Source organism: Eucyclogobius newberryi, unplaced genomic scaffold, assembly GCF_026437365.1.
Source record: "Eucyclogobius newberryi isolate DKJ021-1_F unplaced genomic scaffold, fEucNew1.0.hap1 SCAF_21, whole genome shotgun sequence".
Lineage (NCBI taxonomy): Eukaryota > Metazoa > Chordata > Actinopteri > Gobiiformes > Gobiidae > Eucyclogobius > Eucyclogobius newberryi.
The window spans coordinates 8,948,509-9,002,640 of record NW_027315846.1 but is presented as its reverse complement, the minus strand read 5'-3'; the positions used below and the strand labels follow the sequence as shown (position 1 = coordinate 9,002,640).

General features: G+C 41.3%; 1 long non-coding RNA gene across 1 annotated transcript; it reads right to left on the bottom strand.

Annotated features, from left to right (window-relative positions):
* Positions 1-10,478: 10,478 nt before the first annotated feature.
* LOC140370765 (uncharacterized) lies at positions 10,479-53,771 on the bottom strand. The gene is made up of 3 exons (XR_011928390.1): positions 53,653-53,771; positions 13,902-14,047; positions 10,479-10,556 (listed from the first exon to the last, which is right to left on the bottom strand). It is a non-coding gene; the product is annotated as an uncharacterized lncRNA (long non-coding RNA).
* Positions 53,772-54,132: the final 361 nt, after the last annotated feature.

Sequence of the window (54,132 nt, the reverse complement as noted above, 5' to 3'; positions counted from 1 at the left end):
TCTCTCTCTCTCTCTCTCTCTCTCTCTCTCTCTCTCTCTCTCTCTCACCTCCATCCGACTGCTCCCGCTTTACTCTGCGAGGGCACTGGGTTTAAGTGGAAGGCGCTGGGCAGGGCACGCAATAACAATCAACACTGTCGCTTCTACATGCGCTAACAAAGGCTGCTGAGCGCTCATGCCACTGCTATTTTGTTTGATGGAAACTCCTGATTTTTCATCTTTCGCTCACGGATAGTTTGTGGGCTACGGTAACTTTTTAAGAATAAAATCTTACTGTTATGCAACCGAATAGACAGAATAGACTTTAAAGCAGCTCTGCTTGTGTACAAGTCTCTCCATGGCCTAGCACCAAAGTACATCTTGGATATGTTAGTGCCATATGAACCATCTCGGACTCTGAGGACCTCAGGGACCGGTCTCCTGCTGGTGCCAGAGTCAGGACTAAACATGGTGAATCTGCGTTTCAGTTTTATGCAGCTAAAATCTGGAACAGTCTTCCTGAAGATGTGAGACAGGCTTCAACTCTGACAATGTTCAAATCTAAGCTAAAAACAGTTTTGTTTAGCTGCGCATATGACTGAAAGGATTTTTTCTTTGCACTCTTCTCTTTTGTTTGTGATTTTATTAGTTTACAATTTTATTGTATTTCTGTTTCTGTAATTTATTTGTGATTTGAATGCATTTTTCCTGCTGTGAAGCAGATCTGCGGAGAGGGGAGCCGGCTAAGAGTAAGAATGTACGTGTCTCAGTGCATTTCTGAGCATTAAAAACATCTGTAAACAAATGCATGCAAGAAAAGTTGAATGCCAGACTGAAACATTACAAGAGAAGCAATAACATCTCCATAGAGACAAGCAGGTAGCAGACGTCCCACCAGAAAATGACATATGTAGAAGGTTGTCAAAAGTATCGAAAAACGAATCGATACTACTAGTGTCAAAACATGTATCAATACTAAAAAAATAACATAAACAGGACAAAATGTGAACTGCGGTATCAAAATCAGTATCTAGCCTATTCCTTCGTATCGAAATCATCAATTTAAGTATCGTGACAAGACCACTAGTGCACCTATAACATCTGACCATTCAGTATTGTGCTGAAAGCTTCTTGATTTATAATTGTTATTAGTCTACTGTTTTTCTTGCTCTCTGGCCAGTGAGATGCACGGTTGTTACATGACGATGACGGTAAATATCTATTCTATTTGAACATGTGTGCCCTCTTATGCGAAGCTTTGTGCAGCAGCCTCGTTTGAGCCGTGCATTAAAAGAATGAGACAGGTAAGCCACAGTGCGAGGAGCAGCAGCAGCAGCAGCAGCAGCAGCAGCAGCAGCAGCAGCAGCAGCAGCAGCAGCAGCAGCAGCAGCAGCAGCAGCAGCAGCAGCAGCAGCGCCTCGGGGGGCCACATTCCAGCCCGCACCACCTGGAGAGGGAGAGAGCGCGCTCCCAAACATATTCCAAAAAGACGAGACAGAATGCAAACTAAAACCAGCAGCCACTAAAGGCATCTCGGGATTTATGGTCGTCCCGAGGCGAAACATCAGGTAAGTACTGTCTAAAGACACCGCGTCAGGCTGGAAGAAAGTAAGGGTTTTGTAAAGGTGATGACCCGGGGCCTATCTCGCAATGATAACGATGACGTGCCCGGGCGCGGAATCAAACTTTTATGGGTTGAGGGCAAATACTCATAGATGTACAACATTTTGATAGCACGGAACACTTTTTTTTTAAGAGAATAGAATGTGCTTTTTCAACACAAAATAATACCGTATTTTCCGTACTATAAGTTGCACCTTTTTTCATAGTTTTGGCCGGGGTGCGACTTATACATATATTTATACTCCGGAGCGACTTATATGTGATATTATTTGTTATTTTCACACTTGCAACCACATTTCATACTCCAGTGCAACTTATATATGTTTTTTTCTTCTCTATTATGCATTTTTTGGCTGGTGCAACTTATACTTCGGTGCAACTTATAGTCCGGAAAATACAGTAATAACTTCTTTACTTTACCATATGGACTTATGCTAATTCCAATAAATCTCAAAAGTCATTCTAAAACTGTTCAGAAAAAGTCACATTTTGACATTTTTACACATCTTGTTGTATCCATACTTGTTCAAATTATCATATAGTTTTCAATTTCTTTTAGTATCGATCAGATTTTTGATACTTTTCACAACACTACATCAAACCAACACAGCACAAGACTACGCATCTTTATCTTGGTTAGCAGAGTTAAAATACTACAATTAAACTGATACATTACAATTATAGGTGTATAATTAAAAATGGCATATGAGTGGGAGTAAATCTGCTTAGTAAACACATTTGATCACAAAAACCCTCTATATTACATGTATATTTATCTCAAAAAATACAGTAATGGGCCAAATGGCAGCCACATATTTGCCTGCTTATTGTCAGTGGGAAATGCTCGCCATAAAGACTTCCACCTGGGACCTCTCGAGTCTGCACTTGTCCTGGCAAATCGAGTTAACTGGAATGATTACAGACCTCATCATATTTCGGCCATAACAAATATGTAACAATACAGAGATGCATCGACCCACCGACTGGATCAGAGAGGAGCCGGCACAAACTAAAGCCTGCACATCTGTTGAAAGCACCGAACAAACGTGGAGGAGATTAACAAATAGCAGAGCGCAGATGAGACAAACACTAAAGAAGAGGAAGAACAGCTGCTGCAGTAAAGACCAGGCAGTCGTTTCAGTTAAAGGTAGTGGAGATCGAACGCAGAAGATACAGGGCATATGCAAGTATTCTACATTATACTTTTAATAATAACAGTGATAAAGTAACATTAACAGCGTTTTAAGTATTTATATCCAGAGTTTCAAACTATAAACCACCCAAACAGATAAACATAACATTTATATACACAAATTATAAAATGAAGAATTCTAAAATACATTTTCTGGGGCAAATGTTTTTCCCCAGATGTTTTTTCAATGCCATGTTCATTTAATCAAGCTTGGGACTGACACAATGCATATTAGGGATTTGACTCTCTTATCACCGAGCTATTCTGCTTCTTTTTACACAGCAATTTTCATATAGATTTGGGTTTGTTATCATCAATACATACTATTAGAGAACATATTATACTTAACATTTTTATCTTACAGTTTCTTACAGTTTGGATACAGCTTATTTGTTGCTCTTGATTTAGTTTTTTGACACAACATTTCAAATTCCGATTTGGATAATGAAGAAAAGGCTTGATAATCGAGATTATATCTTTGACAACAGAATGTAATTTTAAGTTTAGAATACTAGAAGTTTCTTTAATGTTATCACGTGATTTTATAGATTTAAAATCATTCTTAACTATTCAGGAATGGACCAGTGCTATTTACGTGTTGTTGTGTTTTTTTGTGTTTTTCAGCAACTGCAACAGAACTTTTAACATCTGTCATTCTCAGTCTATCGATTTTTGGACAATCTTTTCTTGAATGTCAACATCCTTTTGCAAAATGCCACCACAATTATCATAGCATGGTGTTGTGGACTGTCGCCATGGCGTAAAATGCTCTACGATTATTGTTATTTGTTGCTTTATGTCCCTGTTTTCTCTCACACTGGCAATACTTCTGATTCTGATTCTGTTTGGCCAGAGATGGAAGAAGTACTCAATATTATTACAGAAACAAGAGCAAAAAGATTACTCAAAGTATTGCAGGAACAAATCTACTTATGTACATTTCAAAATAGTTACTTTAATAGTTTTACTTGAGAGTAAAAAGTATTTCACACAGATTTTGAGAACTGTTAAAGCCTCAAATGTGCTGATTTTGATAAAGATTTGTGCTGATTTTGGTCAATGGTTATTCAAATTAACTTCCTAAATTGTCAAATAAATGTTATGTCTATATTTTGTTTGCTCAATGCTGAGGCTTTAACTCTTTATGTAAAATATTACCAAGAATGAGCTAAAAAATAACCCATAAAACCATAAAGTACTTTCTACTTTTCAGTCCAGTTCAAAATTGTAATGGAAAAGAAAGATGCCTGCTCTGAAATGTAAGTAAAAATAACCAAAAAAGTAACACTGTAAAAATGACTTAAGTACAGATGGCAAAAAATAAGTACAGTACTTTGTCACTACACTTCCCGCCACTGTGCTTGGCATCTTTACGGTCCACAAGCTGCCCTGTCCAAACCGACCACAGGTGAGTCACAGCCGGAGTTACCCAGGGCCTGTGATGTCATATCCTGTCCCGTCCGGACCTGACATCCTGCCCCTCCACCTCCCCAGCCTCATCATCCCTCATAAAACCCAACAAAGGAGCAAACAACACAGTAAACCAACACAGCCTTGTAAAGCACACATAGAGTCATATTAACACATTGGCATTCCAGAGCAGGGTGCTTGCACACACCCCTCCACAGTCTTGTCCCTTTGAAGTGAGTGTGGGAAAGCTCAGGGGAACGGTCTTGGTGGGACGGGGGGCGGGGGAGGGGCACTGGAGGTGATGGGGCAAGGGGGGAGCGGCGGAGAGAGGGGAGGGTTGCACAATGTCGGCGCAATATAAGTTTAGGTGAGTTGAAATAGTGGGGAGGCCTAATACACGATGGATGAGGTTGGTGTAATAAGTAGTTTTGGACATGGTTCTTGCATGTTCTGCCTTAAAATAATAGTTTATCTACTTAACATACATATATTACGCACAATTTTACTTTTTTTAAATCTTTTTTTTAGCTTTCTACCAAGTTATAACATTGTTACATCGGCAAAAACATACCGGTATTTCTTTTTTTGATTCGTTCATGCTTGTTTCCCTATCTCTGTTTAGTAAGTCCTCTCCTCTTTGAGCCTCATCAAACACTGCTGTTTTTTTTTTCAAGTCCATAAATCATTGCCGGACTCGTTCTGAGCGTTTCTGCCCTCGAATCACATTCATTACAACTGCGTGGCTGCTGTAGCGCATCAGGGGGAAAGCTAGATTTTGTTTATCTCCTATTGTGATTGCTTCTGCGGCCACTAGATGGAGACTAGGGAAAAGGGAGATGCTTGACTGAAATAAAGTAATTGTAAATGCGCTTTTGGGAGAACAAATTCTAAAACATGAGATGCCAAAGCAAAGATAATAAAGAGCATGTTTAAGGGTCAATGACGATACAAATAGTGCATAATATGTGTCCTTTAAGTTTGAACGAGTGGTTTGGTTATGATTTGATCAAAGGACATTCATTGATGCAGTGATATGGCTATAAAAATGTAATGTGATCTGATCATGTGACAATCGGCTTATTTAATGATACTGCAATTGTGATTCAGTGCATGGCTGCTCAAACAGACACTTTCCCCACTCAAGTGAAGTGTGAACTCTCAGAACAGACAGATGGCTTTAGTTACACTCAAACGGCAGATAAAAAGACAATAACTGCGGGAATTGCGATCAAAGCGTAATCGTGCTCTTGGTTTGAAAGAATTGTAATATGATTTATTTATTTACATTATATATGTTTATTTATTTAATGTTTTATTCATTTTTCATTAACATTTTCCTTGTTGTATGACTGAACTAGTGATAATTAATTGAGATTTGTTCCGAGACTATAACAATTTGGACTGTTGCCATAGCAATTAACAATTTAAAAAAACAAAATAGTGTATCTTTTGAATTGCAGGAAAAAAATCCTCAAAATGTTGCATAAAACAGGAAGTTTAAACCCATGCATAGTTACTAAAGCTTTATTTAATAAGTTTATTTTATATTGAATTTAGCATTTTATTTTATATGTATTTATTGGAAAAATTGTGGTCTGTAATTCCCACATTTTGATTAGCAAATAACCCAGGACGCACCATCACTGCGTCACAGAGAGTTTACCAACATGAGATGACACCCGCATGAGGGGACGGCGTGGGAGGGGTGAAAGGTCAAAGGGCACGCTCACACAGGTCAGGCCGTTTCAGCTGAAGATGGAGACGTGTTGAAACGCACGCGGCGGTGGGCAGACGTGCAGGAACGTAAAGCAAAATCACATGTACAGTGCGAGCATGAATCTCTTTGACGGAAAACTGTTTCTTCTGCAGCTTCAAAGTTGCTCTGGGACCGTTCAGGGCGCCTCGGTGGTCACTTGATTGAAAACATGCCACAAAGACCAGCCTTTCAAAAGGAGAAGGATCGGCAAACATTTTTGAACATGTGGAACGCTGCACTTTTATGTTTTATAGAGCTGAAGGTCTTTCGTTGGTTAGTTGATTGGCGTCTTATCGGCCAAAACAGGTATTAGTGGACTCATTGGGATTTTAACGTTTTGGGAGTAAATTGAGAGTTTATTTGACCTTTTTTACATGTGAATATCATGTTTACTCATTGCTGTACAGTTGCATGAACTCTAGCAAGCTTGTAGTCTCATGAGTGCAGTTTGTGTCAAATGTTTGGTCAGATCATAGAGATACTTCATAGTTTTTAATTTTTAGTTTGTAGTTTTTACCAGCACAACGCCTCTTTTAGATGACTAAATGATGGACAAGCCCTGCCTTGTCCATCATTTAGTAATCTAAAAGAGGTGACTTAGTCGACAAAGAAACTTTGTAAAGTACCTTCGATATGCAATCTTATTTATTAATATAATTACTTTTGAAATACAATGTTGATTTATAAATATTTCAAAAAGAGGACCAGATTTCCTTAATTGGCTTATGTTTACATCAAATTTAGTGCCTTTTTTGTACCTTTACTGCGTTTTTTTTTTTGTCATCAAATAGCGAACGTATCAAACTGCAGAAATCTACTTGATAATTATGTATTTTTAGTAGCTTTTGGTTGCAGTTCAGTTGTCTTTTCATAAAAAACTCAGCTAATGTACATCTGTCAAGCAAATCAACCAGTTTATGGACTTTGAAATACTAAAAATGACTGTGGAAAGTGTGGAAAAAGGCGATTGGATGCGCCAGTGGATAAAAAGACAGACTTGCGCTCCAATGAAAGCATCTCTATTGGCCGCCGTCTCTGTGTGAGCCAAGGCACGCAGCTCGCACCACAGCGCAGCGGCTAAACACAGGTTACTTTATATAAAACCTGCTCCCTGCTTGTGCCCGGAGGTCTCTGTAATCTCCCCCACAGCCACACGCACACACTCCAGCACAAGTACGCAGCAGGGACACACACTGGAACACACACCCGCGAGTACACAAGCAAACAAGCCCAGTAATCACAATGCGAGTCTGTCTATAAGTACTCCGCCTCTAATTAAACCCGGTGACCTCCTCCAGTGAAAGACGGACAGCGAGAAGCCAGGAGCGGGCGCGTGTGGGGCCCGAGCGTTAATAATAAATGCATTCAAACATGACCTGCCCGAAGCCGAGCGACGTTGCCCGCTACCGACCTGCCGACCAATTAACTGTCATCAGTTACTCGGGGGAAGTGAAGTCAGCCAATGCAGCCGGTCACAAGCCGCTGCCTTATTCAAATCCAGTTAAATTGATTATGTAAATACTGTATGTGCGCGATCACGATGAGGTATAATATAATATAACTGCAATAAACTGTTTTGGGGCTGTGATTTAGAAGAACCTGATGTCATTGCATCTTTATCGGGAGATTCTTTTCATCAATACGCTGTTCTACGTGAAAGTTACCTGTGCAAGTTAAACAGTGAGCACGATAACGGACAGCAGCGACTTCAAACATCCTTTACAAATGTTAAACGTGTACCAGAGTGCATCGTCCTCCTGCAGAGGCCTAAATGACATTAGACTGGACTGGGAGAAAGCAAATGACCAAACGAGGAAGAGTGAGAAGCACTTTATAAACATGAGCGCTCGGCCTGTTCAGATGCCGAGGGCAAGGTTAACAGCTGGAGCTCCGTGTGCTCCTCCGTGTGCGGTTGTTTCACTATTTCTGATTCATTTAAAGCGTGTGGGACCAGCTTAGACCGCACATTTTACTCAAACGTCAAGAATATGATTGATTATGTTTGAGATTTTATTAAAAATTGGTGCCTACTTTTCATCCTGGCGGGACATGTGCAGCAGATGTGACATAGGTAGAAGCATTTCCACGACTGTTACCTAGCAACCGAATTGTAAACAAGGACCAAAAGAGAGACAGGGAGAGAGAACGAGAGAGATAACTAATTTGTCGCAATTAAGGGTGCACATTAATAGATAATAACCAAGATGTAATTACAGTGTTGATTGTCGTTAAAATATTGGATGATTGTCAATAGACATAGCCGTTTATCGCTCTCTATAATGTTATACAACTGACCTTTTAATCTTTACATAGAGGATACTAGGGCTGCACAATTTCAGAAAGATCTAGTTGCGTTTTGCAATTCATGTTTTAATAATAAGATTCTGTTCAAAGTTCACATTTAAACGTGTCCAGGAGAATTGACAAAAGAGCAAAATACATCTATGAACTGACAAACTAACAATATAATCAAACATAATTCAGAACATGTTTGTACAGCTCTAAAACGACAGGGTGAGCAGTTTTTAAAGCAGTTTTTGATAGAAGATGTTTAATTGTTTGCAGAGTTATGACGCGCTTCGAAGATTGCAGCCTTTGCGATTTGTTAATTGCGTCCAATCAAAGTGTGATTTCAACTTGACTGCGATACACACGTTCATCTTTGTCGGGCAGAAAAATGAAGTTGCATTGCCCACATCTCTATGATGGACTGTATTATGCAGCCGCGCTCAGACTAAGGTAAAGTGACCGAGCAGTGTCCGGGAGGAGCAAACTAAAGCCTCCTCATCGCAGAAAGAACAGCCGGGGACAAGGAAAAGGAGATTACAGGAGGAAGACAAAGGAGCTCTTTCACAGTTACTGACTCGCAGCTTAACTCCGCTGACATCATCAAAGTGAGACGCACACAGGGTTTGGGGGAATTCCCGCGCCTTCGCTACTTATTCTGCTGCTGCTGCTGCTGCTGCCACCTTCTTCCTTCTTCAAGTGGCTTGCATTTCCAGTCTTTTCAAGTCGCTCCTATCTGATCCAGCCGCGTACACCCAAAGAACCGGGCTGCCAGCTACTGTAGAGCCTGTACCGATTCATCACGCGGCGCACCACGCTTTCAAACGGCTTTCTTTATTTTTGGAGATAAGACGCCGATGCCAGTGTTCCCGGCTCCACTTCCCTTTCCACATCCTCGTAGGACTATTGGCTGGCTCTCTTCAAAAAGAATAAACCAACCCGGAGTCTGTTATTCACCGCGTTTTCTATTATTCACGAAGCGCTTCCTTTGTTGATTCCAAGATTTTAAAGACACTAATTGTACTTGCGTTGTTCTTGGATGTGTTAAGCGGTTCAGAATAAAGAGCAAAGTTAAAACATTTTGTCGCTTCTGATTTCTCCTCCCTCTCTCGCCCTCGACTGTCTCAATATTTCAGATCAGATGCCCTTCCTAATGCATCACAAGTTTATACTATCAATTGTGGCTGGAAAAAACATAGCAATTGTGTACATTTGTGTGAAAATTGACTTTTATGAGCTTATAACCATGTTTTAACTGTTTTCCCTCATCATCAACCTGCTCAGTTTTCTTGTCTATTGACTCCTGCATGTTTAAGAAGTCTTGTTCTCACCTACCCCCTATCCCCGCCCACTGCTCGGTACCTACTTGCGATTATTCAAAAAAAAAAAATCAGACTCGGGCCCTGTCTCAATACTCGTAATACGCACTACGCACTTGACTGAAGCGTGCGTTCTCTAAATGTGCATGAAGTGTGGAAGTGCACAGGGGAAGCAAACGTGAGAATTGTGACAGCTAGGCGTCAGAGCCATGTGAGTGCGGTAAAGAAAAACAGCACAGTGTAAAACAGCTGTCAGCGGTGTTGTTAAACCGCATTTAAATTAATCGTAAAGCCACAGCTCAGTTTAGTTTAGATCGTTTGCTGAAATGACCTCAAATGAATGAGAACAGGCACAGTCGCTAAGATGCTGAGGCAAGAAACGTCACAATGAAAGGCATTGTGGGGGCTGTACTTGCCTAAAGTCCGCATCGCTCCGCACTCGAGAAGCCGGTGGTGAAGTGCGGATCGACACCTTCTAAAGAATTGGGACGCCCTGCACACTTCAGGAGTTGAAGTGTGCAAGTGCGAGTGTTGGGACAGGGCCTCGTACGTGTGGATTCAGACATGCTACGTAGCAATTTTAGAAATATACATAAATGAAAATCTGCTGGTGCTTGCTCTAATCTCATCAGCCCTGCAGCTTTGGACAGGAAGTTAATGGACCGTTTCTATTATTAAGCCGTTTTAGATCAATATTGCGATTTACAATGCACAAACTGTGTAATATTGATCTGCATATGTTAAATCGTAAATACTTGAAAAAAGCATGATATATCTTAGAATTCTAGAGCAATGAATGCTAATTACCACTGCCAATTCTAATTATAAAAGCAAAGAGATGAGCAAAAACTCAGCGTAAAACAATAGGATATGACACAAACACCCACAGTTTAATGTACGGTATATTGGACCTACCTTGAATGCATTGCAGCGAGCCGTCCTCTGCCCGGATGGTAAAAGTCTCCCCGGGGTTAACTTGCACCAAAATTACCTGCGAAACAAAAGTCAAAAGGAAAAATTACAACACATCATTTTCGCAGCCACAGTACGTTTCAAGAACATAGCGGGGAAACGAGAAACGGCGCGGTGGCCATCCCAAAAAAAGTTGTGGAGAGATTTTGTAGCGGTCGTTTCCAAACAGCAAAAGTCACCGCTCCTGACCAATAGCCGCACAGTGGAGGTGACATAACAACTCCATTGTAGGGGCGGCAACACAGACGGATGGACTTGGCACACTAAACGATTAGGTAAGCATACGTGACGCCGGTGCACGTCTTGGGAGAAAAACCAGGTGGAAATGCGTGTCGAAAAAAAACATTACAGATAATAAGTATTCATGCATGCGGAGTCCGTCATCTCCCGGTCTTTGCCAGTCTTACCGTCAAATTGTCCGCATACAGATTGTTGAGGGAGTACACGTGGCTGTATACATGAAAAAGCCCCTCCATCGCACGCGCGCGCAGGTTTAATCACGCATGTGTCTGGGTCGGAGCGCCACAGGTGTTCCTCATGTGAAAATCCTCATCCCGCTTCCCCCAAGTCTCCGCTCGCACGCCCATCCCGAGCGCTAACCTGCTGCCTGTCCTTCCTCAGACCCGCATCAACTCGGAGCGCACGCACACACACACTTCCTGCTTCGGCGGCGGCGACGGCTGCTGCTGCTGCTGCCGCTGCTGTTGCTATAGGAACGTCGGCGTAGTACAGGACGACCCGGATTAAGGGAAGTCTCCCATATAAAAGACCAGCAAGGCGACGAGGAGCGTGTCAAGTCTGTATAATTGATCATTATCAGTAGTTTAGAGTGTGCAGTGTCCTATATATCAGTAATTAATGAAGTCCAGATAATTAAAGGGAATTGGATGCTTTTATTCAAGTACGTAAAGTGCATATATGACAGGTTAGGCAGACAAATATTGCAGAAATTTGACAAAATAATACTATTCTATAAATAATACAGTCCATTTTTTCCATCATAATCAGTAGAAGTTGGTTTGTTTGAAGCTAACTTTTCTGATTGATCTGTCTGCCATCTGCTCATTTCCATGGCCGTTTCAGAGCAATGATAAGATTAAAGATAAAGCAATAATATCTCCATGGAGACAAGCAGGTACCTGAAAAGTTGCATGGTGGGTGTAATAGCTACAGTCCCATGTGTTAATGCTGCGGTGTTTCGAGGCATCTGTGGCATAGAAACACTGTAATATCATATAAACGTGCTGAGTGCCCGGTCTGGAGTAGGTTAGGTCTGGTAGACTTTGGGGCAGACACGCAGCAGACAACACAAAACACAAGTATGCGCTTTTAGACTCAACAGACGTCTCTTCTCCCACTCGGGCACTAAAACAGCAAATACAATCGCACACACACTGTACGGGACCAAACAAGCAACGGATGAAGGCAAAATTGATGTAATCATAAGTCTGGATCCTGAGCAGACTACGGGCCGCGCACTGCAGGGAGCGACAACAGGTCCTTGCAACTGTGAGAAGGATTTTAAGCCTTTATAACCTTTACAAGAAGCAACAAACTATTTTGAATTTGTAGAAATGTCCGTTACTTTTCTTTTTCTCTCACAAAGGATGAAAAAAAAATCTCTAAATTGTATTCGAACTCCACAAAAAGTATAAATTCTGAAAAAATATGATATAAATCTGTAGAAAAAATATTGTTTTGTCAACAGTTTTTTTTTCTAGGAAGACCTAAAAATCAAGCTTTTGCCTTTACCAAAATCTACAATTAAATAAATAATAAGAAATAGTACTGTGAATTTCTTCAAACCGGGCTGTGATATCACGGACATGGATCTGACTGGTTTTCATTTGCTCATTTCATATTCTGTGATATTCTGTAGTTGTTAATCCCAATGTTTCCACTGAAATCCTTCTATATTCCACTTCCCTCTATGTATTTGCATCCATTATCCTCCATTCTGGATTTTAGAATGTATGAAAGGAGCAGCTTTTGTCCAAACTGTTATGCGCTGTAGCCAAAACACAGGCAACAAACTTCCTCTGGAGCAGGACAGTGTGTGAGATGAGACAAACAGCCCTGATGATACCAGTGTGTGTTGGTGTGTGCTGGGTTTGTTCATTTAGAGGAGTTTCAAGTTTAGAGAGATTAAAACAACATGGATAATACAGCATTTATCAACTATATACAGAGTTAACTATTATAAAGCGAGACAAAGGAACTGCTGCATAAAAGGGTATAAAATGATACTCTGCAACTGTTTGATTTAGTGTGAGACTTTAACTTCACCCAATGCATTTACAGATTGTGTAGCAAATTTCTGAGGCATTGTTAAGGTATTGTCCCGAAAAATATATACAAAATATATTGTTTTCTTAATTGGAATCTGTGGATTTTCAATTATGTTTAAAATAGAAAACATGACAATTATGCAGTTACTACTACTGTGTTCTATTAAACTATTGATGTACTGAAATAATGTGTCCTTATTAATCTTAGTTTCCATTTTAAAATCATGTGTGCTAATCGCTTGTGAGAATTCAAAGCATTTCAGAAGTGCAGAGATCAGCGGTCACAGTTAGGTGTGTAGCTCAGCTCGAGTTCTTACTGGCAGCAGCTCTTAACCAGGAAAAAACATGGCATTTTAACGGCATGGGCTTAACTTAGAAATGTCAACCAACCAGGAGCACCACTTTGCATGTTCATCGCTTTCACTTGTCTGTTAAGAAGCTGATTTATTTACAGTCTTAACCAAATTTAAAAGGTGACCTATTTCAGTGATTTACTGTTGCTGAATGCAATGCTATGGAACATTCTAGGCAAAGCAATATGTCTCCATATCGACAAGCAGGTGATGCCAAAATGATTATTATAATAAATGATTCCATAAATAAATAAATACAAATTTTGGAAAGAACATATTTGGCCTACTAAAACACATTGAAATACTGGTGTTGTTTTCAGGATTATCTTCCTTTTTGTCCGTTTTTCTTCTGATGTATCAATCTTATTTAGTTAGTTGTTTGTTTGTTTGTTTGTTTGTTTGTTTGTTTGTGTGAATGTGAGGTAGAGGGTGGGGTTTTTGTGTGTGTGACTGTATTGTCATGTTATTTTTTGTAATATTTAATTGTCGTTAATAAAAAATAAAAGATATGAATGCAATGCAAAAAAGGAAGATTGCATAGTGGATATTTAACTTGCTCCAAACTTCACTCTCCGTTGTCTGGCATCCATAAACTACAGCCACACCAACCAAATCAGTCTTGCAGTTTTTACCATTCAAAAGGATCACACATTTTGTTTTGAGCAGGTCTCACACATTCACACATCCATATCCTCTCGATCATTTCTCAGTTGAGTGTTTTACCTGCTGCGCTGCGTCTCCGTTAACCATGTGAGGGATCAGTGGGACCTCCGGGTTCAGGAGAGGGGGCGGAGCCAAGTCCAGCGGAATCGGGTCTGTCATCATCATTGTGACGTACATTCATGGAGAAATTCACTGAACTGCCCTACCTGCAATAAAACACACAAAATATACATTATAGACAAACACAGATGGACATTTAACACTTTTTTTTTTTTTACACTTTTCCTCTTTTTTTTTGAGGTTTACCACACAAAACCCATCCATTCATCGTGATTTGCATATCAAACCGGTTTTAGATCAAATTCTGCGCCATTTATTTGGGCATGGAACCAGCACAAACTTTTTACATATCCTCAAAACTGTTTAACTGTCCCTCAGCTTAGCAATTACCCAATTTTGCATCATCAAACACCTCTTGACTATAACTATTACAAGTTAATACAAATAAACTGTAATAATCCTGTTTATAATGTTTCATACCAGATTGAGAACCAAGTAGATTCATTTAATTGGTCATAATTCTCCACACAATGCAATAAAAGCAATGGAAATACAGCGACACTTCAAATAACAAATATTAATTTAGTTTGCCATTAGCAGGACTTTCACGTAAATACGCTCGCGGGTCAGTCGGCCATGTTGCCTATTCTGTTCCGGGAGCTACAGTTGGCTTCTCCACGTGGATAATTATAGCACCGAGCATGCAAAAATAACAGCATTAATTATCTTAAGTGAAAAATAACTGGGATTTATCCGAGCGGTCCATCTGGAAGAACGAAAAAAAATCCCGAAAAAGCGACGGGTGTCCTGCTGGCAACATGTGCATATTATTGTCAGAGTCTTAACCAAACGATCTCGACTTTTCGCGGCTACATCCTATATGCTAACAGCTCCGACCGCACGGGTAAACATTTGCGGCGACCCGTACAGCGAACATGGTCCCCGAGGGTAAAACGCAAGGGATTCCCAAACGACGTACAGCAGGAAGTGAGCCAAAAAAAAACGTAATGGTGATGTATTTCAGCACAGCACCTCGACGTACAGAACGCACGTGGGTTTATGGCCAGAGGTGGATTAGAGAATGACGTAGTGAGGTTCAATTCACTGTCGCTGAGGGAAATTACAGATAAAGAGTGGCTGATTAGAGGTTGTTGGCTCCTATTAGCGCAAATGGGCCAACCCAAGTATGACATGGGTAAAACTATACATGCAGATATACTTACTTTACATTCAAACGCTTTCAGAAGACAAAGATAATGCTACCATATATTATTATTTGTAAATTAGAACTTCATTGACATCTGCTACTTCTACAATAGTGGTAAAATATAAAATATCTTAGCAACTAATAATAATAATAATAATAACTTTTATTTACATAGCGCTTTTCAGTGACCCAAAGACGCTGAACATAATAAAAAAGGGAGGGGTATTTACAGACAGGGGGGACAACACGTACAATACACATTAATATACAGATAAAATGAACAAGACAGAAGAAGTAGAGAGAAAAAGATGGGGATGTAACAGGGGGTAGAAGTGTAGGCAATGGGGTAGAGGAGGCTAGCACTACAACTATGGGAAATACAAGGGAAATTTTATATAATCAATTTTAATATAGCCTAATATCAAAATAAAGTTACATTAGAGTGCGTTAGAGAAGAATATTTGATGAAAAAACAATAATCCAGGAGTTTAAAATGAATATAATTTGCATCTACTGTCTTTAGACCCTAATCAAACACAAAAATAACTGAATAAATGAAACAAGATTACCGCAAGAACTTGTACAACAACTTCTTCTACAGTTTTCTTACTTTTTTACTGCACAAAATATTAAAGACATTGTAACCTTGCCTTAGAACAATCATTATTGTATCTCATCTATACAACCTTAAATAAAAGCATGTTTTAGACAATGCAGCCTGCTACTATCAAGCAACATATCTAAATAAAAGTTTAGTGTTACTTTCCACACCAATACATAACACACACACATACACATCTTATACTTTTACTACTTTCTTAAATAAAATATGATCTTGAAAATGCAGTTTTAGGGGGGAAGTCAAATTATATTTTTTCTATATTGCAAACGTGATTAGATTTGTGGTATATGTTTAATAAGTAGAATTCTGTTCACACTGTAAACAACTCCAGTAGCATCAATATATGACAGAAAAATAACCCCATGAATATAAGAACATGCTTGGAAAGGTCTTAACATACAGGTACGAGATGTTTCTACAAAAAGAGGACATTCTATGATGGAAATAACTGTGATTTGCGATCGATTGTGCCGCCCTAAAATACACTGTGCGCATAATAGTCCGGTAAAACCTTGAAATCACTTTGCACGGTCTTTATTAGCAGCGTGCATTCCAGTGAGCAGCTGTGTGCCATAGTGTGGGCCCTCTTTCAGCCGCTCGTCCCATAACACTGACACAGAGGTCTTTGAGGGTCACTCGAACACACAGGTGGGGTATCTTACTGTCCCAGGAAAAACACCACCAGGGTCTCCTTCCCACCCCTCCTTCACTCAATGTATCCACGCAATCCCATAATCCTAAACACAGGCAGCTATCTCTTCTTTTCTTCTAACTCCTCCATCTCAGCCTGGACATCCCACATTGAATTCATGCATAAACTAGTTCAACATTGGGAGTAAACCCGGAACTAAACCTGGACCAGACCACGGTTAAATTAAGTACAACAGGACCCAACAAAGACTACATCAGGAATTCATTCTTTAGACTTCGAGGCCCGAATTATCCTATTGTCCTGAGTCTAGGTTTTTTTTTTGTAAAAGTGGGAAACACAGAGGCGCTGACAACGATGCAGACAAAGATGCAGACAACGCTAAAACGCTAAAGCCAGTGCTGCCAGGAAAAAGACTGTGAGGAGCAAAGATTCGGGTCTGGATGACAAATGAAAAGGCACATTTTGGATGAGCAGGCAACCGCTGTGTCATGTCCAGTCGCTCAAAATAAACCCCAATTTGAAGAGGAATTCTCTACATTTGGAGAAGAGGAACACTGTCAAATACAGCTTAGCAAGCAGGTAGTTAAATATAGGACAAATGTACATTTTGTAAGATTTCAAGGCTTCTTCCGAGGCATTACATATCACAAAGGCCTGGATTCATAACAGGAACCTTCAATTCCAAAGGCAACTGTTAATGTGGACCACAACCAGCTCCATCCAATCAAGTTTTTCTTTTCAGGTTAATTAGAACTTAGAATTACCTTTTGAATTATCTTGATTAGACATGAAACAAAAAGGAGTCACATGGTGATGGCATTTATAAGGCCAAAGTATGGATAAATAAGATCAGGGCATGCAAGATAATAATATATGGAATATAATACATATATAAACACAACAGGATCAGAACAATAGTGATTGATTTTCTTTGCACTCTTCTCTTTTATGTGTTCAACTTGTTTTGTGATTTTAATGTTTTATTTTCCTCTTTGAATTGCCTTGTGTACTAATAGTGCTCTACAAATAAACTTGCCTAGTGCAAAACAGTATTATCTAGTTGAGGGGTTATGGGTCATGTCATGGTATGTGAGGTTTGCAATACAAAAGTTTAAATGAGTCAACGTCTTTTTTTAAATGACACCATTTCTCTGCATTCATTGAAGAAAAAGGCCTTAGCGTGGACATCATGTAAACTCCAAAACGACATGTATTGCTTTTTCAGACTATTCGATTTTGCTGACATACAACTACCTCCGTGACTGTCCCATGTATGCGAGGGGAAACTAAGTCTTCACTATAAGCCTCTCTAAGACCATCCTGATAGATAGATAAACCGCAATGTGTTAAATTGAGCTTGCCGATGTCCCGTTATATAATTACTTGGCAGAAGTTTGTCTCTAAATTTAAACGCTTAACCTTTCACTGCAATTTGGGCGAAGTGATGTATGAAATTGCAGAGTGAGGAGGCGAGCTTTAAAAAGATTGGAGATGTCAAGAGAGCGGCTGCGTTTTGGACTGATGTTACCTGGTTAAGTGAAGGAGAAGAAGGATTCTGTATTCAGTCACACGTCAAAGTAAAATACTGCAAAATACAACTATTGCAACTACTACTGCTTCTAGAGACATTTAAAACCACACTCAAGTAGACGTAATGCGTGTCATACTGGGTGTAAATTTACTACTACAACTACTACTGCACTACTGCGTCACTACTTACTCAAACTGGAAATGAAACCATAAACCAAAATACACTGCCTGTCCAAAAAGTCGCCACTTGGATGGGTGATGATCTTTCGGATGCAACACGGTATTTTAAACCCGACTGATGCAGTGAGAGGCTTCTAATTTCAGAAAGACAAATCCCGTGGTCATGGCGAAGATGTCCGTGTGTTTGATACGGGTCAAATCATTGGCGTCGAGCAGAGAAAACATCTAAGGAGAAGCAGAAACTAATGTACTACAGATCTGGAGAAGGCTTTGTGCAGTTGTCACGCTCTCTCATCATCAATACAAGATCAATAGGTGAAAAATAATGCAAAACCGGATGGAAATAAATATTTTAAGACTGCAGAAGTTTATTGAAATTATGCCACTGAGAATGTGTGCCGTAATCAAAGCTTAAGGTGGTCCTACCAAATATTAGAGCAGTCTATTTACAATTATTTACTCTAAAAAGCATCTACTACTACTACGACTGTGATTGGACTTGATTAAGGAAACTTTGACTACTACTACAACAAATTAAATCAAATCAAGGACAAAATCAGGTCTAAACCAGGACAAATCCAGATAAAGCCAAGGCTAAACCAGGTCAAATTCCAAGATAGGCTCCTCAAACTTAATATTCAAACAACAAACAGTTCTCGAGTACATAAGTAACTGCCTCTCGAGAACCGCTGCATCTCGTATGTGCATTACCGCTCAGACAGGGACTTTCTGTTTTAGACATAGACCGCTCACAGACGTTCGCTCTCACTCTGCGGGACAAGTGAAGGATTGTCCTCTGTATCCGACGTGGAATTTTTCATTTAACATTTTATCCCAGGCGGGAATCGACACCTTATTCCTCCCACATTCCTCTGGGAAGGGGAACCACACTGTCCACACTGTGCAGGGGGATGTCTGTAGCTGTCAGCGCCACTGTCCATCTGGTCGTGATTTCACCCACAAACAACGCTGATTGTTCATTCATGCAGTACACACTTGTAGGCTTTACGTCCCAGCGGTGGGAGAGGTGATAAGGAGGATGAATGAATGAACTTTTACTGAGAGTTGGCGCTGTAGTAGCAGTAGCAGCAGCAGCAGCAGCAGCAGCAGCAGCAGCAGCAGCAGCAGTATTTATACAGTATCTTATTACATAATTGTCATTAAAAAAATAATAGTTGGTACAGATTGGGTACCATGCACGGGGGGTATAAGCAGTAGTAGAAGTAGAAGTTCATGTTTTTTGGTATAGTCGGTAGAGAGCCCGTAGAGTGTCCGTAGAGTGCCCGTTGAGTGTCCGTAGAGTGTCCGTAGAGTGCCCGTAGAGTGCCCGTAGAGTGCCCGTAGAGTGTCCGTAGAGTGCCCGTAGAGTGCCCGTAGAGTGCCCGTAGAGTGCCCGTAGAGTGCCCGTAGAGTGTCCGTAGAGTGTCCGTAGAGTGTCCGTAGAGTGCCCGTTGAGTGTCCGTAGAGTGCCCGTAGAGTGCCCGTAGAGTGCCCGTAGAGTGCCCGTAGAGTGTCCGTAGAGTGCCCGTAGAGTGCCCGTAGAGTGCCCGTAGAGTGCCCGTAGAGTGTCCGTAGAGTGTCCGTAGAGTGCCCGTTGAGTGCCCGTAGAGTGCCCGTAGAGTGCCCGTAGAGTGCCCGTAGAGTGCCCGTTGAGTGTCCGTTGAGTGCCCGTAGAGTGTCCGTAGAGTGTCCGTAGAGTGTCCGTAGAGTGCCCGTAGAGTGCCCGTAGAGTGCCCGTAGAGTGCCCGTAGAGTGTCCGTAGAGTGTCCGTAGAGTGTCCGTAGAGTGTCCGTAGAGTGTCCGTAGAGTGCCCGTAGAGTGCCCGTAGAGTGTCCGTAGAGTGCCCGTAGAGTGCCCGTAGAGTGTCCGTAGAGTGTCCGTAGAGTGTCCGTAGAGTGTCCGTAGAGTGCCCGTAGAGTGTCCGTAGAGTGTCCGTAGAGTGCCCGTAGAGTGCCCGTAGAGTGCCCGTAGAGTGCCCGTTGAGTGCAGGTATAGTACAGGTTTAGTACGTTCTACTTGCCCTGGGCTAGACCTGGGCTAGCCCAAGCTTAGCCCAGGTTTAGCCCAGGTCTAGCCTAGGTTTAGCCCAAGTTTAGCCCAGGTTTAGCACAGGTTTAGCACAGGTCTAGCCCAGGTCTAGCCCAGGTCCAGCCCAGGTCCAGCCCAGGTCCAGCCCAGGTCCAGCCCAGGTTTAGCCCAGGTTTAGCCCAGGTCAAGCCCAGGTCAAGCCCAGGTTTAGCCCAGGTTTAGCCCAGGTTTAGCCCAGGTTTAGCCCAGGTTTAGCCCAGGTTTAGCACAGGTCTAGCCCAGGTTTAGCCCAGGTTTAGCCCAGGTTTAGCCCAGGTTTAGCCGTTTGTACTTTCATTATATCAGCTTTAGACTAAACGTGTGCCTGGTTTTGTCAGATTTTCAGTTCTGTCTGGTTAATTCCTCAAAGAGAATTCTTACAAAAATAAATGTCACTTTTCTCAGAGTTTCCTTTGCCCGTTTTTGTTTTGGGTAAAACTCATTCTCACTTGAATAACTCTACTTTAAATGTTCTCGAGTGGTTTTGGTGAACAGTTTGAGACTCAATAGTCCAGTGTTCAGCAGACACCAAACAGCCCAGCCCAGAGCAACACACGGCCCATTACTCAGAGTCTGTCCTGATGGAGCATAATGGACATTCACATCAGGCTCACAGACACGCTGACACACTTCCACCGGACACTTTACACCTCACACCAATGTACCAGGTCAGCAAGCTCCAGACTAGACAGGTTCTCTGTGGCCATATCTGAGCGTTTACAATGAAGCTCATACAGCAAACTGCACAGGTGAAAGGCATCGACAGCAAACGGGTGATAACAGACAATAGAACGTGATAAAGCACTGATAAACCCTATGAACTTTACGTTACTTAATGATTTTATAATGGCCGTGTCGGTTGATGGTGATGCAATTTATTTAGTAAGCATACATAGTAAAGAATATTTGGTGCAATAGCCTGGCAATTTGGTGTAATAGCCTGTACATTGCAAATAGAAACATAGCAAGGCATTTGTGGCTTAGATTCCTGCTTAGGTAGATCAGTGTTCTCGCCGAGGGGTTTTGGCATGGTGGGCCGCCATGCTCCGGCAGGCCCCCGCCATGCCCAAAAGATTCCGCCATGCTCAAAAGATACCGCCAGGTATTAAGGTCGAGCACCGCGGTGCCTTTTGCTTGGCCGCCGCACGGCGATCTGGAGCAACGTGCGCCCGCACGGTGCATGCTCGGCCGTGCGGGCGAACGCCGTAGGTGCGAGCGAAAAAGAAATTCGGCACGGTTTGTCCCACCGCCATCCTCCAACCTCAACCCAGTGAGAACACTGTAGATAATTCAAAAATGTCAGTTTATCAATCTAAACCGCGGTCTACATCAGGACTAAACCGGTCTCACGTCAGGACCAAATCAAAGCAAGTGTAAACGCAGCCTAATGTGTCAACAACCAAATGTCTGTTTAAAGACTATGCCCCAAAGCAAGATTGAGTGTTTTCCGATTAGCCAAGAAGAAAAAGCACCGAATTTCAGTGCCAAAGCAATTCTCCAAGTCTTGATGGTGGAAAAGGTTTTAAATGTAGTCACCAGGACACGGTTTTCAAAATCGAGACGTTTTGACTGCCATCCAGAAGTCAGAAATAGAGAAATCTTTTCCCATCATTCCCATTCCTCTAGTTTGAAAGTTTGATATCATAAAACTGGTCACAAACTTAAGTAAATGTGACAAACACAGACAGATAAAAAAAGTACTTCAATCAATATGAGTAACTTGGACTTTCCACCTTCTCTGTTTGGACAAAGTTCACAAAGGACAATGCTCAATAGATTAAAAAAGCAGATGATCAAGCCTAAACGTTTGAGCTGTCCACAGACTAGGAAATCAAAACGTTCGTATTATTAAAACATGAAACTTAATCCGACCAGTTTTATTACGTCCAAACGTTTTGATTGATCATTTTCATCTTTGTGTGGGCTGTGAAATAAATTTATCGCGCGAGTAACTACACTGAAATACATCAATAAAATGTGAATTCATCTCGACATCTTTCCCACTCTATCACCTAATTACACCCACTCTCTCATTCATCAGCCACGGCACTCAAATAACTGCAGTTGTACTTCGACGGTGTAATCTGCGGCTCACTCGAGGGCCACTCCACGGTAAACGCACTGGAGAACAGGCCGGCGGTCATTCATTTGAACGCTGATGTACTGTGCGCTCGCCGTGCATCAAGCGTGTGCCACATTGTTCCCAGAAGTGATCGTGTCGCGAAAACAGGATAAACATCGATTTCAGATGTAATCCTCGAGTCCGGTGGAGCGGCATTATCGGCGCGCAAACGGCAGCGAGAGACGGGGAGAGGGAGAAAGAGAGGACGGAAGTCTGTATCAGCGAAGGACACCGGCTCAGGCAGACGTTCAAACAGGATAAGGAACAGAATTGTTTACGATAAATAATGTTCAAACTTCCATTTTGATAGTAAGGAAAAGCTTGATACTCAACACAGACTTCAATGGCAAAATGGAGATTAAATGCAATAGAAGATGTTACCATTTTTTATTTTTTATTTTAATTTTTGACATTTTAAAAACTAAAAGATGTATCTGGGACTATTTTGAGGTAGTACCCTACACCTTTAAATTTTAGCTTAAAAATAATAGCACCTTTTAAATGTATTCAATTTAAAAGGTCTTTCTTTAGAGAAATTCTCTACAATGAGTGTCTGGAATGCCTGCCAAGGTGGTCCGATAAATTTGGATTTGGCTAGGTGTTATTTATTTTATTTTATTTATTTTATTTATTTTATTTATTTTATTTATTTTATTTATTTTATTTATTTTATTTATTTTATTTATTTTATTTATTTTATTTATTTTATTTATTTTATTTATTTATTTATTTTTCATTTCGTTAATTTTATTGTATTTCTGTTTCTGTAATTTCTTTGTGATTTGAATGCATTTTTCCTGCTGTGTGAAGCACTTAAAATTGCCTTGTGTATGAAATGTGCTCTATAAATAAACTTGCCTTGCCTTCCCTAGAAGACAGTAAAATAGAAATGTAGTTACTTAAATTTCATCATGTGGTTCTCATTATGCGTGGATTTCAACTTCCTGTTTATGGGTGACATTTTTGGGGTCATTTGACAATTCAGAATACATATATTTATTTTCATTGCTAAGGCGACAGTGTTAATTTTTCAGCCCTCTGGACCTTTCTTGAATACAGCTGTACAATAAGTTTAGTTTGCGTTTATTTTACTCATTTTAACCGGTACTGTTGATACATTTCTTCAGATGATCTAGTTTCTATACTTGCTCAGTCATTTCTGGACCACCCCAAAAGAAGGTTAGTGATGAGACTTGGTAAGAAACATATTTGCACTTTAACTTTCTACATTTTCTAAATCCTGTAAATATTCAAGCCAAATCAGTAAAATGCATAGATTATTGGGATTAACAAGGTATGTGATATTGTGTATGGTTCACATTTTACAAGATAACAACATTTGTAAATGGAAAAAGTTGATGAGAGCCCTTTTACTACTTGCAACACACTTCCAACACTCGTCTGAACTTCTTCACAGCTCCAAAATATCATAAGAGACATTAAAAACAGATCAAAAACACAAACTGATTTAGTTGTACTTACTTTCAAATGGCAATTTTCCTGCATCTTAACAACATCAGCTAGTCTGGGTTAGTGTGGTTGACTGCCATGACATTTCCATAAGCTGCATATTATAAAGTGATACTAAGATACGTTAAAATATACATATGACACAAGCGTATCATTGTAGGGCAAATCATTCGTTAGAAGGAAAATGGAAAAAGAAACCAAACTTTCCCCTGCACAGTTCTATGTAAATATGTGGTTTTGAAATTGAAGTGAACCCACTCACTGGGTCTTGTGATAAATAAGGAACTTTGTGGTTTGTAACACCACAAAAAAGTCCTTTAAAGGGCACTGACACAATAAACTCGACCTAACAATAGCTGAGAAAAATGTGTCAAATTATTTGGTAAAATTTCCCAACAGGGACAGTTACGTGTACTGACTATATCTTTGGTGGCAGAAGGTCCTGTTTGTCTCTACGCTGCTTGCTTTGCCTGGAATGCTGTAGCAATCTTGCATTTATATTCAAATGTGAACACAATTAATGGAACCCAGACATCCAAAACATTCAAAAAGTTAAAGAAAAAAACTGTAATACATAAAAAAATCATAAAAAAACACCAAGATAGGCTCTACTTTTTAACCTTTTTAACGCTCCATCTTCCCATTGTACAAAACAACAGGAACATTTTGGCCTATTTTGCAGCCTGCTCATGATGTCCTGTCAAACCTTTGATTCTTTATGACACACAACCTGACCGAATGAGTGTCGTGCATGTAAACGTGTTGACATAAGAGGCACCAAATAGCACAGGGAGGACGTAGCTGTAGGTGTCCCCTTCCCTGGTGCCGGCGTGTTAAGCAGTGAGGTGCGTTCTCGGGTATCAGGGCTTAGAGAACGACCTACTGTACATCTGATCCATGGGAATACATAGAAGATTTTACTAAACAGTTGGCGAGGAAGGCAATGTTGACGGAATACTTATACATTTATATTTATGACAATAAGATGATGATTATTTTGTCAGAAATGTGTTAAACTGTGCTAGAAATGTGCCTGTATGGGTGCTTTAGGTCCTGGTTTGATCCCAGTTTAGTCCTGATGGTTTGGCCCGGCTCAAATATTGGTATGTCCTGGTTTAGTTCAGGTTTATTTCTGGGTTTAATCTCAGTTCAGTCCCAATTTTGACACGGTATGTGCAAGTGTTGTCCTGGTTTGGTTGAGGTTTTGGTCCAGATGTGCACTTTGACTCGGTTGTGGGTTTAGTCCCGGGTTCAGTCCCAGTTTAGTCCCAAATTCAATATGGCGTTTGTGAGAGAGTTGAAGTTCAAGTGTGACAATGTGAATGAACTGCAAAACCGCCCACAAAAGTTCAGAAATATCACTTGGTCTTTACATCCGAACGTTTGTGCAGTTTTATTAGACAATACAATCAATATCCAATAGCTTTTTTAATTAATTATCTACACGAAAAAGCAGTATATAGATAATATAGTCTTTAAAATGTCTCAACCGTGACCTCCAAACCATTCGCTAATCAAGTGTTGATAATATCATTCTATTAGTGTCATAATGAGCAATCAACTCAATAAACTATATCATCATTTGCCATATTTCACACGTAATACAGCGGGACACACTTGCACAAAGACCGGGTGATGTATTGCAGCTGTCTCGAGTTAAAAAAGGGGGTCGTCGCTTCTAAATATTGTGGGAAAGTGCCACCAATACCACTCCCATTGAAGTCCAGCTCTTCTTACAAAAGGTATTCAGTGTATGGGAGACCTGCCTCGCTCTTTCCCCAGATTGAGGAGGAAAAAAGAGCAGAGAGGTGGAGTGGAGAAGGGGGGGGCAGGAGAGCGAGAGAGCGAACGGGGTGGAGAGGAATGCCTATAGAGAGAAGAAGAAGGACACACACGTACACACAGGCGCTCGGCACAAAGACACTGATTGAGAAAAGATGAACCCGACTCCAGTTCCCACACTTATTTCCAAGTGACGTTTTCAATTCAGAGCGTTCAGAATATTTTAAACATTTACGTTGATCAATTACATGATCAAAATCAACGTATTTCTACTTATCTGATTGTCTGACCAACTATTCTTCATTCTCAAATGGGCACGAGGCAACTTTTCTAGTCTTCTATCTTGCATTTTTGTCACTGCAATTGGTTTTAATGCTGAAAAATCCCCTTTTGTTGGAAGTGGGGTCGCCTCTCCGCAGATCTGGCCTGTAACTACGCCCGATGGCATCACCTGCTTGTCTCCATGTCGATGAAAACGTTTAATGTCATACAGTGGGAAGCAAAAACATCTCCATGGGGAACTAGGAAAAGAACATAGTGCACATTTGATGATTTTAATTGTGTTCTTACTTAAATGTGCTGTACCTCATCTAACAAAAACTAAAAATCAACAACAACAAAAACACACAATTATCCAGTACAATGAGTTTAGAACTGTTTCACAATTTTCCATACTGACTTTATCCGTCACAGTAACGCTAACGCTAACTACAAAACAGCACACTTCCTAGTTTTGGGAGAAGAAAAGTGCTCTATAATCAGATGTAGACAGCACACAGCAGTCTCATTTTGCCCCAAAGAGCTGCTTTTACAACATATCCGGACTACGTTAGGTACAGCCGCTTTAAATAAGGCACTGGAGTTACGAGTAGCTTAAAAATTAAAACATTACAATGAACTGCATCTCCACAGTTTTGTCATTCAATGTCTTTCAAATCACATTCAACCAATCCATGACGTCAATGGCAATACCATTCCTCAAGTTACGAATATTTACAATCTAACTGCTCTACTGTCGAAGAGTTCAACCCCAGCTCCTCCTCAAAGAACTTCAAGATCTGACAAATTACTTACGTCCAATAATTCGTCATCGTGCTTAACTTGGGGGGGAAAAGAACAACAAAAAAAGCCAAACAGAGACGCATACCGTATGAAAACGAACAAAAACTGTCCTCCTCACTTTCCTGCGCTCGGCTTCTGCACGAGCGCCGCATGCACAGATTTGCCAGCGAGTCTCCGGTCGGCGTCCCGTGGCCCTGTAATTGCGGTAATGATATGTCATCCACGGAGACGCAGAGCAGCGGGTGGGGAGAGGAATGCGGCGGACACGCTCGCACAGCCGTGTACCGACAAGCTCCAGAGACAAACTCCCTCAACGTTAAACCTGTAGGGCACCTTTTTATTTTTACCTTAACACTCAGATATGTCTCCTGTCTGACTACGGCATCGCTATTTTTAATCATCAAACGCGATCAGAAAAGGTGCATCGCTGTGAATATACGACCTTGGGCAGTACACTTCAAGGATGTAACGATTACAAGTTGTAGTTTGTAATGATATTATTACGAGATTAAGAAACGTCTAGATTTGATATAATAACGTCATTATTCTCGATTATTGAAAGTGAAATCCTGTGTGCACTTTCACACAAATGGTCTAAAAGATTCTTAGTTTTGGCCGGGGTGCAACTTATACTTTATACTTATATACTTATAAGTCGCTCCGGAGTATAAGTATAAGTGATATTATTTGTTATTTTCACATTTGCAACCACATTTCATACTCCCGTGTGACTTATATATGTTTTTTTCTTCTCTATTATGCATTTTTTGGCTTGTGCTACTTATAGTCCGAAAAATACGGTATGTGACTAGCTTTATGAAATCAAACTTTGAGGACGATAAAGTAAAGTTAATATCGCATAAATAGTCAGATAAAAGCACTTTACGTTTTGGTAAAGTTGAATTGAAAATGTCCATTTTGCTTTAAAATCCTCAACTTAACTGAACAATCTTTACAATAGTACAATTAATCACAATCAAATCACAATTACTATTTGCAGTGTTTGAGGGGAAAAACAAAAAAACAACACAATTGAAGGTAATAGAATGGCCTCATCAAACAACAAATTATTATGTTTTTAAAAAGAACAAATCCTGTGATAGCAAATAGCCCCTTAACAATTACCAAATCCAAACAGAATATTGTAACTTTTCAACGGTCAAAACGTTGCCTCTAACAGGAAACTGAAACCCATGTAGAGTTTCGGTGTACATGTTCCAAGATGTAAGAGTTTCATATTTCAATCCGCTCTCAAACGCTCCGGGATGTGTGTAAAATGTGCACTGCTGAATCTCAATCACAGAAAATGACTCTTTATCATAATTGCAAAACTGAAATACAACAACTTCTCCCCAAAAAGTTGCGGCCGTAGTCAGCGTCTACATCGTGGGGGATCTTGCGCTGGCCTATGCAGAGGGAGTAGTAGACCATGGCGTGGACTTGGTTGACGACAGCGACCATAAATCATGGGCTAAATGGGGACACACGAAGCAGACGCTGAACTCCGAGCGATTCCGATCGAGCAACACCGGTGTCCTCGTCTCAACCGTTCACTCGGCACGGGGTTTTACACGATGTCTCTTCACGGTTGCTCCACGCGGCATTCCCCTCACTGTCTCCAAGCTGGGGCTGTGGTGGGTTTCCACACTGTGCTCGTAACTCGAGGCAGATGCTATGCTAACGGCAGCAACACCCCGAATGTTCCCATGATGCAATGTCAAATAGGGATATGGGAAAACGTGCTGAACTAAAAAATTCCCCGATACGCTTCAGCAACATGCAGTAACCAGTCCAAAAGTGTTTTAGATATCCATTTATTTATTTATAAGAGTGAAATAAATACCATATTTTCCGGATAATAAGACGTGACTTTTTACATAGTTTTGGCCGAGGTGCGACTTATACTCCGGAGCGATTTATTTATGTGATATTATTTGTTATTTTCCTACTGACAACCACAAGAGGGCGCTCTAGGCTCTAAGCGACGCAGAAGAAGAATCTGCACTTCCTCTTCCTCTGGAGTTTGTGGAGTTGTTTAGAAGTGACACAGAGGAAGAAGAATTCAATGGATTTAGTGATTTGGGGTAAAACTGATGCTTTGCTAAATTTGTTAGCATGTTCTTTATGCTATAGTTATCTGAATAACTGTTCATATGTTACGTTAACATACCAGACACTTACCACAGTTCTGTCTGTGCCTCATGTAGCTGAAGGTGTTAGCGTTAGCATACGTACACCTATTCACCATGTTCTCTCATCTGTTATTATTTTAAATTGCATTTCAAGATTAAATGTCTGTTCTTGGTCTTGGATTTTATCAAAGAAATTTCCCCCAAAAATGAGACTTATACTCCAGTGCGACTTATATATGTTTTTATCTTCTCTATTATGCATTTTTTGGCTGGTGCAATTTATATTCCGGAGCAATTTATAAACCGGAAATTACGGTACTGGTAATGAGGGTTTGTTCATCCCCTTCTTGTCTCCATGGAGATGTTATTGCTTTGCCTGCAATAGTACAACATTAAACCTTTCAATCTTGCATTTATTCAATTACAAGCATTTTTGTTGTTGAAGAAATAACGTAAAAACATTCATTATACTGTTAGCGCGCTTAAGGCCGTCACAATGGAGCTGGAGACGTTTAATACCATACCTTCTGCTATAACCTTCTAATCAAAGCTAGGGATGTAACAATATCCGAAATACCGTGACATCGCAAATTATAAGCCATTATAAGCTCTTTAGTTCATTGTTTTGTAGCAGCAATAACTTGTGCGAATCCTTCCGTCATATTCCACACGCTTGACAAGGCATTTTTAAAAGGAAAAAGTAGTATTTTTTGCAATTCTGTTAACCCTTCTGCATTACCACAATCAATATCATTAAATGCATATCGAGAAATCAATATCATGATAACATCGTACCGTGAGACTGGCATATCGTTACAGAAGAGAATCGTTGGAGAATAATTGTATAAAGACTACACGGATCGTCTCTATAGTCACGGGTATCGGCTTCCTGTTCTTTTAAATTGTTCATTTCTATGGCAACGGTCCCAATTTATCATCAATCTGAAAACCATGGATATCCACAATACCCAAGCATTTATTTAACATTTCTTTATATCAGATGCCCTCCCATAGACAATTGTTCACAGCATTTTTTGTGGGAGTTGAACCTCTTGTGTTAATCTCGTAAATTCACGCATGGAAAATTGTTTTATGAGTTTCATTAAGTCCGATAATAAACCAGGAGAGTTCATTTGTACAATTAGCCGGTTTATCTTGATATTTCCCAGGCAGTGAGCAGAAATATATTTGCATGAACTTTCTGGAATTAACTTCAATATTTACCTGCAGACATTTTGCACACATCATTCTGAACAGATGGTAATTCATTGTATTTCTGATTAAAACGTGTTTGTAGTAACTGATATGGTGATTAGCTCCTTGTTAGCGTCCGCTCATTCCATCCCTCGATTGCGTCACCGAAAAAGAGGCTCTTTCATGCCTCCCCTTCTGCACCCCTTCAGTCTGTTTCCCGTTTCCTTTAAATACCTGGCATTCTGCAGATCACCATGAGCCGCCGAGGCGCCGACAAGTCAAGACACAGCCCGGCTAACCTCTGCAATCAGCATTTCTCTTCCCCCTGTGCACCTTTGTCCGCGATACGCAACGGTCTTATCACGACAAATAATCAATGTCCAGACAGGAATCAATTCTAAAACTGTCATCGAAACTGCATAGTCGGTAAAGGGGGACAATTACGTCACATGACAAATTTGGAGCTTGAGTTCGAACTATCTTGACCTTTATCAGACCAAATTATAAAACTGATAATATCACATTGTTTGTATAAAATTAAAACAGCAAGTAAAAAAGGGCGGATTAAAAATGAAATTAGCAATGTAATTTTCATAAAAATCCCCACAATTTCTGTACTTCTTTGATACATTTTATGGTTCATTCACTTTTTTTTAAATATAAGATAAGATAAGATAAGATAAGATAATCCTTTATTGTCCCACATGGGGAAATTCCATTGATGCAACGCAGGTAGATACTAGAACTCCAATACAACATCTGGGTACATTTTAATCCTTTTTTGTAAGGATTGTTGTCTGAATAATTTCATTGGGATAACACTAATGTAAAATTTGAAGCATATCTTTTATTTTGATTTTGTTGTATTGAAATTGCTATCAAGTACTGAGCTTTTTGAAACACCACACACACTGCACATCAGCTTGGCCACAGCCTTTTTCCTCATTGTCATCCCCCTCCTCTATATCCTCGCTCTAGCCCCTCTCAACTGGGCATTGGTTTCCAGGAACACATGAGCCAAAAACCGACGATCCAGTGACCAAAGACGACCCTGACCACGCCTCTTCCTTTGAGCCCGTCTCAAAGCGGAGACAAGAAAGCTGCTCATAGGATGCTATTTATTTTTAAAAGGTTGAATAAGCAGGATTTCCGCTGGTACGCTTGTAAACCAACTTCACCTTATGGCCTCGTCTGGGTCTATGTGGGAATTGATAAGTTATAAGTGTGATTTTGCTTTTTTTTTTAAATGATCTTTACTCTGGACATGTTATTGTTTTGCCAAGAATGTTTCACAGTTTGGTATTAAACTTGTCCATTTTAATTTAATGGTGTTTTAATCTCTGAAAAACTGTGCATATTCTTAGTGTGAGTGGACCAGCCTCTTCACAGATCTGATCTGTAATGTGGAGAAAGAGAAGTTTGATGGAATACAGCGGATCATTGCAGGCAAAGTAATACAATCTCCAGGCAAGTTCAGTGTAATTGTTCTTTATATTATTAATTAATTAGTTTAAAGTCCTTTCAAGTCATTATATCACATTATAAACTGCTCATCTTTTGCCGTTTCCATAATTTTGATAAATTGTCTAATTAAAAAAGCTAAAAAGTAGACCAAGTGCGGAGGGATAGTTTGAGATTCGATTTTTTTTGAGGAGGAACATCAAGTTGTTAGAAATCAAATGCAATCTTTAAAGAAGCTTGTCTATATTGACCAATACAACGCCTATTTTAAGATCATAAAAGCACACTTACATAACGCCTCCTTCTCAGTTTTCAATTGACCTTTTAAAAACCACAACAGAAAGATGCATTGGAAAAACTGTGAAAAAAGGTGCAAACTGGTCATGCAACTTCACTTCCTAAAAGTGCAACACAACATTTTGTCTCAAATTGAGCAGGAAACTACAAAGGGTTAACTGGCAGGATAAGATCAAGGGTATTGTCTGCTACAATGGGATGTTTATAGTGACACGGCTCCACGTATAAACCACAGAAACACATTATGCACTGGGTATTAAGCGTTCTTGTCCCGGTGCAACACAATGGGTCACCCGGAGGTTACAAGATCATAAAAAGCCTTTGCGACTGACAATGACATATCCGCGCAGTACATGTCAGTATATTTTTGAAACGTCCAAAGCTGCAGTCGCATAAAACTTCAAAAAGTACTTTCCGACTAAATATGTCGCCACTTCCAACCCACCCAAAGTAATTCTAATCCTGAGTGCCAGAAAAGTAGCTCAGCCAAAAAGGTCCGGGTTCTGACTGTGAGCTGCTGTGCACTTCCTGGAACAACTCCGCCCCCCCTGCATTCCAGACCGCCGCCGCTCGCCCCCATTGGCCGACGCTCGAGCACCGCGCACCCGACTGGCCGGAGCGGAGGCCGGCGGGCGGGCGTTACGGGGGCTCAAAGAAAAGTGCGGCTCATTCCCAGGGAGAGGTATAGTTACATAACACACATATATACGGGACCGAGACTACACCCTGAATTCAAAAGGAAGGTCTGGGAGAAAAGGGAGATACGGGTGAGAGAAGGAAGGGAACGGAGGTGGACGGGGGGAGGCAGGGCTCAGTTGCGGTATCGGCTTTCCATGTGAATAAAAAAAAAAACAAGAGGAAGCAGCAGCTATTTTATACCCAGGTCAAGCGCTGTGGGAGAGCTTTCCGCTGTGAGAAGAGGTTAATTGGAGAAAGATCACCTGCGCCGGAGTCGTTAGCGGAAGAGCAGTGGACCAAACAGTGGGAACGGCGCCAGGAAAGAGAGAGAAGGGGGGAGAAAAAAGGAAAGAGAGACTGCGATTAGTGGAAAATACAGCCATTTGGTGCGATTAAATCAATATTATCTGCTGCCTGTCTGCTCAAGTATACAAAACAAATAGGGATGTCAGGGTGACTCGGTTGGATTGATAATTGTGGCGATTCGGGTCACAATGTAACCATGAGAACTAAATAATAAAAAATAATCATGATTTTAGAAGCAAATCAATAACAGTTTTACGATGTGCAAATAGTTCTTTTCTCAAGCTGTTTTTGTCAAGCAGAGGCGGGCAGTTTATCGAAAATAAGTTCATATTGTGAATGTTGTTTTTTTAGATATGCAAAGTTTGATTATGTAGTATTTTTCCCCCACCTCCTGTTGGTCCGCCTCAGCAAAACTCTGAGTGAGTGACAGGAAGAATTAACCAACTGCAATGAAGTGTTTCAGAAGAACTGCCAGAAGAAGTAGATGTCTTTAGTTACCTCTTTAAGGCAATACAAAAAGAATTTACAAGAATGATGATCAAATCTAAATCGAGATATGGCTCCAAGAAGATCGTGTTATACTTTTTTTTGGCCCATTGCCCTCTCCTAATATCAAGTGTATCATTACCAGTAAAAATGCTACAAAAAGAGCTAATTCCCAGTGACTTTGGGGTCAGATAAGAGTATATATTGATATTTCTGCACTTTTGTATTTCATTTCATAGACCTTTACAATCTGTCTGATGATTAAACCATTTCTGTTGGATTGACATATCATCTGACTTTTGTTATCGGGATATTAAAAAAAAAAAATGCTGCGATATTAATCTTTGTCAATACTGCCCACCCCAACTCTAAACCAAAATGTGCAAAATGTGCTGTTTTATAGAGCCAATTATGTCACATGTTTATCATTCACAAAGCAGATGATCTTCTAGACAATGTCATGAAAAGAAAAGCAAGGATTTTGCACTAAAATCCGATACTAATTACAATCCAATCACAATTTAAAGGTTATAATTACCAAATAGATGATCAATTATTAAAAGGTATTACATCACCTGCAGAGGACCACATATCCCGTCTCCATGGGGTACATATAAAACCTGCACACCCTGTAGTTCAGACGTCCACATACATGTTCTAAAGTGCACGTTATTCTTGTTAGTTTTGATTTAGCGGATCATATTTTGGTCACTCTCAAAATCATAACGCTCCTCCATCTGCAACGTGAATTTTCATTTTCCAAAAAACATTCCTCTTTGCAATGAGATGTTTGCGCGCCATTGTCCGGCCGTAACGGGGAGAACAGAAGGTAGAAGGTGGAGAGGAGGGAGCATACAGGGGGCAGTGGCCGGAGAGAGATATGCGTGGAATCCTAATTGTGTTATTGCTCCAGAACAAACATTAGTCCTGCCTGTCATACCACAGACAGCGGGCAGTGGGCCAGTGTGAAGGCAGCACAGGCACACAGACACACACACAGACACAGACACACAGATACACACACACACACACACACAGACACACACACAGACACACACACACACACACACAGACACACACACGGGGCAGGAGGGAAATTAAATGAATCCAGCAAATGAGGCAGCGTATACTCTCCGCTCAGGGCCGTTTCTGAAGACCTGACAATACCTTCTGTGTGGAGCCGGGAGCGTCAGCTGAGCCAAAACATGACGCGATCCAATCGAAATCGCATTTTGGAGTCGCCGCACTTGTCAAATTGCAAAGGCTGAAAGGGTTTAGGTGACAGAATGTCCCCGGCGAAGAACAAAATATTCTAGAAATGATCTTCTTGTACCTGCAGTTTAGACCTCTACAAATTTTGAAATGGAGGGGTTTCTTTTAGGAGTTAATGGGTTCATATTTCAATACGTCAGAAGGTATTGCTCCTGAAGTTGTTCTTAATGTACACGACAGAATCCTACTTTAACAAATATCACAAAGCTAAACTCAATGGCTTTGTGTGGAAACCCTATGAGCTGCTAGCTTTCAGTTTAGCTCCAACACTGTGGCAGAACTGCACAATCTGCGAGGAAAACGAATGATTAAACAAAAAAATAACACTTTTACATGAAGATGATGATGAGAGTAAGCGTCGATTAAACTCCAGTACAAGTATTTCATATGAATTAGTTTTTCTTTTTCTTCTGCAGTGAGTGGAGCTGAAGAGTGTGATTCCAGTTTTACTCCAGTTTTCTTGTTTGATCACACTTATACCTCTAAATGCAGTACATTTATTCATAAAAATAATGGTAAATATTCCTGCAAAGTTGTTAAAACGTGTTTAAACTGATCCCACAGACTTCTCCATCTCCTCTCTCTCTCTTTCTCTGCTCAATCTCTTCTTCCTTCTCCCAACCATCTCTTCATGCCTCTCTCACCCCTTTAACAACCCTCTCTCCACTCTCCCTTTCCCAGATTCTCTCTCAGCCCTCTCCATTCACCTCCCTCCTCTTCCCTTCTCCTCTTCCTTTCTCCTCTTCCTTTCTCCTCTTCCTTTCTCCTCTTCCTTTCTCCTCTTCCTTTCTCCTCTTCCCTTCTCCTCTTCCCTTCTCCTCTTCCCTTCTCCTCTTCCCTTCTCCTCTTCCCTTCTCCTCTTCCTTTCTCCTCTTCCCTTCTCCTCTTCCCTTCTCCTCTTCCCTTCTCCTCTTCCCTTCTCCTCTTCCTTTCTCCTCTTCCTTTCTCCTCTTCCTTTCTCCTCTTCCCTTCTCCTCTTCCCTTCCCCTCTTCCCTTCCCCTCTTCCCTTCCCTTCCACTCCCCTCTTCCTTTCTCCTCTTCCCTTCCCCTCTTCCCTTCCCTTCCCTTCCCCTCCCCTCTTCCTTTCTTCTCTTCCTTTCTTCTCTTCCCTTCTCCTCTTCCTTTCTTCTCTTCCCTTCTCCTCTTCCCTTCCCCTCTTCCCTTCCCCTCTTCCCTTCCCTTCCCCTCTTCCTTTCTTCTCTTCCCTTCTCCTCTTCCTTTCTCCTCTTCCCTTCCCCTCTTCCTTTCTTCTCTTCCCCTCTTCCTTTCTTCTCTTCCCCTCTTCCTTTCTTCTCTTCCCCTCTTCCTTTCTTCTCTTCCCTTATCCTCTTCCTTTCTTCTCTTCCCTTATCCTCTTCCCTTCCCCTCTTCCCTTCCTCCTCTTCCCTTCTCCTCTTCCCTTCTCCTCTTCCCTTCTCCTCTTCCCTTCTCCTCTTCCCTTCTCCTCTTCCCTTCTCCTCTTTCCCTCTTCCCCTCTCCTCTTCCCTTCTCACCTCCTTTCTTACACTCACTCACACTTTTTTTTTTCCTCTCCTCCCTCTCCTCCTTCTCCCTCCATCTCTTCCTCTCCATGTCTCTGCAGCTGTGTGCGGTGTGGCAGGGGCCCAGCAGGCAGTAAACCCAATGGTCCAGCGCTTGCCACGTAGTCAAGAGCGACGGGAAGACGAGAAAGAGCTGCCACATTCACCCGGCTGCTGCTCGTGTTTGAGGAGGAGACTTTTACATTAAGCCGGTCAAGGTGTCAAAGAGTTACATCAGCCAGTATTTCAGGTATTTAGAAAAGCTTAACATGTCCTGATGATGCAAACAACAACAACAACAACAACAACCAAATGATCATTTATCGTCAGCTCATTTAAAGGTTTTCAATGGTAATTATTTGCTCAGACCAGATAGCATGAATTGTTTTGGAATACGTTCAACTTTCTTTTCATCTTTATGACTTTATATGGTTGACGTGTTTTACCCTTCTTCACAATCAGCTCATAAAACTGCAACTTGGAATGTCAATATAATTTGGTTAATCAATAATCAAGATTATTCACGACACAATAATCATAAGACAAAAAAATCAATCTAAACAACGACAAGCTAGTTTGAATCGTTTTACACCAATCTAGTCCAAATAAATACACCTAAAATGCCCGTTTTTGGTGGGAAATGCAGAGATACTATAGTAAGATTTGAAGATGGTGGGTGAACATTTAATCCACAGTGTCACTTTCAATCCACAGTCGATTGACTTCTTGACTACGTACACTTAAGCAGGTACAGTAATGTATATGGGACTTCCTTTTTTTTTTTTTTTTTTAAGGAATCCTAGCTTTGTTTAAATTAACCTGTGAAGTGATCCTCATAAATATAATACCGTTAAATAGTTTTGGTCCAATCTGTTAGTCTGTTCAGTTTTGGTTGGTGTGGTCTTGCCCCTCAACGTGACCGGAAATGCTAAAACATCTAACGGAATGTCCCTCGGTGTGTGAGCGCCTTCACTAACCAGATGTTCAATGCCAAACACACCACAACAAACAGACACCACTCCTTATTAGTGTTATCACTCGGCCTGATGTCATTAAATTCCATTTCAATAAACCTCGTTTGTCTCCTCGCAGTATCTCAGCCGGCAGTTGTGTACTTCTGGCCTCGATTGTTTGTATTTAATGTGGAGGAAGTGGCCGTTTTCCCACAAGCACATGATCGTGAGTCACTCCTCGACGAAGTGGGGCTTCCAGATTTTCTTCTCTTCTCTCTGTCTTTTTCTCCGAAGCTTTGCCGAGTGGAGTTCATTGAGTCTGAATGTCTGAGTATGTTGGCCTTGGGAGAGCTCGGCGTTAACCCCTCCCTAAAACCAAGCATCTCGTCAGCACAGCCTGGCCACACACGCTGGAGAGAGCAGGTTGAACGATTACAGCTCAAAACAATTACAAAACATGGTGAAATAGGGGAAAACATGATATATAGGTGCTCATCCTGCCCCTCAGAATCTACAGCAAAGCTCCAATTGTCTCATCTACGGTGGCTTTTCAATCCAAAACCTCAAAACATGACTTAGAAATGGTATGGTTCTTCTTCATTACACATTTACCGTATTTTCCGGACTATAAGTAAGTAATAAGTGGAGTATAAGTCGCACCAGCCAAAAAATGCATAATAGAGAAGAAAAAATATATATAAGGTGCACTGGAGTATGAAATAAGGTTGCAAGTGTGAAAATAACAAATAATATCACATATAAGTTGCACCCCGGCCAAAACTATGAAAAAGGTGCGATTTATAGTCCGGAAAATACGGTATAAACGAACTGCGATGCCAGTCCTCCAGAGCAGCTAATAGCCAAAAAGTTCAGGGCCAATATATAGGACAGATTTTGATCATATTCCCCACACGGTTTGAAATGTCGACAAAACTGTCTATAGAGCGCACTGTTCTGCAAAAATAAAAGCAACAGGAATTATTTTTAGACATCCGCACTGTTTCACTACTAACCCATAATGAAGCATGTAATCACATTTTGTGTAGTTCCCTCTTCGAACTTTCCCACTTCACTTCCTCTTCCTTTAAGCATGTGGTCAGCCCAAATAAATTGCAAACCAATGCGGGAGATTTCAGGCCAAAAGCCAATGCACTCAAAAAGCAAGTACACCATTATTTTAACCCTACAATCCGACGTGTTAATGTGAGCATAACATTTCAAGATTTTTCATTTCGCATTAGGCTCTATTAAACTCTATTAAAAAGAAACGACAGAAAACATGATGAGAATTGTGATTTATGTGTTACTGGTCAATTCAAATTCAGGTTGACTGGCCATTAAGTCTGCATTTGTCCAGTGCAAAACCAATATACCTTTTACAAAATTGCTTTATTTTGGTGCCTCCAATGGAAAAAAATATCGACCAACTTAACAAAATTATTATCTTCATGCCAATTTTAACATGACTAATCGGATTCCCGTAATCTGCCTTCTGAAAACAATAAACTACGTGTCACTGATTAGTTGTAAGGCATATTTTGCAGAGCAGTTCTTTGGAAAGAGGAGAACCATCTTCGGGAAATCCCTCCTGAGTCATCATTCGATCGGATACAGTCCGGGCAATGTTACCTTCAGGTTGTGATTAACATTGACATCTTGTTTCATCATTAATATGAGCAGTTTATTTTCCGGCTCTTGGTGAAAGGTGATTGTAGCCGATTCCACTGAATTTAACAGTTTAGTGATTGCTATAGGCAAGTTAGGCTAAAATAATTGTCCATAAAAGCCACAAACTTAAATGCATCTTGCGAGGACATGTATGTCTTAATACGCAACAATATTTTTTTCAAACCAATTCAACAAAGAAGGCTTTAGATCCATGGCAACGTTTATTCTCTTAATAGCAAACCACAACATATTCAAGGTTTAGATGTTGCAGACAAATGCTTTCAACGAGAACAATTCCCTCTTATGGTCAATGTTCTCGTCTCCATGGAGATAAGCGGACACAAGGAACGCAACACAAGGTCTTGCAGTCCTTCTTCTATGAAAACTCTGGCATAGAAAGAGACGCGTCACATGACATTTTACACTCGATATCCGACAAGTGCGACGCCGTTCCGCACAAGCCCCGTGTAAAGTCCGTCCTTTACAGTGATCCGTCGCACACGGCCTGCCAGTGCCTCCGACGCGGCGAAATGCACCGTCCAATCGGCATTAAAACGATGCGCCTGTAAAACTCAATCCATCTCCAAGTGACAGCTCTGACAAGGCCGCGTGTACAGGTACGTGTGTGTTTGTGTTCTGCGGTCGCACGCTTTTCACTCCGAATGCGATCCCGGCCCATCAGCATTAGTCACGCTTTGTTTTGGCCCCTCTCTCCATCGTCTTTGCCCTATATCCAGCCTAAACTCTGCAAAAAGGAATGTCTGCACTCCAAGACTGACCTGATTGTGATTGAGAAGATTGTTTTATTGACTCTAGCCACCTTCAAATTGCAACTTAAACAGTGGATAAAGGAAAACTGTCAATGAGTGCCTTTAAAACTGTCTGTGAGCGCCTTTAAATGTGGTATTTTGCATTGTTCAGTGTTGCTTCTTTTCTCTTTATACAATGCTTTGTAATTGCCTTGTGTGTCACCTGCCCATGAACAGATGGAAATTAGCATCTTTGATATATTCTGGCATATTTACACACTCATTACAGATGCTCATTAATAGGCACTGTCTCAAACAAATAAATTATTAAAATAACGATGAATTAGCACACGTTTTATTTAAAGGTGCATTGTGTATGTTTTTGGGCAGAGGGTCCGCCACCTTCTTCGCTTTGCCTGGAATGTTCCACAGTATTGAATTAAAATGTTTTGAAAATCTATCAATTTTTTTCCATTACAGATGTTTGGACTGCCAAAAGAAATGGTGTCACTTGCTCGTCTCCATGGAGATGTGTAATTCCAGGTAAAACAATAACAACAAAACAAAAACATCTCTGGAGAAAAGCAGGCGGTGCACCCTCCACCAGAAATGTTACATAGTGCACCTTTAAGTAAGAAAGTAGCTGGTTTGACTTGTTTCAAAGCAGTTCTAACGAGCAATGTAATGATTATTTGGTTAATAGATAATCATGATTATTCAGGTCATAATATAATAATAAGCGCTAAAAAATAACAATCATGACCCATTCAGAAGTAAAATTAAACATAATTTCAACACTCAAAAAAAAAGTAAACTTGCATGTAAAAAAATTTATATGTGGCTATTTATGTCTGCAAAACAATTCATATGACAGAAAATTAAGGATTTTACAGGTTTTTTAATGGTTTTGGTTTCAATAATCATGAATAATTGTTAATCGCCATGTTTATCCTCACAATTACAATGTGACATGGCTAGTTCCAATTGATTAAAATATTAAATAATTTTTCAAGCTGGTGTTATCAAGCTTCATTTCCGATTAAGAAAAGGTAGAACGAGACAAAAAAATCCTTCAAATTCTCACCTCATTGGAAGGCACATTTTCAGCATTTAAATGTTAAAACCATTCAAAAAGGTTCTAGCCCCACAAAGTAAATAAACCAGTGTATGCAGCTCTAACATGCCCCCTCTCCCCTGCCCCCACACCACTGGCCCGACTTCCCAAACAACCCCTTCAAAAGACAGCCGCCCATTCAGAAGAGCTCGGGGGTAGTGGCGGGGGGAGGAGCCCGTGAGCAAGAGATTTCTGTGAGAGTGGGGGTCCCATTCCTGCTAAATTGTCCCACATGGCTGAGCGTGCTTAGTTTAAAACAAACACCACCACTTCCTCCTCGCCAAGCACCAAGGCACCGATCGCGCACGGCCACACACACAATAGCTTAGCAACACAAATATTCCCGAATTCCAGCGCGACAAAAGCTGAAGCATGCACGCTACTCCTTTGGATACACATGCGCATTATTCATTGTATACACTGGAGGCTGGAGGGCAATATCGCAGTCACCAGGCAACACAACACAAGAGTTTATCGGTGGACCAAATGTAGTCTTTGTGCACTTCGACTTTCAAGGTTTTCAGGTTCCAGGTTTCGCCGCCTAAAGCTCATGATATGGTGATGGGTCAAAGTCAAATGGAGTGAACTTGAACCCCTTCAGTTTAACCTTATACTACTTTTCTTGAGGACGATCTGCTTTCTACTCATTCCTAGTCATTCCTTTGCCCTGAATGCTCCACAGTGCAGCATTAAACCTGTCTATAACTGAGGAGACAAACATGAAGAATATTCGCCGGAAAAGTTCACGTTTAAATGTAATAATCTATTTGCTTGCTATTTGGTTTAAACCCTTTGGGAAAGTGAGGCATTACTGGGCATCATGAATCTGGGTCTGAATTTCAGATACTAACTAACTAACTAAAGAAGCTAGCAACTTATTGATCGAGTATCGATATTAAAAAAAAAAAAATCACAAACCGTTTTAGAATGATCTTGAGTTTTGTCAGAAAAAAACATGTTATAACAAATAAAACTATTCTTTTGTGTTGAAAATTTGCTTGACATTTTAGCATCGTAACAACACTATTCTGAAACATCTTCCCCATTTGCCTGACTGGGCTGTATTCTCCAATTAAAAATACGATTCACTGAGACTGTTGGAGCTGACCAGGATATAATAAATTATGGTGAGATAAAGTCATATTAACTTTAGCCTCATGGTTGATGAGCACAGAGTTTGAAATTGGGCTTTGTAATAATCTAGTTACCCCAGACAGTCTTTTCTATGAAGGTCATGGTGTACTGATTAAATGATGACAAGCGCTGGTCATATGTGTAAAGATAAACGTCTAGACTCAAACTTTAAGATGCTCCAGTTCAGGGGTAAATCCTTTGTTCCGAGATAAAGCCTTATACAACTCTACAAAACTAGCATCTAAATTGCAATCCGACCAAACCAAACCATTAACATAACCGTGCACAATGAGACTTCTATTCTTCATACGAATTCATGAATGAATTGACAATGTTTATCCAACAGAGCGCCAGCGGTGCAAAAGTCAGTGACTGCATGACCACTTCTCTTTCACTCCTCTGACCTCCCATCAGCCACAATCAGCTCCACATTACAAGCGCCATACAGAGAGGAGAGAAAGGACTCTTACGCGACAAGAACAGCCAGTGGACCTGCCGCGGCCATGTCTGCGCCGCTCCACTGATCAAGATTTGACTAAAAAGGTTGTTTTCCATAGTTTGACCATTTTGGGGAGGATCATGATTTGACTTCCTGGTTGGATATGGGAAGTAGGTGTCAGATGTAGAGGTAATGGCATAACTGTGCGATTGTGAAGTAAAACGAGGGGCAAAAGTTCATCTAATTTACGGGATAATTAATTTGACAAAACAATGGAGCAGAAAGAAAATATGACTCAATTAAAGAAGAAACAGACAGGCACCTTTGTTTTGTAAAAAAGAATGTTATAATGGGTATTCCTTTTTGGTTAGAGCAAGACAGTAGGGTCCGGAGGGACGGAAGCAATTTGGTTTCCACGGTAATGAGTTCTTCTGTTTCTAAACTGGCTTAATATAAGGCTAAATAAATATAAGGCTTATAAAGATAAGGCTAACAGGCGATACACATGTTTTTTTTAAGTCATTGATGTTTACACATTACCCTAACTCTTTTCCTCACCTTACACATTACACTAACATTGTTCCTAATCTTATCCATTGCCCTAACCATTTCCTAACCTTACCAGTCACCTTAACATTGTTCCTATACTTTCCCATTACCCTACCGTTGTTCCTAACCTTACCCATTACCCTGAAGTTGCTCCTAACCTTACCCATTACACTAAAGTTGCTCCTAACCTTACCCATTACCCTAACGTTGCTCCTAACCTTACCCATTATACTAAAGTTGCTCCTAACCTTACCCATTACCCTAACGTTGCTCCTAACCTTACCCATTACCCTAAAGTTGCTCCTAACCTTACCCATTACCCTAACGTTGCTCCTAACCTTACCCATTACCCTAACGTTGCTCCTAACCTTACCCATTATACTAAAGTTGCTCCTAACCTTACCCATTACCCTAACGTTGCTCCTAACCTTACCCATTACCCTAAAGTTGCTCCTAACCTTACCCATTACCCTAACGTTGCTCCTAACCTTACCCATTACCCTAACGTTGCTCCTAACCTTACCCATTACCCTAACGTTGCTCCTAACCTTACCCATTACCCTAACGTTGCTCCTAACCTTACCCATTACCCTAACGTTGCTCCTAACCTTACCCATTACCCTAACGTTGCTCCTAACCTTACCCATTACCCTAACGTTGCTCTTAAACTTACCCATTACCCTAACGTTGCTCCTAACCTTACCCATTACCCTAACGTTGCTCCTAACCTTACCCATTACCCTAACGTTGCTCTTAAACTTACCCATTATCCTAACGTTGCTCCTAACCTTACCCATTACCCTAACGTTGCTCCTAACCTTACCCATTACCCTAACGTTGCTCTTAAACTTACCCATTACCCTAACGTTGCTCCTAACCTTACCCATTACCCTAACGTTGCTCTTAAACTTACCCATTACCCTAACGTTGCTCCTAACCTTACCCATTACCCTAACGTTGCTCCTAACCTTACCCATTACTGTAAACCTCATAACTTTGAAAGACCAATGGTGGCAGACCGTCCCTCCGGCCCTGATGCTTTTTTTTAACTCAGAGATACTTTGTGTAATCTAATGTTAAACTAAGATAAACATTACCCCACAAGGTACTATCCCAGCAAAATAAGTAATAATAAACCTGCCTTTAATTAAACCAGATATGACGCCAAAGTGGCCCTGAAGTGAACCAAGCTCCTCCCCCACCCTCGCAGACACACATGGATGCACAAACACGCACATTCTCGGACGTGGAGGAAGACCAACCAGCGAGACGTATTCTGATCATGGAGTTTATGGGCCATGAAAAGAGCCCGTCCCGTGGGTGGTTTGTATGTGTAGGTGCGGCGAGAGAAAAGGGCTATTTAGTCACACCTACATGCGAAGGCCGTATCCTCTCCGCACAGACAGTTCAACCAGTCGGAGAATTTCGGCACGGATCACTCAATGTAGTCTGTGTGAAGAGTCGTTTGTTTCAAATCTTTGTTCTAGTGGCTTTGCAGAGTCTGGTGCAGTCAATTTGAGATGGGATTCACGGGCAGCTTAATTTAACAATAATTTAACTCAAAACCACTAGACAGAGGTTGAATTGCAAACAAGGGATGTCCAAATGACTCTGCTGATCAATAATAGTGATTATTTAGGTCACAATATAAGCTTAAGGACTAAAAACATCTAAAATTGTGAGAATCGTTGGCAAGAAAAATAATTAGAATTTCAGATAGATCAACTCATATTAAGTACTTTTTCATCTGGCTCTTGATGTGACAATTATAATTTGTCTTGTGAAAGTCTTGTGAAAGAAAGTAAATTAAGGATTTGACTGTTAGGTCAATCATGAATAATCGTAAATGATTATACATATACATGCTTATTACCAACAGATGCCAAGTTGCTATTTGAAAGAAATATTGGAAAAACGCTGGTTTGCTGGTGAGATAAAATTTGGTTAAAAAAAATGAAAATGCAATGTAACTTGAGCTATGGTGTCCAAGTAATTTCCCTTGTGGATCAATAAAGTTGGTCAAAGTCTAAAAACTTACTGTTGAAATGAATTAAATTGGATATCTAGATACAAAGTGGATATTTTAATAACTTCTATGGGTAAAAAATTGCCAAAAGAATACATAAAAGTGATTTGTTTATTCCAGGACAATTGAATAAGACATCAGGTGGGACTTTTTCACCAATGGAAAGTGTATATACATCCACTTGTTATAACAACCCCCCCTCCCCTCCTGCCCCTCGGCCCGGGGTCACAGGGTCACATTCCACCTCCTCAATCAGCCCAAGGATTTCACACAGCGGCTCAGGGATGCATGTGTGTTTGAAATGTTTTAGTGATTTGTGGGGGGTCCGGCAGCTCCAGAGCTCCAGGGCAGGGAGGGGAGAAGTGAAGGAGGAGAAGGATGGATGGAGGAGCAGAGGAAGCCCCTTGTCCCACAGTGAGATAACTGTGTTTATATGTGAGCGAGCCTTTTCAAAAGCCGAAGGTACAGTAGCGTTTAGCCCCCCGCGATAAAGAGCGCTTTGACAGGGGAGAATGCAGCGTGACCGTGATGTTTCTAATTCACGGCTTATTTTATCCGATTCTAAAATGCAGGTCAACGGCATTAACCTGAATTAACATTTGAATAGATGGTGTTCCCCGGCTATTATTTAAAGCCGTATTTAGCTTGATCGATATTCGCACCATTGACATTCTAATACACGTGAAGATTTGGGTTCAAGTCAGACACGACGATAGCGCTAATAGAGTACAAGCTCATTAGTTGTATTGTTAAAGCATTGGAGTGTAAAGTTGGCAGAAGCGGAAAGGATAGGTGGGAAGGTTAGGTATGCAGCGCCGCGCCGGGCGGGGGAGAAAGGCCAGGAGTGTGTCTGCATACCCTGGAGGGGAGCGCGAGGGAGGAGGAGGTGATTTAACAAGGGAAAGCAATAAAACATGTGGCTTTGCATAAAAAACACATCGACTTCCTTCCCCAAGCAGCAACTCTCAGGTCCGACCAAGCTGTACATGGCGCACTGAGAAGAGACAAACGCTATTGACACGAGCCTCCCATTTCAGAAAACAAGCGATACGACAATCGAGCACACATTTGAAATACAGAAAACGTAACATCGCAGACATGAAAGCAGCAGAGCACACTCCGGAGCAGACAGTCGAGACACTCTTAAACAAGGTATAAAAACAGCCATTAATGAGCGACAGAACTTTCCATGGAGCCGCCGACTAGGAACACCAACATGCCCGGCATGCTAATGCAGGCACGGTAAGTTAGCCTTGTACGTATTCTGCATGTATGGCAAGTCTGAGACACAGCTGAACACATATTCACACACTGTGGGCCGTCTTAGCACAAGGGCTACCTGGGCTGCAGAGTGAGCGGGTCCATCACGGAGATGCCAAGTTCACTTCTTTATAGCAACGTTATAAGCAAACCTGGTCTCAGCACTTTACCATAGCCATCTATAACTATCTACACTTTCATTTCAACACATTCAATTCATATATCAAATCAATTTAAATTCTAACGACTTGATTTCAGTAGCTATATTACCAGTACCTTTCTTATGTTATATTGAATGTAATGACAATTATCTCAGGTCAGGATTAGTAGATTCAGAGTATATATAGTTTAAGCTCAGCCCCGGGGCCTGACTGTGGGCTCAGGAGCTGCGAGGGGGCACTGGCGATCCAGGCCCAACAACTCACGCCTCACACGGGCCTCTATGGGAGAACTTCACCGCCATCGCTGAGTCTAACCATACGGCCGCACTCCTCTGTCCACTAAGTCATAAACAGAGAATGGAGAAGTGAAGTCATGTGTTGCATCACATGCCGCGGTGTAATTCTAGTTCATGTTCCTTGATAACATAATTTTAAATGTCACGGTTCTACAATATACGTTTGACTCCATTTAACCAGTCCCTTTTGATAAAAATACTTGACTGAAAACAGAAACCTGGCCTTGGGACGGTACCATTGTTGTGAAAAAGTAGGATAGGAGTGAGTTTCGCTGACAGTCCTTGGGGAGCTTTAGTTGAACTGCCAATAATCGTACTCAGCCCCAAATGTCAGACGCCTTATCTGGAACAGAAACTGGCAAAAAACCTGACACAAAAGTGGCGCGGTTATGAAACATTACGCTAAAGCCATCCTCCAACACAGGAGCCTGGAGAATGGGAGCGGAGGAAAAAGTTGAAAGGCTTCTTTTATCTTCCTCTAAATCAACTGTCAACAATGCAGGAAATTATCAAGGGAGACAAAAAAAAAGACAGACAGGGCTCCGGAGAATGAGAGGGGTGAGGGACGGGGGGTGGAGGGTGGCGGGGAGGGGGCGGGTAAACATTACAGCTCCGCGCCAAGCAAACACGAGATGCTGGGATACTTCAACACGGGGCTCCGGGCTGAGAAAGAGGGCCCGGACCCAAGGCTGAGGAGCAAAGTACATAATGAAAAAAGCTCCTCACTCTGTTGAATGTTAACGATGCAGTCAATCCCGTTTCGAATTAAGGATCGTGGACGACGTGGAGACTGGAGTTGATCCCAGCGAGGCGGCAGCAACTATGGACCTTGAGTGGCTGCTTCGTGGACAGTGATAAAGACGGAAAAAAGTGCTAGGAAACCATTTATTCATTCATTCATTTTCTACCGAGAAACCAATCAAGGTTTTAAAAAGAATCTGAGGTTTATCGAGTTCAGTAGTCCATTGTTTTCTATTTTTGACTATGTTGGACCAGATATAGTTTATGGTTTTGACTGAACTATGATAGAAGGCCACAAAAAGTGATTATGCCACAAGCTCAGGTCCAGCATTGCCTTTTTATGTCAACCGTTTGCTCTTGTCGTCTATTGTTCTTTTTTTTTACAATTGTATCAGAGTGTTAGGTAGTGTTGTAAGACTTTAGTCAGGCGATGGCGTCTTAGTCTACCAACATTTGTATTCAATTTTTATTTGACTGACATTGACTTTGCATGAACCACAGCAGAAAGGAGAAGGTTTGGATCAAGTTAGCTGAAGAGAACTGTGAGCTTCATCTCCCTTTTAAGGTCCAAATATAAAATGCACTTCTTGGTATACAATTTGTTGTTTTTGCATAAATTCCTGTGAGCTTATGGTCTTGTAAGTACAGTGTGGATAATCTCAGAGATCCTTTCAGCAGTCTAATCGAAGCACGCATCTCAAGTCGACCAGAGATTTCTTTAGTTAAGCAAGTTCCACCGAAAAGACTCCGAAAAGACCGACTTCTGCAGAACTACATCACGTGTCCAGAGAGGCTGCAGGTCAGAACAAGGCGAAAAGCATGTGTCTCCCCTTCACCATTGGGACACCACATGTGCACTTTACTGCCTGTCGTTATTAAGGACGCGCAGAAGGAGGAGACGAGAGCAGAGACAGTTCTCCGGCTTTCCAGGTGTCAGTACCTTGACCTTCAAAAGAACAGAGCCTCCTCTCATCACATCTGCAGCCCCGCGATGGGATCCCCTCACAACGGGCCGCTTCTTCTTCAAAATGTCACCACTAGAAGAACAGACAGTGCCCACCTGGTCCATTCGGAGGAGTGAAAGTACACGCTGAACTAGGGGATCTAGTGTCGAGTTTATGAGCTGCAATAAGGCACATTCACAGTCCGTTAATCTATGTATTGGACTTGGAGTCTATTGTATTGTATAGTAGTAACAGTGTATCATCAAAGGAAAACATGAATAATATAAAGTTTTATCTACTAGTGCAGTCTCCACCATGAAAAGGTTGATTCTAAACACAAAGGTTGAACTGGATTTCACTCCCAATGACCAGAATTGTATGCAGGCTTCAAGAAGATAAGCATGATCAACATTTTTAGAAGGAAATACTTTAAATACTACAGCACAACAGTCTACAAAACACACTGCCCAATACTACTGTACTACAGAAAACAACAGTTAAGCCAATCTCTTCAACTTAGTGGCGATGTACAGAAGTGGATTCAACTTTTTTTAATGTCTTCTACTTATGAGACAAACATCGTTGTCAAGGGGTAAAACAAAAATACTACATAATGTTGTAGTGGTGGTTATCAAATGTGATTAATCAGAAAATAATTATGGCATTATAGAACCATTTAGAACCAGGAAGTACGATCACATTCGCTTCAGGCTCAGAGAATAGACTTTAAAGCAGCTGAAGTCTCTCCATGGCCTAGCACCAAAGTACAACTCGGACACGTTAGTGCCATATGAACCATCTCGGACTCTGAGGACCTCAGGGACCGGCCTCCTGCTGGTGCCCAGAGTCAGGACTAAACATGGACCGGCCTCCTGCTGGTGCCCAGAGTCAGGACTAAACATGGACCGGCCTCCTGCTGGTGCCCAGAGTCAGGACTAAACATGGACCGGCCTCCTGCTGGTGCCCAGAGTCAGGACTAAACATGGACCGGCCTCCTGCTGGTGCCAGAGTCAGGACTAAACATGGACCGGCCTCCTGCTGGTGCCAGAGTCAGGACTAAACATGGACCGGCCTCCTGCTGGTGCTAGAGTCAGGACTAAACATGGACCGGCCTCCTGCTGGTGCCAGAGTCAGGACTAAACATGGACCGGCCTCCTGCTGGTGCCAGAGTCAGGACTAAACATGGACCGGCCTCCTGCTGGTGCCAGAGTCAGGACTAAACATGGACCGGCCTCCTGCTGGTGCCAGAGTCAGGACTAAACATGGACCGGCCTCCTGCTGGTGCCAGAGTCAGGACTAAACATGGACCGGCCTCCTGCTGGTGGCCTCTACTCTGACAATGTTAAGGCTAAAAACGAATTTGTTTAGCTGTGCATAAAACTGATCAGATTTTATTTTCACTCTTCTCTTTTAATGCATTTTTTCCCTTTTATGTAAAGCCCTTTGAATTGCCTTGTGTGCAAACTGCGCTCTCCATTAGAATCACTGTGCTCAAGAGCATCCTTGATATCTTGCACTTCACTTTGCACATCGCTTCAGTTCATATGTAAACGAGCACAGATCACTCGGCGACTCGCGAGCGTGGAGCGGAAAGCGATACTGGTCTGTGGCCCGTGGAGATGTCGAGCGCTCGGTGCGGAAAATCAAGATTGCGTGTGAAGAAAGGAAAATGGTTTGGTGAATTGTTTGAAGCCAAATAATTCACCAAACCACCAAGAACACTGGAAAACTATACGTGAAATAATGAAATGATAGAATTTTCTCTCATCCCCATTTCACGCTTAAACCTTCTTGCCTTCGGACCAAAAAAATCGTTTAAAAACATCAAATAATTGGGATTAATCATGTTTCAAAAGTGTGATCAATATGAACACTTTTCTCAACGCAAAAAGGATTTCAAAAGGTGTCAACGAAACCACTTTATTGTAACCAAAACACTTGGCAATGCCACCAAATGACGCACTTTACCTCCACAACACCACACGCAGGTATCACAATATTCAAATCTGATCTAACCTGCAGGAAAATCCATGCAACAGGAAGAAAATCCGCTGAGGACTGAACTGGAGCTGCCCTCCCGTTCTTGTTGCCATCTTCTCTTTCACGGTCTCACACACTTTTTCCAGGGTACATATTGTATTGTCACAGTAACTCTATAGGCTCCGCGGCTTCTGTTGCTGACACACAAGCACCTTTGGGTAACTCAAGCCGTTGGATAACATGTTCTAGGTTAGCGCTCCGTTAGCACACAAGCAAACACATTGCACAATGCGAGACGGGAGCATCCTGGCCCTACGCTGACCCCGTTTCCCCCGTGCACCTGAAGACTGCGGAGAATGGGGCTTTGTGTCGGTGCAAGTAGAAAGTTGACATGCAAGGATGAATTTAGGCAGATGTTTTGGGAGTTAAGATGCAGACAACCCCCTTATGGCTGAGGTAATAGCGTCATAAATTAACTCCCTTTAAGCCATATGCTAAACAGATACGATACAGATACATTATAATAAAAGCGAGCCATGTTGTTCTCTTAATGTACAAAAGGAGTCACAAAATTACTCGACATCAGCGCTGCATAATTTGGAAAAAATATCTAATTGCAATTATACTTCAAGTTGCCTTTAATACATTTGCGATTTATGTTTTAGGCCTACAAACTAACAAACTGATGAAAGTATCACATGTACCGTATTTTGTGAAAATAACAAATTATATCACATATAAGTCGCTCGGGAGTATACGTATAAGTATACATATAAGTATAAGTCGCACCCCGGCCAAAACTATCAAAAATGGTGCGACTTATACTTATATATATACTTATTCTCCGGAGCAACTTATATGTGATATTATTTGTTATTGTCACACTTGCAACTGCATTTCATACTGTAGTGCAACTTATGTTTTGTTCTTCTCTATTATAAATTTTTTGGCTGGTGCGACTTATACTCCGATGCGACTTATAGTCCGGAAAATACGGTATGTCTACACGGATCTAAACAACTAGGTTAGCCGTTTTATAACGCAGAATAACACAAGCGATTTTGTCGAGGGAATTATGTTTTACTATGACTCAAATTGCATTTTCGATTTGATTGCAGCCCTACTTGACGCCAATCAGTTCTAACAGAAATCCAAGCAGGAAAAAAAATTTAAAACACAGTAGCAATAGGAGCAATAGTACATACAAAGTAATAAGCGGGATCAAAACAACACTGGAAACCTTTAGTGACACAAACACCATGTCCTCCTTGTGCTGCAGTTTGATGGGAAAGCAGGCCAATAGCATGTACACAGTGTTACTTAACCTGGCTGCTATTGATGCAAAGAGAGCGTATAATGGCCAAACGTAACAAAGGCTAGCCTCATTTAGGGTACTTGGGGAAAAATCACAAGAGGGGACCATGCAACAAAGCTTTAACTAGTTGTTTACAGATCCCCTTGAGCGTGATCCGCTTACCAACCCGTCAGACACAATCACGAGATATGAGAGCGCATTTAAACTAAAAAAGGATTAGAGACGAGTTTGTTTTCGAGAAAGCAAAACCTAATCGACAGTCTCTTTTTCGTGAAAATGACAGCCAACGAGTTTGTTTACATACTCGCGGCGTTCAGCGTCTGAGGTCACGGCTCACACGGACCTAATTCCCGTTCGGTTAACCAGGATGCATACCTATAGCTTACTTACTTACGCCAACAAACACACTGTACGTGTAGACTTGACATAATAAGTGCAGGCGTGTATTATTACAGCTCACCAACACGCAAATCCACTCCCTATTCTTCAAACAACACAACGCTCAGGAGAAAGTGGCAAAAAGAAGTGTCCTGCAGGCTTGTAATTCTTTCCAAATGTGACACCTAATCTTTCCTGTTGGGCAAGCGTTTAAGTGCAAGGCGAGACGAAAATTTGCCAGGATTTGGGACATTGCTACTGTTACTACAATGCATGGATTTGATTGCTGAAAATGTCTTTGTTACAACTTTTGCATGCATTTCTGGCGTCCCTGTTTAGCGCACACCTTTTCAGAACGCTTCCACCCCCCCTCCTCCTTCTCTTCCTAACACTCTTTCCCCTTTGGATATCGACTTTTCTACAAGGAAAAAAAAAAAACACAGCCACATCAGCCTTTTTTTTTTAACCAAAGGAATGTCATCTGACGTCATGTATTTAGGCTCGGATTTCGCCTCCTTTCGACTTTTCTTTCAAAAAATATGAGAGTTATTTTCCTGCCGCACGGACGGGAACGAGGTAAGACAGTCAAATCCACAAACCTAAACACTAAACACCGTCCAATGAGCGCCGTACGTTTTTGTGTGCCGTCAGGCAGATTAAAGGCACCGTATACTCTCCGTGCGATCGAGAAACGTTTGACAAGCCGCCACGCTGTCCACGGCTATTTTGAGTGCAAGAACCGCTAAACTTTAATTAATAACACGTAATGACAGGATTCGGGACGGCGGTAGGTAGGTAGCTCGTTACTCCCCCTGCTGGTGAAGCGCGGATGGATATTCTGTACTAAAACCATGTGAATGTGTAATAGCTTGGTCATAGTCACAGTTGGCACCTTTAAATAGTATATTGCATGATTTTTTGGGGGGATTTTTTGAATTTCAGCTAAGGCAGCCCTTTGAAACAGATGATTTGGAAGCTCTAAACGTGTTGATTTCGACGTCTGCATCAGAGGGAGATGTGTCTTCGCTGCACAAACAGACACGTAGACGTTTCAGGGAGAGAGAGAGGGAGAGAGGGGGAGAAAGAAAGAAAGAAAGAAAGAGAGAAAGAGAGAGAGGCAGACAGGCTGACTGGAAGGAATGCTAGGTTATGCTGGAGTTAGAACACTTTTTCCCCCCTCTCTTCACCAAAGCCCTACTTTCTTCTGCTTTCTGCAAAAACCGCGCGGTGGAAAAGCAGCGCCTCCAATGAAAAAAAAAGGCAGTAATGCGTCCAAAAGTGATCACATAACTACAACTCCTGCCCCGAATGAACAACTGGGAGATTTCGCAACCGCCACTGTCAAATCTGACTGCCTCAGCATCTTCAGATCCCGACTTTTTCTTTTCTTTTTTTATTGCGGCGCATGATAATAAAAAAAAAAAAAAAAACGTTTTCTGATTTTGAGGCACGAGCAAAAAAGTAGCGCAAAAGTCGCACGCGAATGAGCAGTAGAAGACAAGAAAAGGGGTGAAAATTTGCGGGTTTTTTTGCGGGGTGGAGAAGAGACTGCTGCGCACTCACGTCTGAAGTTCGTCTCCCGGGATTAAAAACTAAAAAAAAAGCGCATTCTTACGGGTGAAAGTCAAAGAGCAGCTCTCGGAGAAGTGACGTACGAAGCGCAAAAAAGTGGGAAAAATCCAACAAACAACAACAACAACAGCAGCAGCGACGGTTTCGGGCACGATCGTTAACTGCTGTTGTTGTATAAAAAAAAAATCGTTGCGTAAAAAAATGCCTCTGGAAGTTTCGTTTCTGCCTCTCCCCGTGCGCCGCCGCAGTTTTTCCCCTTTTTCGTGTCCCAGACTGCCGGCGTCAGCGCGCAACTCACCGCGCTCTCCAAACTCTCCACGCACTTTCAAAACTTTTCCCTTTTCTTTGTTTTTTTTTTTTTTTGGTAACATTCGTGTCTCAAAAAGCACACACTCTCCGCACGGTTAAGACAAGCGTGTAGAAGCACTCACCTCGCTGTAATAAAAGAATCTCGGGGGGGAAACAGACGGAGCTGCTGCGCGTTTTTTATTCCCAGGCTCGGCTCTTTTGCCTGTCTGCTGGCGCGGCGCGACTCGGACTGGGACACTCCGCCATGTCAATCAAACAACGCGACGCACATGGAGGACAGAGCCCGCCCACTTTACCGTAATACCGCGGCTCCGTCAGAGTGTCGCGCAACAGGAAATGATTTGGCGGTATTGCGCAAAAAGATCTCCGAAGGCTACCGTAGGACACGTTTTAAGTTGTTTATTGTTTTTTTTTTTTATGTTTTTTGTACAATGAGAGGTGGAGTTATATAATGTTAGCAAGTAGAAGAATATATGGAATAAAAATGCAAGCAATGTGCAGCGTTTTGTAGCTTGTATCTTGAATTCATATCACTTTTAATTTAGCAAACTTCAACAAATCTGAATTTTCAATCAATCAATAAATCTATCAACGTTTATTTA